This window comes from Chrysemys picta, chromosome 7 (genome assembly GCF_011386835.1).
Source record: "Chrysemys picta bellii isolate R12L10 chromosome 7, ASM1138683v2, whole genome shotgun sequence".
Taxonomy (NCBI): Eukaryota; Metazoa; Chordata; order Testudines; family Emydidae; genus Chrysemys; species Chrysemys picta.
The window spans coordinates 65217189-65288625 of NC_088797.1; the positions used below are offsets into that span (position 1 = coordinate 65217189).

Here is a 71437-nt window from a genome sequence, read left to right on the forward strand (position 1 = left end):
CATTTCAGGCAGGAGTGAGCTCATTTCACATTCTCCCTTGGCAGCTAATTCTAAATGTGGTGCCGGTTTCAGCACGGGCATCACAGCCTGGCCTGATTGGCAGAATAAGACGGGGAGTGCACTAAGGTGTTGATGGAGTCTTGTAATTTCTCTTCATACCCCAATATATGTATCAAGATAAGTATCGTGTGCTGGCTAGCTGTAAGCAGTGCATGCTAGACGAGAAGTGAGCATGCTGCATTGAAAGAGAGTGAGGTTCACGCAGCTTCTCCTTACACTAACGCTAAGTTTGCTGTACGGGGCAAGATCTTCAAATGAGCTCTGAACCCTCAGTGAGGGCTGAATTCTCAGAATTGCTCCACTCCAATGAGGCACCAAAACACATGGCCAGGTTTTCTAAGAAGTCCAGGACATTGGGTGAAAATCTTGAAAGTCTGGCAAAAATGCCACGAGGGTGCTGAGTCCTAGCGAAAGTCTGGCCCATTAAAAACATACATGAAACGTGCTATTTAAGATCTTAGCCACCAGAGGGCAGCCAGTGTAATTTTTCTTCCAACACTCTTCCTTTCCACCCCACTTCCACAGTGGTCTCTGCTCATGCTGCCTGAATTTCTTCTTCAAGCACAGAATCCAAGTGAGATCATAAATACAGCACCTCACCCACCTTAGCCAGCAAGCAGATACAATACAACCGTCCTGGATGCCACACTGCCAATGTTTAAGATTTCCTTTCAAAATCACTGTCACACATAGGCGTGCACAGCACATTTCATTAGGGTGTGCACCCAGGGATCCCTGCCCTAGCCCCGCCCCCGTCCTGCCCCCATCCACTCCCTCTTACTTCCCCCCCGACTACCCCCCTCAGAACCTCCAACCCCGCTCCTTGTCCCCTGACTACCCCCTCCTGGGACCCCTGCCCCTAACAGCCCCCCAGAACCCCACCCCCTATCTAAGCCTCCCTGGTCCTTGTCCCCTGACTGCCCCCCTAGGACTCTACCCCCTACCTGTCCCAACCCTTATCCACACCCCCAGCCAGACCCCCAGGACTCCCATGCCTATCCAAACACTCCCCGCCTCCTGACAGGACCCCCGGAACTCCTGACCCATACAACCCCCCCCCCCCACTCCCTGCCTGCCCCACCCGCTCTCCACACCCCTGCCTCCTGACAGCCCCCCCCCAGAACTCCTGACTCATCCAACCCCCCCACACTAACTGCCTCCCAGGACCCTCCTTGCTTCCTGTCCCCTGACTGCCCTGACCCCTATCCACCCCTCGCCCCCTGACAGACCCCGGGACTCCCATGCCCCATCCAACCCCCCTGCTCCCTGACTGCCCCCTCTAGAGATCCCCCGCCCTAACCACCCCCCGGAATCCCACCCCCTATCCAACCCACCCTGCTCCCCGTTCCCTGACTGCCCCCACCCCTTATCCAACCCCCGACCCCGGACCCCTTACCATGAGGCTCCTAGCAGCATGTCTGCCCCGCGGGAGCAAGCAGCCCTGCCCCACAGAATGCTGCGCGTGCGGTGGCATGGCTCCGGATGAGCGGGGAGCGAGTCTGCCTCCCCCCAGAGCCAAACACTACCCCGCAAGAGCATGCAGCCCCGGCCCCCAGAGTGCTGCATGCGTGGTGGCATGGCTCCAGGGAAGGGGGAAAGGTAGGGGAGGGGCCGGCGACTTGCTGCGCTCGGCCAGGCACTCCGGTCCGGGAGCGCGGACCTCGTGGCTTGCGGCGCTGGGAGAGAGGGCCATTTGCCCACCCCTGCATTAGGGTGTGCCTGGGCACACCCAGCACACCCTGTGTACACACCTATGCTGTCACAGTATGTGCTGCCCAGAATCCACCCATGTCATCTGCTCTAGTAGAGCAGGGGGGAGTTTGGGATTTGATTTTTTTTTTTAAAACTCAAAGGATAAAATGAGCAAAGTGCGTAGTTCCGTACCTCACTTGTGGAGTGGAAGCTTTGATTTAAGGACCTGCAGGAAGCAGCCATATAAACCTTGGGTATATTAAGAAATGTTGTTCTTAGTCTGATGAAACTAACTGAGGTCATGTTTGTCAGAGTCATGGGTCTTCCTTCTGTTTCGAAAGTGCGAGAGAGAAAAATGCAATCAGAAACAGCATTACAGCACTTAAAATATACATATCCACTCAATGCTTTTAGAAGATCCCCTGGTTTTTAGACACTTGAGCCTCTGATTTGTATCTAAGGAAGATATTTCTCTGTGTCTGAAATGTGGTTGGTTTTCTTCTTCCCCCTAGTGAAAGCCCAAGGTCTTCCTCTCCACAAACAAAGAAGAATTTAAAGTGGAATGGCTTAATTCCAAGAACTAATTAGTTACCAAGAAGTCAGCCAAATGGAATCCTGGAGCCGCTAAAATATCCATTTTCAATTCTTATTCCAGCACTTTGGACAGACCTTAATTCCTCCCACCCCAATGCAATTCAAAAGTAGGGATGATAAAGCTGAGGTGAAAGTTAAGCAGCTTCACCAGTCTTCATGTGAGTAGTTTGGGGGTTCAACCTAGGGGCTATTCCTAGTTTATCTTTATAGTGAAGAGGTGGCCTGCTTGATTGTGCAAAGCCTGTCGTAAAGTGCCATGGTAGGGACCTTACTTACTAGAGAACACCAGAGAGCAGATTTGTGCCCAGCCTTCGCTCCAGCTAAATGTTGATTCTCAACCAGTTAGAATGTTTCCTACAGACAAGGACTCAGGGCAGTTCTCCCCCAGCTTCTCCAGACAACCTCCTGGGGGCATCACTGTTCTCTGATGCTAGAGAGTAAGGAATTAAAAGATGGCTTTGCAGAGGCAATCAGGTTCCAGGAGACAGCAGAAAAACAGTGGTCCTATTGTTTAAAGCCCACTGAAGTCACTAGGAGTCTTTAAATTGACTTCAATGGGCTTTTGATCAGGACCTTTGACCATTGGTTCCTAATGTCTGGTCCAATGCAGGTTCACAGCAAAGCCATGACTCACCACTGATCTGCAGAGCTGGGAGGCAGCATGGTGCTGGCTTCTTCTACTTACACAGAGCTGCTAAATTGCATGAAAAGATAACTCTGCATACGTTATGCACTTCCCTAATATAGGCAGTGGCTGTTCCTGCCACAGGGGATGGCAACTGGCAGGGGAGACAGTCCTTTTCCAATGCCTGAGCCAGAGGGAGAAAGTTAAGGCCGATGGTCCTGTCTGTATTTTCCAGGACAAGTGTTCAAAATCCATGTCCTCTGTGGAATGAATTATGGACAAAGTGGACACGGAAGGAGGCTCTCTGCTGGACGTCACTCCAAGATGGGGGACTCTGAAAAAGATCAGGGGTCATGGTGGATAATCATCTGAACATGAGCTCCCAGTGCCACAGTGTGGCCAAAAGGGGCTAATCTGATCCAATAATAATTGGATGCAGAAATGGGGGAATCTTGAATAGGAGCAGAGAGGTTATTTTACCTCTGTATTTGGCTGCTGGAATGCCGTGTACAGCTGTGACGTCCACAGTTCAAGAGGGATGTTGATAAATTGGAGAGAGTTCAGGGAAGAGCCCCAAGAATAATTAAAGGATTAGAAAATCTGCCTTATAGCAATAGACTCAAGGAGCTCAATCTATTTAGCTTAACAAAGAGGAAAACTAAGGAGTGACTCCATCAGAGTCCATACGTATCTATTCAGGGAACAAATATCAATATTTGATAATGGGCTCGTCAATCTAGCAGACAAGGATATAGCGTGATCCAATGGCTGGAAGCTGAAGCTAGACAAATTCAGACTGGAAGTGGTTAAATCAAAGGTCTGTAGAAAGATTCTAATTTTCTATTAAACTCTACAGGGCTTTTCCATAGGAAAGGAGGGCAGAGACCTCAAACTGGGGTCTCCTACAGCTCAGTGGCCTTCCCTGGTTGGGGTCGGAGAAGTCTCGCCTCTAAACTTCTGAGAGTTTGGGAGAGGAGAATTTCAGCCAGACTATAAATTCTATGGAGCAGGGATCACCAGCGCCTGACACTGTTTGGTCCTGATCTCTGCTGGGGCCTTTAGGTGCTATTGTAATACCAATGATGCAGTGTTATTATTACTATGTATTTATTTGCATTACAGTGGCACCTCAGTCAAGCTCCACCAAGATCAGGACGCTATGTGCTGTATAGACACCTAGTAAGGGACAGTCACTATCCCCAAAAGCTTATAATCTAAATAAGACAGAAAAGAGTGGGAGAGGGAACAGTGGTGAAGTGACTTGCCTAAGGTTACCCAGCAAGTCAGTGGCAGAGCTGGGAACAGAACTGGGTCTCCTGATTCCCAATCCAGTGCCCCTATCCATTGGAGCACACTGTCAGGCATGTACAAACCTAACTGCTGATATCTGGGCCAGGGCCAGCTCCAGGGTTTTTGGCGCCCCAAGCAGCCAATAAATAAATAAATAAATAAAAGCCGCGATCACGATCTGCGGCACTTCCGCTGCGACTCTACCACCGCCACTTCATTCTTCAGTGGCAATGCAGCAGCAGGTCCTTCCCGCTGAGAGGGACCCACTGCCGAATTGCCGCCGAAGAGCCGGAGGTGCTGTCCCCACCCTTCCATGTGCCGCCCCAAGTACCAGCTTGCTACGCTGGTGCCTGGAGCCGGCCCTGATTTGGGCCCAATCCTGTTCCTACTGATGTCACAGACAATGTGCCTGGCGATTTTAATGGCTAGAGCAGGGGTCTCAAACATGTGGCCCACGGGCCGCATGTGGCCTGCGGGGTTCTTTTCTTCGGCCTGCCAAGCTCCCTGCGCCCCCCCCACCCTCCCTCCCACCTCTCTGCCTACCCCGTGTCGCTGCGAGCCTCGCACTGCTTCCTGAAGCAGCTGGAACTAACGTATGTCCCTGCAGCTCCGGGCACGGGGGTGGGGGGCGTATAGAGGGCTCGGTGCGCTCGCAGCTCCCATTGGCCGGGAACGGGGAACCGCGGCCAATGGGAGCTTTGGGGGAGGTACCTGGAGGAGCAGCACATAGTGCCATTTCTCCCCCTGGCCACGGTGCATGGTGCTGCCACCTTGGAATTGCTCTAGGTAAGTGGCGCCGGGCCAGAGCCCGCATCCTGCACCTCTCCTGCACTCCACACCCCCAACTCCCTGCCCTGAGCCCCCTGCCGCACCACTCTCCCCTTCTGCACCCCACACTCCAATTCCCTGTCCTGAGCCCCCTGCCGTACCCTGCACACCTCCTGCACCTCAACTCCCTGCCCTGAGCCCCCGCCACACCCTGCACCCCTCCTGCACCCCCTGGGGGCAGGGAGGGGGCAGAGTTGGGGTGATGACTTCAGAGAAGGGGTTGGAATGGGGGCAGGGAAGAGGCGGGGCAGTGGCGGGGCCTCATGGAAGGGGTAGAGTGGGGGCAGGGCCAGGAGCAGCAAGTGGGGGGTGTCAGTGATGCGGCCCTTGGGCCAATGCACTAAATCTCATGCGGCCCTTGTGGTCATTTGAGTTTGAGACCCCTGGGCTAGAGACTCAGACCCAAGAGGTAGGATTGTGGTGTCTGGTAAAGGAGCTTCCATTTGAAAGCTGGGCTCCTCGTGTGGGTATTTTTCTGCCTGTGGATTTTAGTCAAACTCTTAACACTTTTAACATGTTTCAGGTTGTTATTCTGGTTAACAAATGCCATATTATTGTAAGTATATGCTCCACTTAGATATACTATTTACTGTTAACATCGGTGAAAAGACACATTAACTGTCTTCTGCAAATCTAATGTTGCAATGTCAAAAAATGTTGCAAGTTTCTGATGGTCAAAAAATCCCTACCCAACATAACACCACTGTAAGAAAAGCACTGGATTTCTTTGATTTTAGTAGGTAAGTAGAAGTAAAATTATGAGCCTTTAAACTAAAACAATACATTTTTTCATTGAGACCCGCTCAATCAATAATCTTTCTGCTAACGCTGGGGAGAATTTTAGTTGTTTTCATAAAATGTTTTAATTATTTAAAATAATAAAATATAAGTAGGCACAATTTGCTTGGAACTCATTAGGGAAATAGATGAATTACAGGAAAAGATAATGTTTGCTTCTGCATTAATTTAAAGCAGTCTACAATATGAAATCTTAGCCTGGAAAGCAGTGACTTATCAGCAATGTTTACTTTTCATATAATCGGAATAAATATTAAAGTAGCTAGTTATGTGCTTTTCCCTACAGTACTGTGCTGAGGCAAAGAGGTAGATAAATAACTTGTTTGAAATCATACATTAATTTCCGCCTTTTACATGTTATATGTTCATTCATTTCCTCTTTCAAAGTGGCACCTTTAAAATTATTATGATAAAACAGGTTATTTAGAACCCACGAGTAGCTGCAAATGCATGGGACCAATTTCTGTGTGATTGGAGTTATTCAGGGGGAATGCTTTGTATTTATACAGTAACTTTCATCCTGAGTCAAATCACAAAGAATGTAAAGTGCAGTACATACAGCACTAATAAATGCAGCTACCTCTGGGGTGGCATGCAGCAGGCTAGGGAACAGCTGTGCACAACAAGAGAAGAAAGGGAATTTCTACCTTTAGTTCCTATACTGTTGTAGTGGAAATCAGCCAAACAGCTGTACAGAAGCGTGTGTTTTTACAGTGTCAGGGATGCACCTTCTTGTACTTATGACATGAGCAAGATACTGTGCCATGGATAATGTGAAAATGCAACAGATAATATTTTACCCTAACTCCTGCATTTAACCTGCTGAGAATTAGATGATCTGGAACAAATCCAGCATAGCATTTGATGGAAGTGAATTCACTGCGTATTTGATGTTGTCTGATTGCTCAGAGACAAGACAGAATAAATCTTTCCACCAGTGCTTTGATTTATTCCCCATCTCCCTGTTTTATTAACATGGCCCAGGTTGCAATCTCAGATTTACGCCAGCATGACTAATTCCATCAAAGTCCACGGCCCCCTGATGGGAATCTCAGCCATGTCCACCGCTCTCGTGTCTGAAAATCCAGTGAACACAGACTTTGTCAGCTACTCTCTGATCCTTCCTGCTTATGATGGGGCTGGAAATCTCATGAAAAGCAGAGGAACTGGTAGCAAGTCAGTCCTCCCACAGTACAGCAGCCACAAAGAGAATGAAAAACAGTGAAAGCAAAGTCCACTGAATCTTTCTGAGACCAGGTTGGCGCTCTGGGGCGTGAGTTCTAACTTCATCTAATCGAACCTGGTTTGCCCATCTGTAGGTTGATGCTGCTGTTTATTTATGTAGCTAGAGTGTTGGGGTGAAGAGTGTGCAGGGTAGAGAAAAGCATTTATTTTGGGACCCGCGCCTGGAGTTCTGAGCCTGGGACGTGTAGGGTTCTTCATATTAGTTGAGGTTTTTACTTCAGTCACGCTGAGGCTGCTTCCTTAAATGTACAATAGTAAAGGTCCAGCCCTGCCCTCTTTGACTCAGGTGTTATGGAAGAGAACATGAGGAACCTAGAGCCAGATTCAATAGCCAGGGAAGTCAATGGGAGTTTTGGGCATTGGATGAGATTCTTACTGGGTTTGTCTAGATTAAGAAGGGAGTGGTGTTCTAAAATACACCCTGGACTACTCCACCTGCCCATTGCTGCTGCAGGCAATAGGTCTGGATTCTTCCCAGCACTGGAGAGAATGCAAGAGGCACCCCCAGCTAGCAATGCACTGGCCTACGTGTCATATCCCCAAGCTGGAGCAAACTGCTGGTTAGATTGGCCGGGGCCATTAACTCATTCCTATGTATATTATGACCAGCAGTCAAGCTCTTTTTAGCTTAGCAGCAAAGACTACTCCCCTGTGTATCTCCTCTCCCCCTGCCCTGGAGGATCCTGATGACTAGGGACTCCAGCAGCAGGTTTCTATTAGACAGTACTCCATTCACTGCAGCATTAGGGGCTCTTTCATTATAAGCTTTCCCACTCTATCAGCTTCTATGAGCAGCAGCCCAAATACAACAAAGTGGAAAGTCACATGATAAACATGTGCAGCCATCAGAGGGGTGAAGAATGTGGCAGGGGTTAATTGAATAAAGAGAACACAGCAACCTAACCTAACCTAGCAACCTCAAGCAAATGAGAACTATATTGCTTCTAAGATCTCTACCCAAAGAGCAAATTCCCCCTCTGATATGCACCATTATTCTCAGTCCGATATGCTGCACTTGGTTCAGTGATATCAGTGCATGGGCTGGATTGTGACTGGCTTAGAAATGGGTCCTGAGAATGAGAGATGCCCAGCGTGGTCTGGAGAGGGGAGTTTTCCTCTAAGGTTTGGAGCTATTGGTTCAGTTCTTTGTCTTTTCCAAGCTGCAGATAATTGTGAGTTCCTAGTGTCCTGTGTCTGGGCACTTCAGAGGGAGCCATAGTGTCCCACAAAGGGGATCACAGCTGTGCTGGTGAGAAAGATTACTTCACCTTGATTCATTAGCTCATTAGGTAAAATCTGTAAGACTTTGCCATTCCCTTTCCGTTTGTACAGCACCTAACCCAGTGGGGCTCTGACCTTGCTTGGGCCCTCTGGGGGTTACTGCAATACAAGTAATAAAAAGCAGTAATATAGACATTGTGGCACTTTCTTTGGGCATATCCCACCGCCCCAACTCAGCTGAGTAAGGATTGCAGACACAGCTCTGTTTTTGCTTCACTTTTTACTAAAAAAGTGCTAAAACCACAGTCTGCTCTTGTGCCCATTGATGCCAAAGACATAACTCCCTCGAAAGCACTGGGCTCTTTGCTTGTGCAATGATGCCCCTGGTCAAGTGAACTCCAGACCTTGTGACCCCAAAACGTGCTGAACTCCGGACGTTGTGACTCCAAAACGTGCTTCAACTTTCCTGGATCGGGGTTGTTGCCTTACAGGCAGTAGCAGGCTCTATGCTCCTACTAGAGGGGGACAAAAGAACCATGCTTTTTATCTCCTAATCAAAGTGTAAATCCCCATTGCTCCCACAAATTCCCCAAAGCTGATTTACCACTTGAATTAAACTATAATTATATGTTATCAGCAGTCACTTTATAGTAAGGTTGCAGGATTAAATGCAGTTAACTGTGATGAATTCCAGACACACAGGACAGAAGTCTGAAGAGAAGGCCAGGCTCTGAATAACTGGAAGATAGAGTGTAATGTATTCTAAATATTTGATTCAATTAAGCTTCCTTCTGCTCTTTGTTTCAGTTTACAGATGGCTCATCAATCTACAGTTCAGGGACACACCGCTGTTCTTTCTAATGGTAATTATGTGATCAGGATGGAGACAGGTTTGATTAAACACTTGCATGATGCTCTGCATATTTTAAATGGAGCAGTGTCCAGAGCAGAGGCAATACGCTGGCCTTGTGCATACAGATTTAGCCTCATTCACTCATTAGAACCCATCTGAGCAAAATGAGTGTCTAGCACTGGGGGGAGGGGCCTTTGTGGGTGAAATGAGGTGGTTCCTAGGCTCTAAAGAGAAACTATGGGGACTACTGAAAAGTAGAGCTAGTGAAAAAATTTCACTTGAAATTATTTTTTTTAAATAGCTGGTTATCAAAAATTAGTTTTTTCCACTGATGATATGCAAATGTGTGAAGGGAACAGAAGGAAACATATAATCTCTGGGAGGAAAGCCAGCCCTGTGGCTAAGGAGTTAGACTGGGACTCCAAAGATCTGGGTTCAGTTACATGACAAAGGTTATTTGAGGATCTTGGCCTTAGTCTTTCGGTGCATTAGCTCCCCCTATCTGTAACACAAGGAGAATGATCCATCCTTTCTCTCAGGGTCTATCTAGCCCATGGGACCGTCCTGTCCGGCCCCTGAGCTCCTGGCCGGGGAGGCTAGCCCCCTGCCCCCGCTGTTCCCCTCCGCCACAGCCTCAGCTCACCCCGCTGCCGGCTCAGTGCTCTGGGCGGTGGGGCTGCGAGCTCTTGCCGGGCAGTGCGGCTTTGTGCTGCACGGTGGCGTGGCTGGCTCCACCTGGGCGGCACGGCTGCCTGCCCTGGTGCTCTGGGTGGAGCAGCTGTAGCGCCGCCAGCCGCGGGTGCTCCAGGCAGCGCAGTAAGGGGGCAGGGAGCGGGGGGGGGGGGGTTGGATAGAGGGCAGGGGAGTTTGGGGTGGTGGGCAGGGGGTGTGGATAAGGTTCGAGTGGTCAGAGGGTGGGGAACAGGGGGGTTGAATGGGGGCAGGGTCCCGGGGGGGGGCAGTCAGGAAGAAGAGGGGGTTGGATGGGGTGAGGGGGCAGTCAGGAGTGGAGGGTCCGGGGGCGGTCAGGGGACAGGGAGCAGGGGGCGTGGATGGAGCAGGGGTCCCGGGGGGGCCATCAGGGAACGGGGGTTGGATGGGGCAGAAGTCCTGGGGGGGGGGCGTCAGGGGGTGAGGGGCAGGGGCTGGCTGTTTGGGGAGGCACAGCCTCCCCTAACCCAGCCCTTCATACAATTTCGGAAACCTGATGTGGCCCTCAGGTCAAAAAGTTTGTCCGCCCTTAGTCTAGACTGTGAGCTCTTTGGGGCAGGGATTGTCTCTCACTATGTCTGCACAATGCAGCCCAGAGCTCAGTTTGGGCTTTGAGATGCTACCCTAATGCAAGTGATTAACACACAATAATGTGCCTTCCAACTAGCACAGGTACCAATTCAGGGAATGTGTAGATTAAAAATGCCCCAAATTATTTAGGCCCCCAGGAGGCTCATAGGGGAGTGCCATGCAGAGCCCAGCTGAAGTCAATGGGGCTTTATGCATCTGCAAGGCTGCAGCCACACGGGCCCTATTGCATGTTTGGGACCTTAGGTTGCAAGCTCCTTAAGGCAGGCAGTCTTCCATCCTTTGGATTTTCTACAGAGACAAGTATACTGACAGCGCTTACCATGCAATCATTACTATCATTATCATCTGTATTAGTAATACTAAGGCTATAGGTTATATCTGAGATCTTACTTCCAATCTGGGGAAATTGACCTGTCCGATGGCCGGTCAAGGCCATGTCGTGTAACTGTTTTGGGTCAAGATTTTCACAATTATTTAGTGTTTTGGGTGCCCAACTCATGACACCTTAAAAGTTCCTGATTTTCCGAGCATGGGTGTTCTGCATTGACTGAAAATTGGGCCTCTTTAAGGTGTCTCAGGTTGGTCATTCAAAATCATTAGCTCCTTTAGAAAATCTTCATCTAAGAGTTTGTTTCTGACTGTTCACAATTCGAATAGCTACAAAAAGTCAGGAAAAAGATCTTGGAGTCATCGTGGATAGTTCTCTGAAAATGTCCACGCAGTGTGCAGAGGCGGTCAAAAAAGCAAACAGGATATTAGGAATCATTAAAAAGGGGATAGAGAATAAGACTGAGAATATATTATTGCCCTTATATAAATCGATGGTACGCCCTCATCTCGAATACTGCGTATAGATGTGATCTCCTCATCTCAAAAAAGATATACTCGCACTAGAAAAGGTTCAGAAAAGGGCAACTAAAATGATTAAGGGTTTGGAATGCGTCTCATATGAGGAGAGATTAAAGAGGCTAGGACTCTTCAGCTTTGAAAATAGGAGACTAAGGGGGGATATGATAGAGGTATATAAAATCATGAGTGATGTGGAGAAAGTGGATAAGGAAAAGTTATTTACTTATTCCCATAATTCAAGAACTAGGGGTCATCAAATGAAATTAATAGGCAGCAGGTTTAAAACAAATAAAAGGAAGTTCTTCTTCACGCAGCGCACAGTCAACTTGTGGAACTCCTTACCTGAGAAGGTTGTGAAGGCTAGGACTATAACAGAGTTTAAAAGAGAACTGGATAAATTCATGGTGGTTAAGTCCGTTAATGGCTATTAGCCAGGACGGGTAAGGAATGGTGTCCCTAGCCTCTGTCTGTCAGAGGGTGGAGATGATGGCAGGAGAGAGATCACTTGATCATTGCCTGTTAGGTTCACTCCCTCTGGGACACCTGGCATTGGCCACTGTCGGTAGACAGGATACTGGGCTAGATGGACCTTTGGTCTGACCCGGTATGGCCTTTCTTATGTTCTTATGTTTCTTATGTTCTTATGAATCCCTACCTCACGAGCAACTGAAAAACAGAATTTATAGTTGAAGATCAAGTGTCAAGGGAGAGCACTGCAGAAGATGTGACGATGAATGTTATTGATCAGAGACAAGGACTTTACTGGCGAGTGAGGGAGCTGTGACAAGAGGAGCTGCAATGAGCTGGAGGCTCCTGCTAGAGCTCCTGCTTGAGGGAAGGGTTTGGAGATCTACAAGGCAGATGACTGAAGGAGGCTGAACTCCAGCCATGTACAGCCTTAGAGACTTTCACCTGGGACATAGCTCTGGCAGTGGGGCCTGGAGGGCCACTGTGTAAGGACTCAGTAAATAGGCCCCCAGGAGGGGAGTGGTTTAATTACCTGTGGACTGAGAGTCATTAAGGGACTGTGAAGGTGGGAGAAATTGGTAGCAATGGGCTCCACAGAGTGGCTTCTGGCTACCAGGCAGATGGCCCTGTTACGAGAGGGGTGGTACCCAAAAGCGAGTAAAGCCAGGGGCCAGAGCTCCCACACTGGGGGCCCAGGGCATTAATTGACCCTAGAGCTTGCAAATGCTGCCTGCCAGTCTGAGCTCTCTGAGGAAGAAGATGGGCCGGGCTGGTTTTCTTTGTTGAAATGCCCGTAGGATCAAGGCCAGACCTTCATTCACATTGAGGAGTGGGAACTGAGACTGCTGCTTCCCTCTCCCTTCCAGGGGCAGGAAAGACTTTTCTTCTGGTTTGGACTGTTGTTTCCCTGTGAAAGGGGTGGACTCACTAAAAGGCACAGCTGGAGGGCTGTACCCCAGAACCAGACCACAGGGTTGCGACACCCCAAAGAGAGACATGGGAGGTAATCGGGGTGCCTGCTTCTCCCCCAAAAGGGTGACCTGGAGGCATTAACATTGACAGTCCCACTGAAGAGGAATGGGTATTTTCACCAGACAAAGCAATATGACTCAGACGTGTCAAAACCTAAGAGCCGTCGTTCATTGAAATAAACTATACACGGAGTAATCAGCCTGTGAAGCATCATCAGCAAGAAAACAAGATAATTAATTTCTCCTTAAGCGCTTTTCCTTCAGTCACCTGCAGCAAGGCGATGTGCTAGCATGTCCTGGCTCTCTGTCTCAGGTGGGGCTTGTGTAAACTCTCTTTTTAATTTTTTTTTGCTTCAATTAATTTTTTAAATACATAAAATCCATAATGCAGAGTATGGAGAGAACAGCATGCAGCTATATAATCATTGTTAGCATTCATTTAGCATCTTCCAGCTGAGGGTTTTAAAGGGCTTTACAGACAGTAAGGAGTTAATCCTCACAACACACCTGTAAGGAAAGTGGTATCAGTATTTCCTGGATGCAAATGGGGAATCTGAGGCATAGCATGGTGAAGGGACTTGTGAGGGGAACTTGTTATCTAACTGTCTGTCTGTGCTGGGCTAGCTTGATTATCACTTCAAAAGTTTTTTTCTCTTAATTAATTGGCCTCTCAGAGGTGGTAAGACAACTCCCACCTGTTTATGCTCTCTGTATGTGTGTATATATATCTCCTCAATATATGTTCCATTCTATATGCATCCGAAGAAGTGGGCTATAGTCCACGAAAGCTTATGCTCTAATAAATTTGTTAGTCTCTAAGGTGCCACAAGTCCTCCTGTTCTTCTTTTTGCGGATACAGACTAACACGGCTGCTACTCTGAAACCTTTCATATGTGGGAGAGGGCTAGGACTTAAGTCTATACCTAATTTACATCCCACTTAAGTTGTGTATACATCTTGTCACAGCTATCTTCCAGGCCTGAGTTTCACTCATAACAGTCCTCAGTTCAGCAAAGCACTTAAGTAAGTGCCTGGCTGAATCAGGGCTTTGAGAGCAGAGTCAGGTACAGATAGGGTGACCAGACGTCCCGATTTTATCGGGACCGTCCCGATATTTCCTTGTTTGTCCCGCGTCCCGACCGACGTGCGGTCGGGACAACCGGACAAACAAGGAAATGCCCCGGAGCCTCGAGCCCGGAAGTGCTCGCGCCCCCCCCCCCCCTGCCCCGACTCCGCCCCCTCCTCCCCCGATTGGCTCCCTCCCCGAATCCCCGCCTCTTCCCCGGGCTCACCATTCCCCCTCCCTCCACAAGCGCTGGAGGGAGGCCCGGGAGACGCAGGGGAAGCGCGGGGCCGGGGTGAGTAACAGTCCGGCCTGGCCCCGAGCAGGCAGGACTCGGGTGGTTGGGAGAGGAGGGGGGCGACCCGCGGGGCCAGGCGACGGGGGAGGAAGCGGCCATGGCGCTCGGCGGCTCTGGCGCCCCCGAACCCCCCGAGCCGGGGCCTGCAGCAGCGCGTACGCTGGGCCCAGCCCCTGGCTAGGCACGTCTGGGCTGCTGCCCAGCTGGTGCTATCCCGCGGCGGCCCCGGGGCGGAGGCATCGGCAGCCCAGCCCTGTTCGTTCCCCTGCGGGACGGGGGGGCTGGGGCCTGCTGCCCCCACTCCAGGGCCGCCGCGGGATAGCACCAGCTGGGCAGCAGCCCAGACGCGACTGGCCAGGGGCTGGGCGCAGCGTGCGCGCTGCTGGGTCCCCGCAGCAGGCCCCGGCTCGGGGGGTTCGGGGGCGCCAGAGCCGCAGCCGCTGAGCGCCATGGCCGCTTCCTCCCCCGCGGCAGTGGGAGCTGCAGCAGCGGCTGCTCCCGAGTCCCGCTGGCCGGAGGTGAGAACAGCCACCGCCTGGCCCCGCGGGCCGCCCCCCTCCTCGCCCTACCTCCCAACTGAGTCCTGCCTGCAAGGGACCAGGCCGGACTCTTACTCACCCCGGCCCCGCGCTTCCCCTGAGTCTCCCGGGCCTCCCTCCAGCGCTTGCGGAGGAAGGTTTTTTTTTTTTTTTTTTTTTGGCCCCCCCCCGCCACGCCCTCCCCACGTCACCCCCCCCCCCCCCCCGCGTCCCGATATTTGTCTTTGGTGATCTGGTCACCCTAGGTACAGAAGCCAGGCCTCCTGATTCATAGTCCCACGCTCCAACTACCAGACAATACTTCCTCCTCTTTAAACAGACTTACTATCCTGTGAGCAAACAGTAGGGACTGGGGAAACTGGCTAAGAGAAGACCCATGTTTTGAATAATTGTCCCTTTTAAAACCCCAACTCCATTATTGGTTCTAAAAGTTTGGCAATCAGAGCAGTGTTGTTGACTCTTGCACTCCTACCGTCAGTCTCTCAATAGTTGATTGTTTTTTTTTTTAAAGTTCTTATCGCCAGGATTCATTTGAGTGCATGGGAAAATTTCAGCAGCACACAGGAGAACTGAGATTCTGTTGCACTGATGTGGCCTCTCTGCTGAGGGTCTGCACATCTGGAATGACCTCCTCTCTCAATATACATCTTGGACACCCTTCCAACTGAGGGTCAAGTATTAGTGACCCTGGTAGTTCAGTTGGTGGGTGCAGTATTGGGTTTACTGTAGCACCGGGCCCAGAGTCAGAAGGGGCCCCGGCCAGTCTGATCCCCTGGCTGGCTGAGCCGGCCAGGAAAGCTGCCCCCGCCCCGCTTCTGCTCTGCCCCCACACTGCCTCTTCCGAATGCCTTTAAACAGGAATAGAGAGCTCTATAAAGACGCTATTACTGTTGTTGCTATTATTAGAAAAAAACTAAGCCTCGTACTGCAAAATTACAAAATGCTCTTAAACATTATGTAAACTGTCTACAGCTGGATTCTAATTCCCACAATGTTTATCACCCCAGCGCTTGAGCCCCCAGTTACAGGGAGTTCCTCACATCAGAGTTTTTCAGTCAGTAGGTCACAACCCCTAGGGGATCACAAAAGGCAGTCAGAAAGGTTGTGACACCTCAAACATGTTAGTGCAATCCAAAGCAAAGAAAATCTTGTTCCCCGCCCACCCACTTCCTGTACACCTTACTCCTCAAGGCTAGGCATTCTCTGTGAACCTCTTGAGACAGGCCGGGAGCAGGGCTGCGGCTTGGGGGCTGGGCTGGAGTGGAGTTGGAGGCAGAGCAGGGCTGGGTGGCACTCCCTCCCTGCCCCCCATGAGGGTGGACCAAAGCCCGGCTGTGTCCCCTGGATGTTCCTCCACACCCTCCTAAGGGGGGCATCCCACAGTTTGGGGACCACTGAACTAGAGGGTATCAGGGTGACATGTAATAGCCAACATGGATTTGTCAAGAACAAATCATGCTGAACCAAACTAATTTCCTTCTTTGACAAGCTTACTGGCCTAGATAGGTGGGAAGCAGTAAATGTGAGATATCTTGATTTTTAGTGAGGGTTTTGACACTGTCCCATGTGACATTCTCATAAGCAAACGAGGGGAATGTGGCCTAGATGACTTTATTATTAGCTGGGTGCATAACTGGTTGAAAAAATGTACTAAAAATAGTTATCAATTGTATGCTGTCAAACAGGGAAGATGTATGGTATTTAGTGAGTTCCTGCCAGGGTATGTCCTTGGTCTGATACTATTCAATATTTTTATTAATGACTTGGCTAATGAAGTTGAGACTATGCTTATAAGGTTTATGGATGAAACCCAGCTGGGAAGTGTTGCAAGGACTTTGGAGGCCAGGATGAGAATTCACAACAATCTTGACAAATTGGAGAACTGGTCTGAATTCAGTGAGATGAAATTCAGTAAAAACAAGTGCAAAGTACTACACTTATGTGAAAATCAAATGTTCAACTATAAATATGGTAAGGGCTGTTAGAGAAAGGATGGGGATCAATTGTTTTCTGTCTACTGAAGGTAGGACAAGAAGTAAACTGCAGCAAGGGAGATTTAGGTTAGATATTAGGAAAAGCTTTCTAACTCTATGGTAGTAAAACTCTGGAATATGCGTCCATGGGGGGAGGCTGTTGAATCCCCATCTCTGGAGGTTTTCCAGAAAAGGTTAGCCCATCCCTGACAAGTGTTTGTCTACGTTTACTTGGTTCTGCCTCAGTGCAGGGGGTTGGACTAGATGACTTCTTGAGGCTCCTTTCAGCCCTACATTTCTATGATTCTATAGTAAAACCTATGAAACAGTCCCCCTTCACAAAATGTACGTATTTGTAGGTTCAGATAGTAGGATCCTTGCCAACTGGGTCATCATTCACACTGAAAAGCAGAAAGAAACCTGGGCCAAGATTTTCAAATGCGGTTAGTGATCTTCTGAGTGCCTTGGAGGATGTTTCTTAAAGGGGCCTGTTTTGTAGAGGGCAGGTGCTCCATGCTTTTTGAAAATCAGGCCCTGTTAAGGTTCTCAGGTCAGCATCTGGAATTTCTAACTCCCTTCTGAAAATCTTGTTGCTGGGAAGTTGTGCAGCTCCTTCTTGGTCCAAATACCTTGCTGAAAATCCAGCCCCCCCCTTTTCTGGTCAGTAAAAGAACCCCCCCCCCCAACTTCTTACAAAGGTGGAATCGAGGGTTCCAATGAACAGTACACAAGCTATCTGATCAACAGCTGGGAAGAATTAGCCACAAAGTTGTGGGTTCTGAGAGCTCAGACTCCTAAACCTGTTGAATGCTGTGAATAAACAGAGTGAGTTTCTATGTCACTTTCTAATTGCATTGGAAACTGTACAGTTTTCCTTACAGGACTGTCATTCATGGCTAGATCCAAAGCAGCTCTAAAGTGCTTCACACTGCCTGGCAATAATTGTAACAGCTTGTTAATGTCTTTTAGAGGAGGACTTCAATTTCAACACCAAAAAACCCCAATACTTGTCAAGCTGCATTTGCTTTGAGTTTTCTGCTGGAATAGTAGACAGTCTCTTGAGGAAGGTTCATAGGCCACAAGTCACACACAAGTCTCTTTTGACTAGTGTGTGACAAATCAAATGACAGATGCGAAAGCGCAAGCTATACAACAGTGGTCTCCAACCTTTTTATGCCCAAGATCATTTTTTGAATTTAAGGGCAACCTAGGATCTACCCACCCCTTCCCCAAAGCCCTGCCCCATTCTCTCCATCCCCCCAGCTCTCCCCCAACCTCACACACTTTCACCAGGCTGGGGTAGGGGTGCAGGAGGGGGTGTGGGCTCTGGGAGGGAGTTTGGGTGCAGGATGGGGCTCTGGGCTGGGGCAGGGGGTTGGGGTCAGGAGGGGGTATGGGGTGCTGACTCTGGGAGGGGGATCAGGGTTGGGGCAGAATGTTTGAGTGCAGGAGGGGATACAGGGTGCTGGCTCTGGGAGGGGGATCAGGGCTAGGATTCAGGGTGCAGGAGGCAGTTCGGGGTGCAGGAGAGCGTATGGGGTGCTGGCTCCAAGAGAGGGCTCAGAGCTGGTGTGTGGCCTCCCGCCGGGCAGCACTTACCTCTGGCAGCTCCTGGTCTCTGGTGTAGCAAGGCTGCCGTTAAGGCAGGCTCCCTGCCTACCCCGCCTCCATGCCACTCCTGGAAGGGGCCAACACGCCCCTGCGACCCCTAAGGGAGGGGTGGGGGGCATGTGGCTCCGCACACTGTCTCTCTCTGCAAGCACTGCCCCCGCAGCTCTCACTGGCCACAGCTCCCCATTCCTGGCCAATGGGAGCTGTGGGGGTGGTGCTTGCAGAGAAGGGCAGCACACGAAGGGAGATCCCTGTCCCCCCCCGGGGCTGCACTGGCCATTGGGGCTAGGGCAGGCAGGAAGTCTGTCTTAGTGGCAGCCCTGCTGCACCAGAAGATGGCCATGGTGACAACTGCAGTGTACGAGGAGATACTGTACCAAGTACTGGGCATGAACAGCAATGCTACAGGCTCCATGCTGTTTGAGAAATTGATCTTACAGGGAGCTCACAGCCGGATTACACAGTGCTCATCTCTTGTTTTCTTAGGTCTTCACGACCTTAAATGTCAGTGGCAGCCATCATTTTGTACCCATTACATCCCCACCACTTGTTCAGTAACTAAGATAACAAGGAACAGCAGCATGCATCTTGCTATGTCCTCTGCATGGATTAAATCAGCAATCATCTAACCAGAGTAGGTGTCCTCCTACCTCACCAGTCTCCTGGCAACGCTAATGTTATGCTACCTCCCATTCTCAGCTTTGTTATGAGCGACCCTTTTGCTCTTCTGTCAGTGGCGCATAGTTTCATTGTGCTGGGTTACAGCTGCTTTCCTCTCCTGGTTACTCATGCTGCTTTGTGGATTCATTTCTAGAGTGATTTACAGGGCCACTCCTAAGAGATGGTGAGCACTGTTAAATCCCCTTCAAGGCAATGAAAGTCAAGGAAAGACGGTCTTTTGGTTAACACGCTGAACTGGGCCTGGAGCCCTCAGGGCTCCATTCCTGGCAGTGGTACAGATTCCCTATGGGATCTTGGGTAAATCACTTAATCTTTCAGTGCTCACCCTTTGTCTGTCTTGCCTGTGTAAATGTAAGCTCTTTACAATAGGGAATGTCTGTATCTCATAATACAAGTAATAATAAAGTCATTCAGTGTCTTGAAGGAGTGGGCCCTTAAGGAGATTCCTTCCCTCTATCACTGTCTCTTACAAAGACAACTTACTGTGGGTTTTTCTTTTTATTATGATATAAAATTATACTAAATTTTAATATAAATATTTTTTCTACCATTGTATTTAGATACCTGTAGTTTTTCTGGTCATTTCAAGGACTGTTTTTCCAGCTTTATGCTATTCTGCTGAGACACAGGTTCACATTACAGATGCTACTCATGTTCCACTTAGTTTTGCCTGATTATTTGGTGCTTCTCTGTCTCCCTTCCATTGCCCAGAAGTTTTCTCATACTATAGCTTGAATGCTAGTGTCACTCCATCCCCCATTGGGAGCATGCTGATATTGACTCGTACATCTCGGAAGATCTTCTCATTGAGGTGGTGGAGGCTTTGGGTTTCCATATCGTTTTTGCTTGGCTTCAATACTTTCCCGTGCCATAAAACCTAGTGTAAACAAGAATCACATGCAAACAATCACCCTCATGTGCAAGGTGCACTCAGCATCTGACCAGGCTGTTGATGGCACTGACAGTCCAAAGGGAAATGTAGGGTCAAGAGAGAACTTTATTAGAGTTTACAAGACTATGGGCTTCTCTACATTTAGAGTTGTAAGTGTTTAACTAAAGGTGTGATTTTTAAACTGATTAAATTAGAATAGTGCAAAAGGTTGTGTGGACACACTGCAGTTTAATTCATATTTATTTCAGTTTATTTTAAACCCATTCAAAAGAGGTTAAGCGTGGTTTAAACTCATGTAAGTCTGTCCACACAGCCTTTCGCAAGCATGTGTTGACAATCCCTTTAACTGCTTTTTGTTAGGCCTTGTCTACACTACAAAGTTTTGCTAGCATAGCTATGTTGGCTAGGAGAGTGGGGGGGGAAAAAGCACACCCCCAGCCAATATAGCTAGGCTGGCAAAACTTCCAGTCTAGACATAACTATGCCAATAGCAGAGTGCTTCTGTTGGCTTAACTAATGTCACACAGGAAGGTGGTATAGCTATGCTGGCAGAACTCCTTCTGTTGCTGTATACTGTGTCTCCACTAGGAGGCTTGGCTGTCATAGCTATCCCAGGCCAGGCTGGCATAGCTATCCCAGGCCAGGCTGTGGTAGCATAGAAAAGCCCTTGATTATCACAGCGTATAAGATCACAAAGTAGTTGGATAAATCAGGAGTTTGGTTGAAGAGCATTATAAGATTTTGCATTTATACTAACAACACACCACACAGAGGCAGCATACTCCAGTGGGACTGGGAGTCCAGAGTCTATTCCCTGACTTTGTGACCTTTGGCAAGTCACTCAATCTTTCTGGTCCTGATTCAGCAATCCATCCCTAATCAGCCTATCACTTAAGCACATGCTTAACTTTAGGCATGTGCTTGAATCTCATTAGCATCAATGGAACTTAAGCTTAAGTGATAGGTTGAATAGGGACAATCTCCAGTACATATGTAAATGCTTTGCTTAATTTGGACCTCTCTGAGTTTTCACATCTATTTATTGGGGACAACTATACCCACCTACTTTCATAGTGTGCTTTGAGATCCTTGGGCAGAAGGCTCTATAGAAATGCAACATCTCAGAGCTGTTTGCAAATATTTAGCCTCAGACTAGCCCTTATAAATAAGTTAACCTAATAGAAATAGGTAGACATATGAAAATGTGTAGACATTCCTAAAACAACTAACACTGATCCCTCTCTTTCTTTTTGAGTAATACTGTTCAATAATTTCTCTAAAGTATTTGGAAGTCACTTGTAACATGATGATGAATAAAACAAATGTAGTTTTAGGTATTATGAACAGTTTACAATTGTAGAAGATGCCCTGTAGGAGGATATAACTGTTAAATAAAGCATTCTTTGTGTAATGAATGAAAAGATGAACTTAAATTGGAATGGGTGCAGAGAAGGGCCACTAGGATGATCAGAGGAATGGAAAACCTGTCGTATGAAAGGAGACTGGAGGAGCTCGGGTTGTTTAGTCTGACAAAACGAAGGTTGAGGGGGGATATGATTGCTCTCTTTAAATATATCAGAGGGATAAATACAAGGGAGGGAGAGAAATTATTCCAGCTTAGTACTAATGTGGACACGAGAACAAATGGATATAAACTGGCCGTGGGGAAGTTTAGGCTTGAAATTAGACGAAGGTTTCTGACCGTCAGAGGGGTGAAATATTGGAACGGCCTTCCGAGGGAAACGGTGGGGGCGAGGGACCTGTCTGGTTTTAAGATTAAGTTAGACAAGTTTATGGAGGGAATGGTTTAATGGTAAAACATATTAGCTGAGGAATACCAAGCAATGGTAGGTAAACAGTATAATGGCTAACAAGGGTCAGGCTGGAGACTCTTGCCTACATGCTCGGGGTCTTACTGATCGCCATATTTGGGGTCGGGAAGGAATTTTCCTCCAGGGTAGATTGGCTGAGGCCCTGGAGGTTTTTCGCCTTCCTCCGCAGCATGGGGCAGGGATCTCTAGCAGGAGGGGTCTCTGCCAATTGAAGTCACTAAGACACAGGATTTGGGGACTTCATCAGCAGAGTCAAGGAAAGGGTAGGGACGGTTTTGTGGCCTGCAGCATGCAGGGGGTCAGACCAGATGATCATAATGGTCCCTTCTGACCTTAAAGTCTATGAGTCTATGAATGAATAGCTTGATAAGATATTGGTATTCTGCACTGTGTGTGTGTGTGTGTGTGTGTGGGCACAGTAGACGCTGAAGTGTACATATATACAGGTTAATGCAAGGTCGTTTTAGTTGCTGCAGATATTACCTGTGTGTGTCATTAACAGGTAAATAAAACAATCATGTTGTCTTTTTTTAATCACCTTTATATAATTTGGAAACTTAATGCTGTGTTTGGAATCTATGTCCCCTGGGTCAGAATTAAGGTTGTTACTGGAACTATCTAATGTGACTTAAAGTGGGGGTGGAACAGTGGGTTAATACTTACATTATCAATAGCTATGATTCCCCCTTTCCTTATGAGACGTAAACATTTTTCATAGTACTCATTGTAACTCTGTTTATCTGCATCTATGAAAGCAAAGTCATAGGTCCCAGCTTCACCGTCTGCCAGTAGTTCATCTATACAGGAAACAAAGCGTGTTGTGATGCTCTGGTTTAACACTGAATAAAGGGATGAGACAATCCATGTGCGTCAAGGCTCAGAGTCTACAAGGGTCTGGAGAAGCTTATTATCCAATTTTAGAAGCAGCCAAAGCCATAGTGTAGACTGTAGACATGATACTCCTAAATTTGGTTCAGTAAGAGCAGGCCAGGATCCTTTAAACTGGGTTTACACTTCTTCTCCATTAGTTTTAAAATCAGCTTAGCTGAACTGGTTTTTAAAGCTGGTTAGAAATTTTCCCCCAGTAGAAAGGCCCTAGATGTTAAATGAATTTTCAGACTGATCAATCAACTGCTGACCACAGTGCTGTAATTTGGGTCATGCAGAATTCTTACCCAGAAGGCCCTTTGGTGGACTTTGCCTGAGCAAGTGCATCCTTTGTGTAATCACAGATGGCAGCAAATGGTTGTCAACCAGTGGGCTTTTCTCAGGAGTCACCCATTCCATTTCTCCTTTTTGGATCAAAACAAGTGGAACTGGGGTCTGTTAAAACTTTCTTACGCTGCACTCTGGCTGACAGCTCCAAACTGGAACTGTCAGCTGCAGAGACAATGGCTCTGGTCCTCCTCAGGGCACTAGAAGGTGAGAGAAGTACTTGGCTGTTTATAGCCCCACCCACCACTACTCTGTGTGTTTTGGGAGGGGACCCCATTTGGAATCTCACTCCCCAATGCAGCATCTCAGTAGTGACCTCTACAGAAGAGAAGGGGAAGAGAGATAGGGTTTTGAGAGGCCTACTATGAAGGAGCAAGGAGCTCATGCAAGTTATCTGCCCTTCTCAAATTGCTCTGCACCCTCTTGTTTTGGAGAACAACTTGTGAGGCCTTTTCTGCATAGGGTTAGTCAGCAGACAGCCCTGTTGTTATCAGAGTTTGTATGAGTACACTGGAGGGAAGAACGTGGCCCAGACAAGGCTAATGTTTGTGACAGAAGAGAGTGGGTGACAGGCCGCATTAGTCTAGCTACCAGGCAGGACAGCAACATCAGTCACACTAAGAGGACACTGCCCCATGTGTACTACAGTGACTGTGCTAGGCTGCTTCTGGACAGTTTTGTCTCTTAAAGACACTTCTTCTGAAAAGCTAAGTGTGGGCAAAGAAGCAGCATTGGCTGGTGGAATGGATCACTGGCATTAGCAGTGGGAATAAACAGTCTTTCTGACAGCAACTTTCCCTCCTTAATGCTGCTCCCCTGTGAGACAGTGTTTCCTATTATACAAACTTGTTCTGCATCTGCCTTTTCCGTGGTCTTGGAAGACTTTGCTTCCTCCTGACCACGAATACCAAACTGCATTTCCCCAGATCAGAAATCTCCTGCCTCTGATGCTTGTACACTAGCTTCTCGACTCCCTCTGCATCTTTCACTCCTCGGAGAAGACTTTGCTTGCCTAGAATAAACAGATAATCACTTAGAATAGACACTTCAAGGGAGAGAAATTGGGCTTTGTCCAATTTAAATCCATCTTAAGCAGCTTTCCCTGTGATAGAAGCAGCAAGACAATACCTTTTTTAATATTACCCACACGGCCCATTGCTGTGTTTAAGTGACCAATGTAACAATGGATAGTGGATGAACAGTTATCCACTTTCTCTCTCTCTCTCTCCCAGTATCTGGAAACAGCTGAACTCTTCCTAAATTTCCTTTATATAACTGAGAAGCCGCCCATTGTGACTGATGAAACTGCATGTTCATCTTTGCTATACAACTCCTAATCTCAGACTTCACATGAAGGACTCCTCCCCAGCCTAAGTCTTCAGCCTCTACTTTTCATATTTATTATGTTACCTACCAAGTGTTTGTATTGCTGGTTTAATCCGCAAGTCTATTTTATGCTCCACTCCTGCCTGAAACAAAAGAGGAAAGGGATTTGATGGAAGTAGTTGTGAAATATCTTAAAGTGAGATGCACTCAGAAAAGTCACCATAAAATTGGAGGATCCCATACCTATTCTCCCTGTTACTTCCAGAATTCAAATAACATTTGGTCAAACAGGCCAAGTTTACCAAGTTGCCTCAACCCAGCCTATACTATAGTGCCTAAAGTGAATGCTCACATTCCGTGACACTTGGATTTGGGTGGATAAGTTGCGTAACCCTCTAACTACCTGATTCTTTCCTGCAGCTGCCACACACGCACATCTGAGAATTGGAGGGAAACAGAGTTAAGCCGTCCTGGAACATACTCCTACAATTCTGAGCACTCCTATTCAGAGCATGGAGCATTTAGGGACGGGCAGAGACTATCTACCTCTTTCCATAGCGGCTTTCCAATACTGACGTAATCTTCATTTATATCGCAGGCAACCACTTTGCCATCGTCTGGCAAGACTAGTGCCATGTTTAAGGTATTATAGCCTGTAAAAACACCTAGAAAAGACGCGAGAGAAAGAAGTAAGACTCATTTGACCATGAAAACTGATTTAACTGTGGACAAGAAGGATTTTTTTTTGTTAAAGAATAAAGCCCCCCAAAAGAGCTGAGGATCCCAAATCACTAGTGAATTAATGCTATCTGTCCCATTACCAGGGTAGCATTTTGTAGCTGCTGAAGCCCGACAGAATAGTGGCTGTGAACTCTCGTTAGTTCTCTAGCTAAATTCACAGCTTACGTCTGTCAATGGTCTCCTGGCCTCAGAGTACCATCCTGTATGGCATGAATTTGACTTTAGCGGGTCTCTAAGGGAATAAGGAAGAGGAGGGGACGGAGCCACGGCCAGCGTGGCACACTGAATCCTTGTGGGCTGCGCCTGTTGTTCTCCACCGGCAGTAGCTGGCAGCTGCTGTGGATTCCCTAGCCCTGAAAAACAGGGGGTTGAGAATCTTTCCCTTAGGTCCACCCCAGCAAAGCCCTTTCACTTGGGCTTTGCTCTCTTCTTCCGCTTTTGTCCCATGGTGCTTTCCACATAAGCCGCTCACACTGCTGTACCGTCAGCCCTGAATTAGGCTTCACCACACCCCTGAGAGGTTGGTCTTATCCCCATTGTACAGGTGAGGAAACGGGCAGGGAGGTCAGGGTCAAAACTTTCCGGAGTGGCCACTGATATTAAGTACCCAAACTGCGACCCCTGGGTCTTTATTTCCAGAAGTGCTGAGCACTCACCACTGAAGTTGATGTCAGCGGGGGCTGGGGATTTGCAGCACCTTTAAGAATCAAGAACAGGTGTCTCAAGTTGGGCACCCAATATCAGTGGTCACTATTGAAAATTTGACTTGCCCAAGGTCAGAGGCAAGAAGCTAACTGAAGAGTCCTGCTCTGACCACCTCCCATCACCCTTGGTGCTCTTTGGTAGGCTTGGTGAAGCTGGGAACTATGTTGACACAGCTTCCAAATGATCGGTGTTGAGCCATGCCCTAGGAAACGTGCATTCTTACCTATTTCAATAGCTTTCTTGGCTTTGATGAGTTTGGCCAAGTTTGCCATAAGCTGAGCCTGGTCACAAGACACCATCATTCTACCCCAGGGATGGTCCAAGGTGAGCTAGAAAAGGAAATGGTACAAAACTGAAAGGAAACAGGAAAAGAAAAACTACTCTGAAGTTGCTCTTTCAGGCAGACCCCAAGAGCCCAACGTGATCCTCAGGATGAGGACAGCATTGGGGTTTATTATTACTGTTGATCTCAGAGAAGCAATTTCTGTTCATTTACCAAAGAAGATACATGTATAAGCAGCTACCATTGTTGTGGCCAAACTTAACAGTGAGGGTAAGTAACCACAGGAGCAACTTACTTAGGGACCGGGGAGGGGAGGGGGGAATTCTCTGTCACTTGAAGTCTTGAAATCAAGATTGCTGTCTTTTTACAAGTCACGCTCTAGCTCAGCAAGAAGCTATGGGCTTGATGCAAGAATTGCTGGCTGGAATTCTATGGCCTTCTATGACTAGATCATAATGGTTCTTTCTGGCCTTAAAATCAACACATTTGTTTTCTATTTAAATATTTTATATAGGGAACAATGCAATGATTATGGAGGGGGTAGTTTGGCCCAGTGGATAAGGCACTGCCCTGCCAAAGGAGAGCTGGGTTTTAGTCTGGCATTCTGCCACTGGCCTTCTGGGTGCCATGGGGCAACCACTTCAGTAGTGGGAATCAGGTACTTAAATAGCTTTGAGACTCTGGGCCTTAGATACCACTACAAATCTGCATACAGGTGGATAGAGAAAAGGCAGTTCTTTAGGGACTAGCAGATCTATGTACTGGGCACAGACAATATTGAAATGCCTTATAGGGATGGACTCAAGGAGCTCAATCTATTTAGCTTCACAAAGAAAAGGTTAAGGGGCGACTTGCTGACAGTCTGTAAATACCTACGTGGGGAACAAATATTTAATAATGGGCTCTTCAATTTAGCAGAGAAAGGTCTAACATGATCCAGTGGCTGGAAGCTGAAGCTAGACAAATTCAGACTGGAAATAAAGCATGCATTTTTGACAGCGTAATTAACCATCAGAACAATTTACCAAAGGTTGTGGTGGATTCTCTATCACTGATCATTTTTAAATTAAGACTGGATATTTTTCTAAAAGAGCCACTCTAGGAATTATTTTGGGGAAGTTCTATGGCCTGTGTTATACAGGAGGTCAGACTAGGTGATCACAATGGTGCCTTCTGGCCATGGACTCTATGAATCATGGGACATTAATAGCAGTACTGTATACACACCACGCTCCACAAAACATATCTTGAGAAAAACACTGACCAGTCGCAGCTTCTTTAGGACTGGATGCTCCCGCAGAGAGTGATCCAATATGTATTGCCATAGCGGGCCCCCTTTTCCAAGTAAAGTCTTGGATGATCGGGGAATTCCAAAAGCTAAAAATGGATATTTTTTACCTATAAAAAAAATTAAGATATTAAAAGGTTTTGTGTCTCAGTGGAAAAAGTTTGCAATGACCAGTTATGCCTTGAGCAAATAAAGACCAAGAAAACTGCCACGAAAGGCTAATGGAGCCTTGCTCTGCAAAACCCCAAATGAAGATGGTGAAGGGGCTAGACAGCTCAGGGGATTGGCAGTGGGATTAGAGGTTTTTCACCTCTAATGCATCTGTTCAAATCCAGTCCAGGTCTGCAGTGACTATAAATTGACACTGATGTCGTTCAGTGGCTGATTTTGCCATAAGACGGCACATTTAATTCAAGGATCTCAAAGCATTTTTTCTAATAATATCCCTGCTTTACAGAGGGGCAAACTGAGGCACAGAGAGGTCTGGTGACTTGCCACGACCACCCAGCGAGTCAGTGACAGGGCGAGGAACAGAACGCGAGTATCCTAGTCCCTGCTCCTCTGCTCAGACCGTGCTTGCTCTCGCCCCAGCTGATGGGAGAAAACTAGCACCTGCTCCTTTTACCAGAAGAAAAAGCCATGACCAGAACACTAAGATGGCAATTTCCAATGTGCTTAGGAGGATGCATGTCTGTCTGCAGTCACCTTGCAAAGGGAGGGGTGAAACAGCTCACAGCAGCTTTGCTAAGACCTTGGCCTTTTAATCCTGAGCAGAAGACCTATTGGTAGGTGTGCTTTCCAGCCTATTGCAGTACAGTGGCATAGTGGATTATACAGACAGACTGGGCCTTTAACAGCACTGTATATTTACTGCCAGAGCTCAGTCAAATCCTTGCCTATAACCCATTCCTTGTGTTCAGTTCTTGCTAGAAAAGGTCTTTTGGAGAGGATACTCTATCTTGCTATTCACTCGGAGTAGGTTCCTATGTATACATAAAAATGAGGAATCAGAACCACCAGACTCCTCATTGTTTTTGTGGATACAGACTAACATGGCTATCCCCTGATACTTGGCACCATGTATACATAACGCAACCACAAAAAGGAACAGAATGGGGTAGACGTTTGCTTTTACTGTTCAGCTTATTGAGATCAGACAGAAGTACAAACGGCAAAGCTAAAGCTCAGATTCTGATTTTCCTATACTGGGTCTGTTTGGAGCCTGGACTTTGGCTCACGCTATTATGGAAATAGGCGGTAGTTGCAAATTGTTGACAACTCTTGTGAGTTTCACAATATTTAGTCTCTTTCCCAGCTGCAGTCAGATGATTCCAAGAGAATCTGAACTTTCATTAAAAAAAAAAAAAAAAAGTTTAGCCCTTATGTTTGCAGAGAAAAAAACTTGAACATGGAACTCCTAAAGGATCAGAATCCAGAAAGCAAATAGAACCGGTTTTATTTTTCTACAAATCTCATGATTTGTAAGCCAAATCTTGCGATTTTGAATGCTTGGGGCTAGCTATACTGCAGGATGTGCAACATGCAGTCTTGCCCAATGTGCACAGGGTTTGCCATGGATTCCTATAAGTGCTAATCCTACAATGAGATCTGATAGTGCAAACCCATGCAGAGTCCCAAGACAGGCAAAGGAGTCCACACGAGCCACTCTCATTGCAGGATCAGGATTGTATTTGGTCTCCCGCCTCAGGCAGTGGCCAGGTTCTGGCACAGGAAGGTGAATCAGCCAGCATGCCCCTGGCCAGTGCTTGGGGACAGGTGCAAGGGGAATTCCTTCCAGAGCCCATGCCTGACCTGGGAGCTGTCAGCCTGTGACCTGAAGCATAAGATTCCATTACCCTCATTAAAAAGGATATTGTTAATCTCCAGGCCTTTTGAAAAATGTAACCACAACCTTTAAGTCTATAGAAAGCTCTCTCTCTCTCTCCCCCTCACTCGCTCCCTATACAATATTTTGCACCTTCACGTGGCTAACATTCTAGAAGCCAGCAGTTTTAATTCCAGCACCTTCGCCCCTTTTCCTCTCCTCTTCCCCCAACATCTAGTAAATTACTTTCTAATCTACACACACACTTTTTTTTTTTAAAGGGGTGCTAAAGTGCAGCTGGATTGAGCACAGTTAGTGACTGTGCTTTGAATCGGATTGCTGCTTCCTTCTGCTCAAGGAGAGCTCACTTCTGGCCATGGGCTTGGGAACTGGGAGGGTGTGTTGGATTTTATAGATCAGAGAAGAAAGCAGCGCTTACCTGCTAAAACTCCAGTAGCAAAAGCAACCCCCAGGACTGCGGTTCCAATGGCCATTTCTTTAGTTACACTGAAAAAGGGCATTTTGGGAAACGGAGGAGAAGAAGGAAACAGCAGCAAGATTCAAAATGGATGTTGTTGGGTGCTGCAGCTTTAAGAACAATGACTAACTCACTGAGTGCATTAGGGTTCCTTATCTAGTGAGCATCACGTGTTTGCAGGGCCTGAGCAAGCATTGCAGCCATGTGATGATCACAAACAACAGTGGGGAAAGAGCAACATCTACAGGCAAGAACAAACAGGGCTTGCTGTAATTCGTTTTATTTATGAGCATTGGCATTTTACAGTGGAGAAGCCAGGCATTCTGAAAGAGGCATGAAATCATCATAAACTCAGGTTACAAATCAGTGCTTGCAAAATTAGCATTTAAATGTTCTAAGGGAATCCAAAGCAATCTCTACTGCAATAGTGAAATCTAATTACTGGGAAATCTCTGTTTTGGATTACAACAGCCTCAGGCTCTGGGAGGTGTAAAAATAGTTAGCAGCGGGTCTATAAAGGTCTGCAATATTTATTGTTTTATAGGCAGGGTGTTTGTTTCTGTTAAGATGAATAAATAACTTTGCACCTGGAGGTTCTCAAAATTAAAGAAGATGGTGTAAAATATTTTCGGGGTCTGTAAGATAGCGTGCAGCTATGAGGGGCAGTGCGGTCGGGGCATTGGACTGGGAGATTTGGGTTTATTTCCAGCTCTCCACTGACCTGCTTTGTGACCTTGCACAAGGAACATTTCGCTTTGTCTTTGCTTCCCCTTTGCTTTGATTGTAAGCTGTTTGGGGCAGGGAGTCTCACACTACTTGCATTTAGTCCCGTGGGTGTCAGACAGAAGCTGCAGGTGCTACTGTAGTATGTATACAAATAATAAATAATGCAGCACCCTTCATCTGAACCCCAACTGTATCAAGAAGTACTCTGTAATACTCTGTGACCTGCTCTGTTAAGGCCAAAAGGCCGGGTTCTGGCCAGCCCTCTTCAGTCAGCCCAACCTGTGCCATTCTTAGTTTCCTGCCATTCTAAGGGGACTGGACTAATTGGGGCCAGGTGACAGCCTGAAATTCTGGGGCTTCATAAAAGGGCACAGAAAAGTCTGTAGCACTACAGGGAACAAGTTAGGCTCTTGCGGAACGCCTGGAAGTTGGGTCTGGGAGGACTCCAGGGAAGAAGCTTGCAAGTCAGGGCTTTGTCCCAGAGAGGACAGTGAAGGGGGAGAAGGCTCCAGGAAAGTAGCCTGGAAATTGGGTCTCCATCCTGGAGACTTAAAGGTAACCCAGGAGGGGCTGGGAACTGAATCTGAAAATGAGCTCAAGTAGGGTGGAAGAACCTTTTGTTTGTATGGGACGTCTGTTCCCCTGGAAGGGGATTGAACTCTGAGAGTAACTCAGCCAGTGGGCTGAGCCATATGAATCTCCTGGAGAGATAGAAAACCCTGGTGAGGGGAAACTGAGGCAGGGAGTGCCATGATTGGCTAGTAGGGGCTGCTCCAGGGCAGGTATGCCCTATTACATATCCTTCTGAGCCTATTTTAGGGGTGGGGAAATTGACACACAGAGAAGTGGTGTGATTTGTCCAAAGTCACAGGATGAGTCAGCCTGAGTCAGGAACAGAAATTGGATCTGCTGATTCCCAGTCCCCTGGTTCCACCAATGTGATCTTAAAACCCCCAGTTCTATTAGGTTCTCTGTGTTCTGCCCTGCTGGGCATAGAGCTATAGGTGCCATCACCTGAAGGCAAATAATAATATATAAAGGGTTGGGGGAGGTGGAAGGGACCAACTGCTCTTATCCTTCATAGAAAGAGAGGCGAGGTGACTTTCTCTCTGAGGCATTCAGTGGAGGATAAAGGCTAGTCCCATCCCACTGTTTAACAAAGGTACTGCCCCTTATAAGCAAAAGTATAGGCCTGCATGCAGGGTTCTGCTCCTGGGAGCAGACATCAGCAGGAGCAGGGAAGGCGACCAAACCAGAAAGGGAAGGAAAAGGAGTCCATGAGTGCCCAAGGGCCAGAGTCACTCCTGGTTTGTGCTAGCAGATGCTATGGTGTATGCCACTTGGGAGAGGTTACAATGGTGTATGACAACCTCAACTTCCTTCCTCAGGGCAGGGCTGCCCACTGCCTGAGGAATGGCCAGGGCTGGGGAGGCAGTAGGGTTGGCCAAGGTGCTAGAGTCATGCACTGATAATGTTCTAGTCAGGTTCTTAGCCCACCCGCCTCACCATGCTACCTGAGCACTTGACGCTAGTGCATGAAGTGTCATGAATAACTTCTGTCACGTGTGGTTCATTCTCTCTCTCATCCCCTCCCCGGGGGAGGCCTGGGTGTGCAGGGGAGTGGTTTGCTTTAACATGGTTTGGGTGATGGCTGTTTTCAAATGCACACTGATTCAGTGTAGCCAGGTGCCGGACTCTGTGGAGGGCTCCCAATGCACCCCTCCCCCTCCCAGTGGAAACTAAAGCTGTCCTCCCTGTTATAGCCCTTGAGAGAGCCACACGGGGAATGCTACCTACCCTTCCCTGTCAGGGGTAGTTGCTCCCACCAGGGTGCAGTATGCCTCACTGGCACAAGAAAGAGCCTGCATGAATCTAATCCTATATTATGCCTTTCCCCCAAGAGGAGAACAGAATTTTTCTTTAAAGGGGAAATCATTAAAAAACCTGACTGTGCTCCCATTTCATTGTAGGATGCACACGTGGGCTTCTGGCACACAGCAGTGCATGTTAGAGATGGGCCCGGGAGTCCAGGCTTTGGGATTTGGAAAACCCAAAGCAATGATGGCTCGGGTGTGTGATGTTATCCAGATAAGCACTGCGAAGGCTGAAGTCTGTGGCAAGTCAGGACAGGGGTTTGCTCACACAGAGCTTGCTGTGGGATGGGGCCCTACAATGTGGGGGAGGGATGGCATGGGATGGGATGGAAGTTGGTAAAAGGTTCCAGTTTTTGCACCCCCCTAACTCATGGGAACAAAATAACTCAGTCAGTTCCTTAGTGTAGACCCGGCCTAGAAACTTTGGCAATATAGTATCGGTTAAGGATGTGAGATTTTTTTTTTATGAGATTTTTATACTGGTAAAAGAGTGCTTTTGCTAGTACAGCTCATTTCATTCAGGGATCTGGTATAAGCTATATCAGCAAAAGCACATTTTTGCCAGTGGAAGCTGTCTTCACTAGGAGCGTTTGCTGGTATAGCTATGTGGATAGTAAATGTTTTCTAGCGTAGATTAGACTTTACTTGACAAACTTTAGTTTAGAGCTCCGCATTTCTCTTCCAACAGCTGATTGTTCAGGTGTTTCACATAATCTGCTCTGCTTCACCACTTGTAGGAGTAACACGAGAAATGTAATATAAGGTCCTGGCAAACAAAATATCTTTCAGCTCACTTTTAAAACGTATTTGATTTTCTAAGACTACACGAGTGCATATTTGATTTGGGATCTCACCACTTTCTCTGTGTTCATTTGTTTTTGGAAGTGAAGGCATTTCAGTCCCTCTTTTAAGTAGCTGGCTTATCAAGGAAGCAGCTGGAAGACATCCTTTTCAAGGCAAGCAAAAGGGTGTGAGGCAATCACAGTGCAACAACCTCCGCTAGGGGCTATAAATCAGATTTGTGACTGTGTAGCTCCATCTAGTGGTTATTCTGAATAACTCTGGGGAGAGATTTACTACCGGAAATACTTGTGTTTACATAGAACAGTCTGTAAATTTCAACACTTTCTGTATATGAGCACACTGGGTTGTACTTTCAGGCCCCATTTCAGCAGGGTACTTAATCATGTGTCTAACTTTAAACTTGGTAGTAGTTTCATTGAAGTCAGAAGGACTACACATGGAAAGGGATTACTTATGTGTGTTAAGTTAGGCATGTGCTTCAATACCTTGCTGAACTGGAGCCTGAATGTTCTTGCTAAGCAGTAATTACTCCCCCAGGTGGGAGAGTATTGTGATTTGCCAATCTACTGGGTATAGTAGTTTTTCCTTTGATTTAGGTATCTAACTTACATGCATCTAAACTATTCTTGGCTGTCACTGAAGTATAGAAATTTGAGGTATAGCTCAATTGCTAAAGAGTTAGAATTTCTAAACTGAATAGAAGGCAGCCAGCCACTTTTCTGAGACATCATAATTTCCATTTTACGTAGCTCCGTGATATGCTAACTGAACAGGAAATGTTGGCTGTCCACCAAATTAGTTCAGATGCAGGCATGCAATGTGCCTGCAATTATCTGAGCACTCGAATGTTTTGGTAGAAGTCAAGCAGGAAAGAAGTGTAGGAAATAGGTACTGAACTAAGGTTGGCTGTTATGTTCAGATAAATACACTAGCCAGTCTGAACTAGACTTGAAAGCAAAATCTGCCCTCGTTTACATGCAATACGGCTGCAGTCAACTGACTGCCCCATGAGGGACATAGGGTTACGCAGGTTGTAAGCAAGTTGTTCCCCCATGTATTTAGTTCAGTGGATATAGTGTTTCAATGCATGTAACAGCTATCCAGGAAGGACCTTTTCCTGAAGGACCCAGTTCCTGAAGCACAAGGTAGTCTGGGGAGACTGGAAGCCACCAAGATTCCACATTCTTGGAGCATGGAGAGCAGGTGGGGTTTGAGTTCAAGGCTGGCCAATCATGGGACAGTAGTAGAATTTGTACCTCTTTTTTTTGCTTCTCTTGTTAATTAGCCATAGGGCTGCTTTGTCTGGGATATCTGATCATTTCTTTGTTAGCCATGAAATCCTGCACCTGTAGTGAATACAACAATCCATGTGTATGGGAGAGTGGGCTGCTTGACCACTTCAGAGACCACCATCCATGCACCCTTGCAGATAGGACTGGGGAAGCATATGCCCAGTGATAAAGATCAAGGGCATCACATCTGATCTTCTGGGTTTTCACACTCTTGAGCAATGGGATTTCGGTGGCTGCCCCTTAACCTGGATTTCCAGCATGGCACAATGTTACTTGGTCCCTTAGCCACCAGCAGAGAATGTTAAGAGAAGTGCAATGGGGTTCGCTTCCAGCTCTTTTTCATTCTGTTATTCTTCCATGTATCAGTTGCATGAACTGAATCCCAGAGTGCAATCAGCCCTTTCCGAGACACTTATACTGTTCTAGGTGTTGCTAAGGGGTGAGATTGTCACCTTCTCAGTTCTCTTATTGCTGTAGCTTAGAGATGCAAGACCTTAGTTGTCTGCTCAGTAAGGACCAGTCCATGCTATGACTGAAAGCATGCTGGCAACAATCCTATTTTAAATATAGTTGTTGCTAGCATGGTTTTCCCAGACCAGGGTGGGTATGGATGACTCTTCTGAGAATGGGATTGTTACTGTATTTCAATTTCATTACATACCATTGCCATCCTTGAGGGGTCCTATGTAGCACAGCTCGGATAGCATGGCTCATAGAAAATAATCCTTATCCACACTCTTCGAGGCTAACTAGGGTCTTGATCCTGCAAAGACTCCAGTGGGACTATGTATGGTGTTTGATGCTAGCATGTGTGAAATTTGTTTTCATTCTGAATCAGAACAAAACCAAATATTTTCAAAATTTCCAATGAAATGGAAACTCTGAATTTTTGTTTTAAAAAGTCTGTCGTTTTGGGAAAACACTGTTTGTTTCAAAACAAATTTGTTGTTTCAAACATTTTTTTTTAATCTTTTAAAAAATATTTGTTACATCCTGGTATGCCAGTAGTAGTAGTGCACAATGTCATACTATTTGCAGTGGTGTTGTAGCTGTGTTGGTCTCAGGATAGGAGAGAGACAAGGTGGGTGAGGTAACATCTTGATTGTACCAACTTTTGTTGGTGGAAGGGACAATCTTTTGAGCTCCACACAGCTTTAACACGCCGTTGTCTTATGACTGTAGAAATGTAAATTACTCATTTCATTTTAAGTGGTTTCCTACCACATGTGTGAACCCCTTGTGCGTAACAATCTATCCAACCTTCTATTTAGCATGGACACTCTAGTTTCCTTCTCCAGACCTGAAGAAAAGCTCTGTGACGCTTGCAAGCTTGTCCCTTCTACCAACAGAAGTTGGTCCAATAAAATATATTACCCCACCCACCTGGTCTCTCTCATGTCAAATTATGAAAGAAGTGAAATATCCTATTAACTCATTTTATTTTAAAAATCATTAATGGCACCTGCTAGTTAGTACTGATTGTAACATCTGCTCTTTTCTGAGGCTACGTCTTCACTACGGGGGGGGGGGAGGGGGTGATACACAAATTCAGCTACGCTGAATTCGACGTATCCGAGCCGACTTATCCCGCTGTGAGGACAGCGGCAAATCGACCTCCGCGGCTCCCCCGTCGACGGCGCTTACTCCTACCTGCGCTGGTGGAGTACAAGCATCAATTTGGGGATCGATTGTCGCGTCCCCACGAGATGCGATAATTCGATCCCCGAGAGATCGATTTCTACCCGCCGATTCAGGCGGGTAGTGAAGACGTAGCCTAAATCAAATGTCTCCTGTTTATGTTGTAGTGAAACAGTTTTCATTTTGAACAAGAAAAGAAGATAAGTACACAGTATACTGATTAGAGGAGTAGCTCTGCTCAATATCCTTGTGTTAGCCTGGAATGATTTTTCTAGGGTGGTCATTACAAACAGAAGACCTTCTGATCCAGAAAATAAGAGGTCTCAACCAGTACTAGGTAGCAGCTGCCTTTAATGATTTTAAAAATAAAATAAACATAGAATATTTTGACCAGCATAATATGATATCAGTAGTGCATAACATGACTGGACTTGTCAGTTTATGTTGTATTATGCACCATTACTACTTCCATGTCATGAAACAATGGAAGAAATATAAAAATGACAAAAACACAAATTTCATCCTGAAACAAAACTTTGAATTTTTTCCAATAAAAATAAAAAATTGTTTTGAATTTCCCCCTCAGGACATGTCATCACAATCAATAAGATTTTACAAACATCGTTGAAACATCATTTTCCAATAGAAACCTGCTTCTGCAAAAGTTTTCTGACTAACTCGGCTAAATATAAGGCTAGAGACAATAGGTGGATACAGACGGACTGATGGAGCACAAGGAGACAACGAGACAATACTTGTCAGCTTGATAGGCAGTGATCTCAACACACCAGCAGCCTAACCGTGGTCCAGCTTTTCCATAGGCATGACGGAAGAGGAGAGTTGTAAGTGGGGATTTGTAGGAGGATAAGAAGGTAGCTTTGTGGATGTTTACAAGCTCCTCCCAGGCGTGAAAGGTGCTGGTTTGAAAATCAGTAGCCAGATGCCAGCTTCCAATTGGACATGAGAGCTGGCATCGTGGTAGTGAATCAGAGATTATGGGGAGAGAGGGTGGGGGCAGGTCGTGAAAGACCTGGAAAATGAAGGCTAATGGCTTATGTTTGGCGCAATAGAGAAGCAGGAGGGAGAGCTAGTGGAGGGGTTCATAGAGAAGGGTGATGTGGCCAAAACGATGAGTTAGGGAAGTGATCTTTGCAGCAGAATCCTAAATGGATCTGAGCGGGACAAAATTGCATTTTCCCTGGCCAGAGAGAAGGATGTTGCAGTAACTGAGACACAGGATGGTAAGAGCCTAGACAAGAATTTAAGCTGTGTGGCTGGATAGGAAAGGCCATATCCTAGATGTGTGCTGCAGAAAAAATGTACAGCAGTTGGACATAACCTGGATGTGAGAACCTAGACAGAAGTCCCAGTGAAAGATGATGTCCAGTTTACAGGCCTTAGTGACAGATAGGGTAGCGGTGGTGTCCACAGTGATCGGACGGGGCGGTTAGGAGTCTATTTTAGCCATGTTGACCTTGAGCTGCTGGCTAGACATCCACAAGATATCAGAGAGACAGGACAAGATTTTAGTTTGGACAGAGGGAGACAGGCCTGGAGTAAAGAAGTAGATTTGTGAGTTGTCAGCATAGAAGTAGTGGTTGAATTGTGTTTGTGGGTGCAGAGGAAAAAGAGAAGGAGATCAAGGATAGATACCTGTTCCCTTCAGAAAATTATAATAAATTCACACACAATCTAACGCATCAATAAAACTCAATATATATGCCAGAAGACTTTACCTGTTCTGTTATCTTTACCAAGATGGATTTTCATAGAAGAATCTGGTTGGTTGAATTTATTTTTATATATATTTATTTTTGTTTGTGTGTGTTGATCAGTATTCAAGTACTGTCGGTATACTACTATACATGTATAGTATAACATTTCTTATACTCCTCTGGAAAGCTTAGATAAGAGTTTAGGATAGCAGGGTATGTTAAAAGATAGTATATGAAGTCTATATTTTTTTAATGTAAAAATGACTTAAGATGAGAGAGCCTGTATTATATTTCCATTCCAGTTTGTGCTGTCACAGTATTTGACAATTCCAGCTACACGATCATTTACTGCATGAAGTACACTCAACAGTTCTTCTGGATCAATGGTGGTTGCTGTGCACATGTATTTTACTTTGTGATGCAGTGTGTGCCACTTACTGGTGTCTACATACAATGGCCTTCCTCTTAAATACTCCACATTTTCTCTGTCATGTAAACTTTTAGCAATGGCTGTTCATTGGAGGGTCCATGTTTTGCCATCTGAATACTTAACAGTGGTAAGAGTGTTATGATCTTCCCAATCAGTACTGAATAGAATTAATGAGAAAGTATTCATCTGATAGCTGAATTCACTAATTTGAATTAAGTCCTGATACCTTCCTCAAATGCTTATCATCACTCGCAAAGGCATCTGGAGTTATCAGACAAACTCTAAGTTTCAGCGCTTCCTTTAATATGTTTCCTGACCCAGACAAAGTGTCATTCCTAACACAGAACTTGGATGTGAACAATGACTTAAATTAAGCTGGTTCTGTTACTTCCACCTGATCCAGCCACTTCCCTTGCACTCACACTTCTGGAGGAGCTTTTAAAGTATGTCTTTCCCTAACGACATGTAAAGGGTGTTGTGCTTTCACATCCATTTCAAGGCTAACGTATCAACGTTTCAAATGTTGCTTGCTAAGAAGGCTGGTGATTCATGAGCCCATACGCCTTAAGCCATTCAACTTGCAAACTGTGAATGCTTTAGAAATGGGTTTCAGCTAGAAGCATTTTGACATATTGGTAAATATTTCCAGGTATTACAGGTTTAGAGGCCAACATTTTTAATATATATGACTACTTTATGCCATCTCATTACAAGACTTGGTTTCCACTTTGGATGTGCAGGTATAGGAGGGGGAAGAGAGCTACGGCCAACCAGAATAATTCCCAGTGCAAAATAATCAAATGGATCCTCTGAAACCAACCTACAATTATCAAGGACTGAAACCCATACATTGAGTTTGACTGGGTAGACCCAGCCAAAAAAATTGTTTGATAGTTCAGCTTGACAGATTCATTGATAGATGCAGCTCTCCTGACAAAGAGGGTTTGTTGCTGAAATATATGGGTAAAGAGCTTTTTATTTTAATTACTCAAAGCAGCTGATGAGATTGCCATGAATCGTCAGCATCCTGCGTGTGTTAGGGCTTTGGAGCAATTGCATATAGGTATGACTGCTGTCATGAGCACAATGCGGTGTTGGACCACTCATAGGGCCAAATCCATACCTGGCAGAATCAGGTGCAACTCCATGGAGTCTTATTTAGATTGCTACAAAGCTTTCTGTAATGTTCTAGTTTAAGCCTAGAATGGACAGTGCGGAGGCAAAATGTAACAAATACAGCCCCAAACAACTCTGATGCACATAATAAAAACTAACCACACAGCCAAGCAATCGCATATAAGAAGAACTCATCCTCACTAAAGACTGTACACGGGCCATTGCGTCTCATCTCCATCCCAGAGCCTGAGAAAACACACTCGTGCTTTGCAATGAACCCTAAAGGTGGTGTCTGATTCACATCAAATGAGGGAGTGAATTCCCAAGAGGGGGGCCACTCTTGGAAAATACCAGATAGAAAGAAGGCAGGCTGGGGGGTTCCCACTACAGAGGCCCCACAGATCACAAATGCAGCAGCATCACAAGGGAGGAGGGCTTCTCGGCTAATTAGGTCCCAGGCCAATAAGAGCTTTAAAGGTTTGGGGACACTCACATGAGAACACTTAGGTCTCTGCAGAGTTACAGGCTCAAATCAGTACTGAGGTCTGTGAAGTGTCTGTTTTAGGCATGTAAGTGTCGCTTTAAATTAGAGAAGTTTTTAGGCTGTGAAATTCAGGTATGAATTCTGAATATCCAAAGAATCAGGACAGTGTAGAAATCTAAAATGGGCAGGGGAAGGAGAAGGAGCAGATTTGTTTAGGCCCATCTCTCGCTTAAATGCTCAAACGTGGCCTTTGATGCTTATATTTGAAAACTGAGGTTCGATCTGGTGTAACCCTCCCTCTCCTTCTGGGGTTATTTGGGAGCAGGCAACGCTTGCCTGTGTGCCCGGGCGCCTGATGTCGTCAACAGAAAAGGAGATCTGAGAATCCTGGTGGTGATGCTTGATAGGTGGAAATCCTCTATCCACCCCTCTGCCGCAGTCCTTTTGGGTATAAGCAAATTAATCTTAGTGTTGCTTGCATCTGGCTAGGCCCTATACACACTCACCCTTGGGAGCCTCCAGGAATAAACCTGAGATAATCTGTGCAGTGGTTCTAACTCAAAAGTACCAATTATAAACCCTATACAAACAATATACTCTTATGTTAGAGTTAACACACTTTTACTTAACACAGAAAAATCTGATATAACAGACTGGCACAGCCACTTTAAGTCAGAAGGGACACTTGAATAAACCAATTAATAAATGCAATTTACAGTAGTAAATAAAATGTAACTAATTTACATTTACACTGGCCACAATTACCACTCCTCTGAGTGTGCACACCTCTTAATTTCTGAGTTCTAGAGGCTTGCGTGGGCACGCTTGAAGATCTTGAAGCTGGGGACAGCACTCTGTTGGCCTGGTAAAGTAGTCCAACCAAGTCAACTGGGAAAAAGCGATTCCAACTGGGGATGAGTCCAAGCTGCACGACCTCTCTGAAGATGGGAGGTGCTATAAACGGAGATCAGTAACCCTGGATCCTGGTCAGTCAGTAAGACCGCTCAGGGCCGGTAGAAGGATGTTTTGCACCTTAGGCAAAACTTCCACCTTGCGCCCCCCACGTCCCCGAGCCCCCGCGGCAGCTCCCCCACTCCGCCCTGAGGCAGCCCCCCTGCGGCAGCTCCCCACCCCCCACCCTGAGGCACCCCCCCGCCCCAGCTCACCCCTGCCCCGCCTCCTCCCTGAGCACGCTGTCGCTGCTTCACTTCTCCCACCTCCCAGGCTTGCGGCGCCTAAGCTGATTGGTGCCGCAAGCCTGGGAGGCGGGAGAAGTGAAGCAGCTCACCCCTGCTCCGCCTCCTCCCCTTGCTGCAGGCGGCCCTCCCTGCACTCCACTGCCCCAGCTCCCTCTGCCTAAATGCCGGCGGCGGCTGAAGATCCGGCCGCCGCGGTCGCTGCCGAAGAAAATGGCGCCCCCCAAATCCTAGTGTGCCTAAATGGTTGCACCAGCCCTGAGACCGCTCCTTCACTTCTCAGACGCAAGGAAACCACTTAAAGTATCTTTGCAATTCACCTTCCCTCAAAAGCATTTTTCCAAACAAAATATTGTGATTACTTTCACTGCATGCCAACCTCAGTCAGTTCTGGTCACAGCCACAGTCTTTGGTGTGGTTCCCACGAAGCCCAGCAACAGCCGCCGGCGCCTTGGCTCCCTGCTTGGTCGAAGCAGCACCAGTTACTCAGCAGTGGGTACTGGCTTTCTAGCAGTAGCTCCTGGTGTGGACAGAGCTCCACAAAGCAATTTCCTGTCCCTTGACCTGGGGAGCGGTAACACAGCCTCAGCTCCCAAGTCAGACCACAGCAGCAGGCTGTTTCCCACTTGGACGGAGCTCAGAGAAGACTCCTAGTCACTCAGCAGCTACACTTTCTTCACCCCCCACAAAATGGAGCACACCACATGTGCGCCTCCAAAATGAGTCTCCTCTCACCCCTGGCAGCGGCAGTCTCTCTCTTCCCATCACAGCACTTTGGATCCTGTTGGCCCGGGAGATTAATTTCAGAGGTCCCTCCAATAGAGGGTGCCTACATTGGTTAATATTACAGTAGAACCTCAAAGTTATGAACACCTCGGGAATGGCGGTTGTTCATAACTCTGAACAAAACATTACGATGGTTCTTTCAAAAGTTTACAACTGAACATTGACTTAATACAGCTTTGAAACTTTACTATGCAGAAGAAAAATGCTGCTTTTAACCATCTTAATTTAAATGAAACAAGCACGGAAAGACTTTCTTTTACCTTGTCAAATGTTTTTAAACTTTCCCTTTATTTTTTAGTAGTTTACGATTTACATTGTACTGTACAATATTTGCTTTTTTAAATCTCTGCTGCTTGAGGTGTGTGGGTCACTGGTCAGTTCATAACTCTGCAGTTCTACTGTAGCAACAATTTTAGTCATGCCTGGTGCTTCCTTTATTCTTTCAGTTTTACAGCTCTACTGTCAATTTAAAAAACTGATCTCAGTAACAAAACACATTTTCTTCTTTATGATACTCACATCCTTAAAATTCTCAGGTAATTTTAGACTTTTTAAAAGGCAGCTTTGATCTCTATTGTTTTTGTTTTTTGCGTTTCTCTCTGTTTGGCCAGTGAAAAGAAATTAAGCCAGTTTCAGCTTTTTGCTTATATCGATTTCACTTTCAGCTCCACAGTGCTGCAATCTTTGGGTTGCAAACAGGACAGGGGGATGTTTTTTGCTTTAAAACACCTCTTTTATTTTTGTATGAAACAATGGAAATATTTCTGTTGGTCTTAGGCTTGTTTTTTAAAAAAATCCAAATTTTGGGTGAGCTTTGAATTTCTGAACTTTGAGTGTGCTGTTGATGAGCTAAGGATTTCTTAATGACTACCCATATAAGGAAACATTTATTTGAAAATAATGAATTTCATAATCATAGTTTAGCTTTTTAAAAAAAAATAGGTAGAAAGTTTGATTAAAAAGTCCTTTTCTCTCCCTTCATTTATAGCCCTGGCCTGATTTCATAAGAAACTCTGAGCCATAAACTACCTTATAAATATCACTTTTCCTTGAAAGTCATATCTTACTGCAATGGCCAAAGTTTTGTCATGTGTTAGATTAAGATGTCTGCCTAAAATCAATAATGCTGGGGTAACAACATTGGTTTCTGCCAGGCTCTCAATTACTTTCTCAGTTATTTGTCATAGGAAGAATATATGATCAGTTGTTTCCCCTGCTGGCTATAAAACCAGCCTGTTCTCCTTTGATCACTTCTGCATACTTCACTTTTACTCTCCTAAGTGTAACACAGATTTTTAGAGCCTTGGACCATGAAGTAGCAAAATGATTCTTCTATAGTCCATTCCAAAGGATAATAGTCTCTCTGAATAAAACATCATAAATATCCCCGGACAACATTCAGCTCTTTTAGGTTACCTTGCACTGTCTGTGTGGACTCTTATCCTCAATTTGCCAAGCCCTATGCAGAAATGTATTGTCCTTTTCCTTCACATTCTCCTCTCCTAACCATTTTCCCCTTCAAGTTTTCCTGTATGAAGTGCCTTTTTAATATTCTCTAGACCAGTTTGACAAGTGTAATCTTTGGTATATGTTCTGTGACGTTCTTAGGATGTTTTCTGTGTATTGCACCTTAACATTTTTAGAGTTTGCAGGGGCAGCTACCATTTTGTTCTCAGAGTTTCTGCAGCCTGCTACAGAGGAGAAATACACTGTGCTGTTCCGTGGGGACTTGCCTTTTGTTCTTCTTTCCATTAATCTGAAAAAAATTATTTGGAAAGTAACCTTATGATGGCTGGACTGTCAGTCTAGCAACAGAAGTTCTGCTGCGCACAGGAAAGCGTGAAATAAACCCTCCTGCATGTCTCACGTGATGACTATGCCATTTCAGTGTCTCCCACTGAGTAAGAAGCAGCTTGCTACGACAAAAGTTCTTCCATCCAGAAGAAATGAGTGTGTCTCAGAATGAGACTACAGAGAGCACATTACTCAAGGGAGATGACCACAGTGAACAACAAAAACTGAAGCTGAGGTCCCATTAGCTCACTGAAGAGAAGCAGGTCCTGTCATCCCTGGATCCTCATGCCATGTCAGTGGGTAGATATTACTATCCCCATTCCTTAGATGGGGAAACAGAGGCAGAAAGTCAGTGGTAGATCTGGGAATAGAACCCAGGTCTTCAGATTCTCCAAGCTCTATCCATTAGACCACAACTCACCATGCCAGGTTTGTATGTGGGAGGCCAGGGGGACTCAGTTTTGTGAATTTTTAGGTCATACAGAATATTTAAGCTTTGCCTTGGCAAAACCCAATCACATATTTCATAGTGCTGTGTAAATTTTGTGGTTAAAAAGTTATTTTTCCTAATAGGATATTTGTAGCACATTATAAACAGTTATGGTTGTAACTGAAGCTTAGACTACTATTCTTATAACCCCAAATGATGCCCAGCTGGTGGAAACTTAGATGCGCTTTTCCTTTGTCTTCTGTCTGATTTATCTAGGCAACGGTGGAAAATGCCAGCATCCTTGGCAATGTGCCAGGAGGTGGGTGGGTGTACAGCTGGTCTTCTGTCTCACTGATTGAGGGAACATAGGTAATTATTGTGCACTGTACACCTTCCTGATGAAACACTTTTTGGAAAATCAATGCTATTTGCTCCATTCCAAGGCGGAGACCATTTCTCTGACCAAATGAGGTTAGTAACTCTTTGAGCCTAGTGGCAGAGTCATTCATGGAATGTTTGCCTTTTTGATGGTTATGTGCACACAGAATTATTGTATTTCTAAAGCAGGGCATGAAATGTGGAATCCATGTTTATTGCACAATTGGCTCAGCTGTAAAAGGGCAAGAGATTATATGGCCTTAACACCTGGTCCATTAGAATCCTAAGAAGTTGGCTACTCCTTTCATAGTCCTGCAAGCATTCCTTCTGAGAATGCACCCCCATGAAATTCATGGATGAATACACATTGGTGCTGAATCAAACCCTCAGATCCCCATATCCCTGAAAATGTAGGGAAGTTTTGATGTGGTTCCAGACACTGTATCAGACCTGGTTCTGGTCTTAACATGTATAGAAATTACTGTTCCTACTAGACAGGCAAAGTCATCAGGGAAAAGAGGAGGCATGGTGAGACCTGAGAGGTTGAAAGAAGTTTCCTTTTTAGTTTGAAGCCAGATGGGCTGGATGAAAGGGAATTCTGGCTACAAGACAACAGGGGATTGCGGCCATTACAGAACAGCTCTCTGTGCCACTGAGCAGAGTTTGAATGGAGCTTTGGAAACCCGATGGTAGTCGGAAGCCTTCTAGAACCTCAGAAACCCTGGTGCCACCTTAAGAATGCCCAATGCTTTCTTTAAGCTGTTCAGAAGCACAAAAAGCTTGGTTATAAATCTCTGCAATTGCAAGGTGGCATTCACCAACCTATTGGGAAGTTGCTTTCCCACACTACTGCTTGTGGATCTGTGATGGACAGCACCAGGTTTTCTTACAAGTACATCAAATGTGACCGATACTTTCTCGCACATTTCTCAGTGCCTAGCCAAAATCAGTGGCTGAATGAAGAGCAGCTGGCTAAAGCTGAATCCAAGCAAGACAGAGAGGATGCTGGTAGAAAGAGGAAAGCCCTTGAAGAACTTGCCTTCTCTGTAGCATATAGTGTATGGCCATCAGATTGTCAGTCCACAGCTTCAGCATCCATCAACTCCTCTGTATCCATGGATGCCCAAACATCCAGGGTAGCAAAAAATGCCCATTTCTATCTGGGTCTGGTCACAGTGATCCATGAATTTGTGACCTCCTGGCTTGATTATTGCAACTCGTGATAGCTAGGAAAGAAGCAAGACACCCTAAAAAAGCTCTAGCTGATACATAGCTGAACTACTCATCCACTTAGCGTCTACAGTTGCTCTGCTCTCCCATTGAGCACAGAGTCCAGTTCAAGGTCACTGTCCTGATATTCGAAGTACTTCATGGGTTTGGGCCTACCTACCTGGGAGATTGCCTCTTCTTCTGCAACCATGGTCTCTCATGATAACTACATTCTGCTGAAACTGTTGACCAGTATGCAGAGGCTGGCAAGCATGTGAGCCAGAACTTTTAGAAGAGCTGGCCCAGGACTCTGAATCTTGCTCCTGCAAAAGATAAAAAGGGAACTCAGGATTCATGCTGTCAGAATTCAATGCAAAACTCCTCTCTCTGGCTTGGTTTTCTCTTGCTTTTGTAAGCAGAGTCAGGATGAGCTCTACCCTGACATCTGGTGGTGAATTATGGCGAGTGTGGAAAAGAACTCCAGGGGCTGATCTTGTTTGCATAGGCACACCCACCCCGCCTAGCATGAGCCCACGGCAGCCCAAAATGTCACTTTGGCTGCTGTGGGATCCCCAGTTTCTCTGTTATTGGGGCAGGAGGAATAAAGTGGTGTTACCCTGATTATGTGAATCAAGGACAATGAAACTGTTTTATGACAGAGGGTCTCACCATCACCTAAGTAGCACGCGCTAGACAAGGGACATGGGTTCCAAAACACAGTGAATTGAGAGAGAGGATGGGGACAGGTATTTGTACCTGATGGTATGAGCCCCCCTTTGAGGAGCTGAAACACCAATTACACCACCTCCTCTTTCCACTGTTGAATAGCAGAGCTAATTTTGATTCTATTGAGAGTCTAGTTACAGGCTGCTATGTGGAATTCACTTTGGGCCAATGGTGCGCCAGCACTGGGGCTCCCCTACTACAAGCTGAAATCATAAAGAGCTAAAGTTACTAAGAGCTGAGATCACTGAGGCTGTGTTAACTAGTGGGGGAGCCTGAAGCTATATTGCAAAGTGGCTGGTAGAGCAGTTTGCGGGATGGCTGGCAGAGTGGAGCAGTTTGTGGGACGGCTGGTGGAGCGGCCCATGGAACGGCGAGCGGAGCGGACCTGAGCAGTTTGCGGGGACGGCTGGTGGAGCGGAGCAGTTTGTGGGATGGCTGGAGCGGCTCACGGGACAGCTGGTGGAGTGGAGTGGAGTGGCTCGTGGTGAAGGCTGCAGCGGAACCCCACAGAGAGGTGGGCAGTCAGCCTCGTACCACGTAAGGTGCTCCTTAACACCCTGTGTCAAGGCTGCTTCCCCACTTTGAACTTTAGGGTACAAATGTGGGGGCCTGCATGAAACTTCTAAGCTTAACTACCAGCTTAGATCTGGTCCGCTGCCACCACTCTCGATGCTAATTCCCTTCCCTGGGTAGCCTTGAGAGACTCTTCACCAATTCCCTGGTGAATACAGATCCAAACCCCTTGGATCTTAAAACAAGGAGAAATTAACCATTCCCCCTCCTCCCTTCCACCAACTCCTGGTGGATCAAGATCCAACCCCCTTGGATCTAAAAATAAGGAAAATCAATCAGGTTCTTAAAAAGAAGGCTTTTAATTAAAGAAAAGGTAAAAATCATCTCTGTAAAATCAGGATGGAAAATAACTTTACAGGGTAATCAAACTTAAAGAGCCCAGAGGACCCCCCCTCTAGCCTTAGGTTCAAAGTTACAGCAAACAGAGGTAAACACCCTAGTAAAAGGTACATTTACAAGTTGAGAAAACAAAGGTAAACTAACACGCCTTGCCTGGCTATTTACTTACACGTTTGAAATATGAGAGACTTGTTCAGAAAGATGTGGAGAGCCTGGATTGATGTCTGGTCCCTCTTAGTCCCAAGAGCGAACAACCCCCAAAACAAAGAGCACAAACAAAAGCCTTCCCCCCCCCCAAGATTTGAAAGTATCTTGTCCCCTTATTGGTCCTTTGGGTCAGGTGTCAGCCAGGTTACCTGAGCTTCTTAACCCTTTACAGGTAAAACGATTTTGGAGTCTCTGGCCAAGAGGGATTTTATAGTACTGTACACAGGAGAGCTGTTACCCTTCCCTTTATAGTTATGACACCCTGCGTGCCCCCTTTCCTCCCCCCATTTCCAACCGAGGCTGGGGCGGGGGAAAACCCTGCAGATAAACTTTTGAACTCTAGCGCTGCACTGACCAGGGGCAGAGACTTCTGGGTTGTTGAACTTTTGGGACTTTGGGTGATTTTTGGGTTGCTGGATTCAAGAAACAAAGGGAAAGGACACGGCCCAATTTGCTGGGGTGGGTCTTTTGCTCAGGGTTTGTGTTATGAATCCTGTTTGTGGTGTTTTTCCAATTTACTGCTGATGTCATTTACCTCATGTTCTTAAACATTTTCTGCTACACTCAGGTCAAATTTATAGAAGCCGGTTTTATAGAAATCGGTTTCATACAGTCGATTGTGTGTGTTCCCACATAAAATGCTCTAAGTGCATTAAGTTGGCGGACTGCATCCACAGTACCTAGGCTAGCATCAACTTCCGGAGCGTTGCACTGTGGGTAGCTATCCCACAGTTCCCGCAGTGTCCGCCGCCCATTGGAATTCTAGGTTGAGATCCCAATGCCTGATGATGCAAAAACAGTGTTGCGGGGGGTTCTGGGTACATGTCGTCAGGCCCCTCCCCCTGCAACGGCAGACAATCGATTCGCGCCTTTTTACCTGGATTACCTGTGCAGACAACATACCCTGGCAAGCATGGAGCCCGCTCAGCTCAGCTCAGCTCACCATCATCATATGCCATCTGGGTGCCGGCAGATGTGGTACTGCATTGCTACACAGCAGCAGCTTATTGCCTTTTGGCAGTAGACGGTGCAGTATGACTGGTAGCCGTCATCGGCTATCTGGGTGCTGGCAGACGTGGGGCTGCATTGCTATACAGCAGCAGCTCTTTGCCTTTTGGCAGTAGATGGTGTATTACGACTGGTATCCATCATCGTCGTATTCCTCAGTGAGTTCGGTCAGAGGCACCTGGACAGACATGTTTTGTCTCCTGGAGACTCAGTCCTGCCGGCAGTCCTATTGAACCGTCTTGACGATGATGGCTAGCAGTCGTAGTACAGCATCTTCTGCCAAACACCCAGAAGATGCCGATGGCTATCAGTCATGCTGCACCGTCTGCTGCCAGCTTAAGATGTAAAAAATAGATGGACCAGATTTGTTCTGTATTCATTTGCTTCCCTCTCCCTCCGTGAAATCAACGGCCTGCTAAACCAAGGGTTTTGAGTTCAATCTTTGGGGGGGCCATTCTGTGTGACAGTTGTTTGTGTTTCTCCCTGATGCACAGCCACCTTTGTTGATTTTAATTCCCTGTACCTGTAAGCCGTGTCATCACTCGCCCCTCCCTTCCTCCCTCCATCAGACAATAGTTTCGCGCCTTTTTTCAGCCCAGACGCCATAGCACTGGGATCATGGAGCCCGCTCAGATCACCGCGGCAATTATGAGCACTATGAACACCATGCGCATTGTCCTGGAGTATATGCAGAGCCAGAACATGCCAAAGCAAAACCAGGCGAGGAGGCGATTGCAGCGATTGCAGCACGGCGACGAGAGTGATGAGAAAATTGACATGGACATAGACCTCTCACAAAGTACAGGCCCCAGCAATGTGCAAATCATGGTGTTACTGGGGTAGGTTCATGCCGTGGAATGCCGATTCTGGGCCTGGGAAACAAGGACAGACTGGTGGGACTGCATCGTGTTGCAGGTGTGGGATGATTCCCAGTGGTTGCGAAACTTTTGCATGCGTAAGGGCACTTTCATGGAACTTTGTGACTTGCTTTCCCCTGCCCTGAAGTGCCAGAATACCAGGATGAGAGCAGCCCTCACAGTTGAGAAGTGAGTGGCGATAGCCCTGTGGAAGCTTGCAACGCCAGACAGCTACCAGTCAGTCGGGAATCAATTTGGAGTGGGCAAATCTACAGTGGGGGCTGCTGTGATCCAAGTAGCCAACGCAATCAAAGAGCTGCTGATATCAAGGGTAGTGACTCTGGAAAAAGTGCAGGTCATAGTGGATGGCTTTGCTGCAATGGGATTCCCAAACTGTGGTGGGGCGATAGACGGAACCCATATCCCTATCTTGTCACCGGAGCACCAAGCCACCGAGTACATAAACCGCAGGGGGTACTTTTCAATGCTGCTGCAAGCCCTGGTGGATCACAAGGGACGTTTCACTAACATCAACGTGGGATGGCTGGGAAAGGTACATGATGCTCGCGTCTTCAGGAACTCTGGTCTGTTTCAAAAGCTGGAGGAAGGGACTTTCTTCCCGGACCAGAAAATAACCGTTGGGGATGTTGAAATGCCTATCGTTATCCTTGGGGACCCAGCCTACCCCTTAATGCCATGGCTCATGAAGCCATACACAGGCAGCCTGGACAGTAGTCAGGACCTGTTCAACTATAGGCTGAGCAAGTGCCGAATGGTGGTGGAATGTGCATTTGGACGTTTAAAAGAGCGCTGGCGCAGTTTACTCAGATAGACCTCAGCGAAGCCAATATTCCAATTGTTATTTGCTGCTTGCTGTGCGCTCCACAATATCTGTGAGAGTAAGGGGGAGACATTTATGGCGGGGTGGGAGGTTGAGGCAAATCGCCTGGCCGCTGATTACGCGCAGCCAGACACCAGGGTGGTTAGAAGAGTACAGCAGGGTGCGGTGCGCATCAGAGAAGCTTGAAAACGAGTTTTGTGACTGGCCAGGCTACGGTGTGAAACTTCTGTTTGTTTCTCCTTGATGAACCCTCCCCCCCGCCCCTCCCGGTTCACTCTACTTCCCTGTAAACTAACCACCCTCCCCTCCCCCCTTTGAGCACCGCTTGCAGAGGCAATAAAGTCATTGTTACTTCACATTCATGCATTCTTTATTAATTCATCACACAACTAGGGGGATAACTGCCAAGGTAGCCCGGGAGGGGTGGGGGAGGAGGGAAGGAAAAGGACACACTGCAGTTTAAAACTTTAAAACTTTAACACTTATTGAAGGCCAGCCTTCTGATGCTCGGGCAATCATCTGGGGTGTAGTGACTGGGTGGCCGGAGGCATCTGGGTGAGGAGGCAATGGAACTTGGGAAGGAGGGCTGTTGGTTACACAGGGGCTGTAGCAGCGGTCTCTGCTCCTGCTGCCTTCCCTGCAGCTCCACCATACGCTGGAGCATATCTGTTTGATGCTCCAGCAGCCGGAGCATCGACTCTTGCCTTCTGTCAGCAAGTTGACGCCACCTGTCCTCTTCAGCCCACCACTTGCTTTCTTCAGCCTGCGATTCAGCCCGCCACCTCTCCTCTCGTTCATATTGTGCTTTTTTGCACTCTGACATTGACTGCCTCCACGCACTCTGCTGTGCTCCGTCAGCGTGGGAGGACATCTGGAGCTCCGAGAACATATCATCCCGAGTCCACTGTTTTCTCCTTCTAATCTTCACTAGCCTCTGTGAAGGAGAAACATTTGCAGCTGGTGGAGGAGAAGGGAGAGGTGGTTAAAAAGACACATTTTAGAGAACAATGGGTACACTCTTTCACGTTAAATTTTGCTGTTCACATTACACAGCACATGTGCTTTTGTTACAAGGTTGCATTTTTCCTCTTATATTGAGGGCCTGCCGGTTTGATGTGAGAGATCACTCACACAGTGCCAGGCAACAGAATTCGGCTTGCAGGCAGCCATGGTAAGCCACAGTCTTTTGGCTTTTTTAATCTTCATAACATGTGGGAATGGTTTCAAACAGCAGCGCCCTCATTTCCCATACCAAGCACCCGTTGCTTTGGCCATTTAAAATGGATTTGCAATGTAAAAGGAGGGGCTGCGGTTTCTGGGTTAACATGCAGCACAAACCCAACTACCCCTCCCCCCCCCACACACACCCAATTCTCTGGGATGATCACTTCACCCCTCCCCCCTACCGCGTGGCTAACAGTGGAGAACATTTCTGTTCAGCCGAGCAGGAACGGGCACCTGTGAATGTCTCCTTAATAAAATCACCCCATTTCAACCAGGTGACTATGAATGATATCACTCTCCCGAGGTTAACAAAGAGAGATAAGGAATCGATGTTGTCTGCATGCCAGCAAACACCGGGACTATACGCTGTCATGTTTTGTTATGCAATGATTCCAGACTACGTGCTACTGGCCTGGCGTGGTAAAGTGTCCGACCATGGCGGATGGGATAAGGCAGCCCTCCCCAGAAATCTTTTGCAAAGGCTTTGGGAGTACATGAAGGAGAGCTTTCTGGAGATGTCACTGGAGGATTTCTGCTCCATCCCCATACACATTAACAGACTTTTCCAGTAGCTGTACTGGCCGCGATTGCCAGGGCAAATTAATCATTAATCATTAAACATGCTTGCTTTTAAACCATGTGTAATATTTACAAAGGTACACTTACCAGAGGTCCCTTGTGTGCCCTCAGGGTCTGGGAGCACCCCTTGGGTGAGTTCGGGGGTTACTGGTTCCAGGTCCAGGGTGATAAACATATCCTGGCTGTTGGGGAAACCAGTTTCTCTGCTTCCTTGCTGTGAGCTATCTTCATTGTCTTCATCATCATCTTCCTCGTACCCCGAACCCGCTTCCCTGTTGCGTGATTCTCCATTGATGGAGTCAAAGCACACAGTTGGGGTAGTGGTGGCTGCACCCCCCTAGCATGGCATGCAGCTCCGCGTAGAAGCAGCATGTTTGCGGCTCTGCCCTGGACCTTCCGTTTGCCTCTCTGGCTTTGTGGTAGGCTTGCCTTAGCTCCTTAATTTTCACGCGGCACTGCTGTGCGTCCCTGTTATGGCCTCTGTTCTTCATGGCCTTTGAGACTTTTTCTAATATTTTGCCATTTCGTTTACTGCTACGGAGTTCAGCTAGCATTGATTCGTCTCCCCATATGGCAAGCAGATCCCATACCTCCCGTTCTGTCCATGCTGGAGCTCTTTTGCGATCCAGGGACTCCATCATGGTTACCTGTGCTGATGAGCTCTGCGTGGTCACCTGTGCTCTCCACGCTGGGCAAACAGGAAATGAAATTCAAAAGTTCGCGGGGCTTTTCCTGTTTACCTGGTCAGTGCATCTGAGTTGAGAGTGCTGTCCTGAGCGGTCACAATGAAGCACCGTGGGATAGCTCCCGGAGGCCAATAACGTCAAATTCCATCCACACTACCCCAAATCCGACCCACAAAGGCCGATTTTAGCGCTAATCCCCTCGTCGGAGGTGGAGTAAAGAAACTGGTTTAAAGGGTTCTTTAAGTCGAAAAAAAGGGCTTCGTTGTGTGGACATGTCCAGGCGTAATTCGATTTAATGCTGCTAAATTCGACCTAAACTCTTAGTGAAGACGAGGCCTCAGCCTCCGTGCTTGCGAGAGGGGAAGTATTGCCTCTTAGAGGCGCCCAGGAGGTTGTATGTAATTGTCCCAGGTCACTGGGTGGGGGCTCGAGCCGGTTTTGCATTGCGTTATTGAAACGGAACCCCTAGATACTGAACCCGGCCCTTGTTGCTGCCAACTCAGATAGGCAGAAGGGTTACACTTTTAAGGTGTTTTTTTTTTTTTTTTTTTTTTTTAATATACATATGTGCATGCAAACTAATCAAGCCATGTCTTCTAAAGGCTGGGAGAGTGGGGAAAGGGAGTAGAAAGTGTGTTGGCAATTTTTGAATACTGGGGAGGTCTCCTGGTACTACATATAAGTGCAAGTTCTAAGATTGAGATGATAACCGTTGTGGTCTTTCTGAGGATTTTAGTAAGCTGGAAATGCCAGTTAGGGTGAGTTCAACATTGCTTTTGTAGGCAGAGGCATATTGTGTGAAGATGGATATTTTACAGGTACAAAGAAGCTCTAGCGGTTGGGTTGCATACCAAATATGAAATTCTGCCCTCCTGCACCTAGGTGCCAATCCAGAATAACTCCATGGGTGCCAGTGGCCTCAATCTGGATTTTTACACTAGGATAATGAGAAAATAATTTAGCTCCAGGGCTTTCAAGGTGGCCAGATTTGTTGTCTAGGCTGAAGCTTAAGCTGAAGTGGAAATCACCGAGGGAGCAAGGATTTGGCCATGTACCAGTCTAATGAGTTAATAAAGCACGTACAACTGGCATCCATTTCAGTAAATAAATATTCCATTTAAAAAAAAATGACTCTGTAAATAAGTTCTACTCGGAATCGCTCCAGTGTCCCAAGCAGTTTTAAATCATTTGAAATTTTACCAGCTCACTTCAAGAAGTAACTTTTAAAAGCCCATCACTTATCTGTTTAACAAGTGGTTTTGGTAAAAGTATCTAGATGCCATTTTTGTAGTCAAGTTTGGAAATCTTCTGTAACTTGTCAAACTCCGAGTATCCTTAGTGCAGGTGTGAGGACAAACAGAGACTTCGGTACAATTTCCATTGTGACTAAATCACAAAGCAAGTGCTCAGTTCTCAGCCAGTGAAGGTAACATCGGAGAATGGAGGAAGCCTTTCCAGCCTAACTAGATCTGTTTACATGTCTCCCTAGCATTTTCACATGACTGGGGCCCATCTGGTGGTGGCCAGGACCAGCTCCCCCCCTCTATCATCTCTATGATATTGCAGGGACACAGGGTGTCTTTTGCACAATGCCTTTTGCACTGTAACTCTCACTGAATTGAGGAGAGACGTGTGGTATGTCCAGTTGCTGTTCCCAGGTTCCTCTCTTGCCCGCTCGCCAGCCCTCCAGCTGCTCACAATCAAGGCTCCACATCTGGCCTGGAGGGAGGGATGGGGAGTGGTTTGTAGCTGCCTCTGCCCTCCCTCCAACCTCACCCTTTCTGCTCCTGTTGACTCTCCTCCGTGCTGCATGCCTGAGAGGAGGGCAAGAGCGTTACCTCCAAAGAACTCCATTTTCCAACCTAAGTTTGGATTGCCATGTTCTTCACTGTGGTGCCCCAGCTGGCACTTGGAGCCAGCACATGACGTAGCTGGGCACTCACACGAGCCACTCGGGTGCCTACATGCTGAGTTGAGTGCCCAAATACAGGTCTGGGGAGCAAGTACCCTATCTGGGCTCGCAGACTTGGTTAGTATGTGCTCAGTTCCCTCTGAGTGCTGTTAACTCTTTTCTTAGTGTGTTTTTTGCTGCTATTGCACACATTCATTGCTCTCTCTTTATGGTTTAAAAATCTCCTAAACTTCCTACCTTTTCATTTAAAAAAAAAAAGAAGATTAATACTAAAGGGACAAAATCTGCTTGGCAGATTTGGGTGGAAAATCTTGATCCTGAAACTAGTGCCAAGAAGCAAAACTTTTTCTACAAAATAAACAAAATCCGCTGTAACGTCCCTTGGTTTCTTCTCGGAAGCGGCTCTTGCTGTCCTTGAGGAGGTCAGAGCAGAAAAAGGATGGCCATTCCGCATCTGCTGCACTGACAAGCAACCAAATGTACCTTTTGGACAATTTGAAGAGCATTTTGGCAGCAGAGAGCTTCCAGCTCCCCACCCTTCTGGGTAAATTGCAGAGCTGTTCTGTATTGCTTGTTGGCGTCCAGGTTAAGTACATGGGCTGCATCTGCGTCTATGCATCTGAAGTTATCCTTTCAGCTCACTGCCCAGTTTTCTAACATAACCTTCTTGGAACAGAGCTTGGCATGCGCTTCTCCCTTTCTCTTGGCACATGGGGCTATTTTTTTTTAAGCTTTAATTTCCCAGTGTGCGTTAGTCATCTTGAACAGTGGCACCGGCATCTGAAAATGAATGGCCATATTGCAATCTGGAGGAAATGGCACGTCCCTGTGGGGTGGACTTTGATTGCTGCAAGTTCTAGAGGGGTGTGTGCATGGGGTGTGCCGATTATAAATTAAATTGGTCTTTGCTGTAAGCAGGCATGGAAAGCTGAGCAAGAGCTGTCCCTCTTGCCTTTTCCAGGCTTCTGAGAATTAAAGAAGCCAGTAGCATAAAGCGTGGAGCCAACTCCAGGCAGATAAGTGCCTTTGCCTGTTGTAAAATTCAGAGCCACCTTTCAATCCCTGCATCCCCTTATGCCCCCACTGCAGAGTCACTCTCCCACTGCTAAGAGCTGCCTCTTGCGAGGGCACTGTGGAGCATCTGAACTTCCTTAGATGGTGAGGGCTGTATTGCCATGCTCCTGCCCTCTCCTGGACCAAAAGCCTGCTTCATGGTTTCTGTACAACCCCTTTTTGTTGCCTGTAGGCAGCTGAGTGCAGTTTAGAGCAAGTGCAGTCCATGAAAACACCTTCTTCCTGTACCCTGCCTCTCCCCTGCTGTCTGTTTCATCCCCTAGCTACCTCTTGTTTTCAATGCAGGCTAATCTCTTCGGGGGCAGAAACTCTCATACTATAGGTGTGTGCAGCACCTGGCACAATGGGGCCCAGTGCTGGTTTGGGCCTTTAAATGCTACAGTGATGCAAAGCTAGCCTTGAGCGGCTGTAACCAAACAAAGCACAGAAAAGGCTGAAAATCCCCTTCCTTTCGCTCCCTGTTATTTGGTGAAGGACCTGAAGCTCATCCAGATGCAAGAATTGGGACTTGGGATCCTGATGTGGGCATGGGGGACAGGGTCAAGGAGCCTGGAGAGGAGAGATTTGGAGGGATGCAGGGGGTGGAAGAGGGAAGTAGGGACCCTGATGGGGTTGGGTATGATGGGAAAATAGCTCCCAAAAGCCTCCCTAACAGCTGACTCTTTTTCAGACTCCATGAGAAGCCCCAGTTGTAACCGGGATCAGGTGGGGAGAGGATGGCTGGTGCATTTTGTGTTTGACTTCTCGGCAAAGAAAAATGACAACGAATGAGGCAGCTTGGATTCCAGGATACAGAGCCTAAAAATCCATGGTTCAAATCTTGCCCAGGACAGTGGCGACGGGAACGTCAGTGTTATCTGACAGCTCTTTGGTCTTAGTCCTGTTGGTAGCAGTCTCCACAGAGGAGGCAAGAAATGTATAGGCATGAAGAATGTGCCCTTGAAAGTGATAGCTCCACCACAGGACATAGGTTCATCGTAGAAAGCGGGTGCTGCTGCCTGTGTGGTGTGTTTTCGGTTGATACGAAAGACTGCCTTGGAGTCTGAAGTTATCTGCCACCTTTCACCAGTTTCTGGTTCACCTAAAAATAAAGGGAAGGGAAAGAAATGTCTTGTTCTGAATATACTGCCTCACAAGGGCTTCCAGATGGGCTACAGGCCTTGCTGATGGGTGTTGCTTTGCAAGTGTCATATTGCTTGTAGTGAGAGTGCCACGGAACGTCACTGTTGCCTTTTACCAGGTTCCCCAGGAAGTTCTCTACCAATGGTTCCACATCCACAAAAGATACTGGTTCAAAAGACACATAAAATGAAAACTCTGCTAACTGCAAGCAACAATGAAAGATGCTCACAGCCTGATTATTTCCTCCTGTGCCCCAGGGTGAGGATTGCCATTACGACCGGCTGCAGTTCTAGCTCATCCCACTCAGATGTGATGGAAGAATGGTCCTATGGTGAAGGCACTAGAGTGTGAGTTGAGAGTTTTGGGTTCAGTCTCTACGTTCTGCCACTGACTTCCTAGGTGACCTTGGGCAAGTCACTTAGCTTCTCTCTGCCTCAGTTCCCATCTGTGCAATGGAGATACTAATCCTTCCTCTGTCTCATATAATTAAATTGCAAGCTCTGGGGGCAGGTATTTGTTGAGATTCCCTCTGAGACCTTTCCACTTGACTTATCAAGAACACCTTCCACTTGACTTATCCAGAACACCTTGTCCACCTCTGGAAGAACAGTTTGTCCAGTTGTCTGTGATCCAAAAAACTCAGTTTGGCTCCAGCTTGTTACTCAGATAACTTTATTAGGCATGTGACAGCTCTTTGCCTATGCTGGCCAGAGCCAGACACAGCGGGTTTAGGTGCAAGGTGATACCACAGTTCCAATTCAAGTCTCGCACTACACAGTTTATATACATCTTTCTAAGCTACTAAACTCTATACTTCTCACATGTAAGGACCAGTCATTTTGCAGATTGTGTAAGGCAAGTTTATCAGTTCAGTGTGTTTCTGCCTATGTTGTTTAATATAAACATTCCCACAATGGTTAGTTTTTGCCTCCCCTATTTACTATAAACATATTCACAATAGTTAATTGTTTCAGTTTAACGTGGACCTGCTCAAGCTAAGTTATCTAAGCCAGAGAGGCAAGGTGAGTGAGGTAATATCTTTCATTGGACCAGCTTCTGTTGGTGAGAGAGACAAGCTTCAGAGCTTACACTAAGCTCTTCTTCAGGTCTAAGTCGGCTAAGTTATCCCTACACCCCTGTCTCTTATTGTGTGTATGTAGGGCATCTAGCACCAATCTTGGCTGGGGCCTCTGAGCTCTACTGTAATACAGTAAATAACAATGGAGAAGAAATAGAGGTACTGTATTGTCAGCCTTTTCCTCTGACCAATGGTGACAGCAGCTGCTGCAGCTGTTGCTTTGGCTGTGGGCTCTTCCGCGTTGCTTTCGGGGGCTGACACAGATGTGGCAAAGTTGCTCAGTTGTTGTGGGACAGGTGGGGGGAGGAGGGAGCTGGTGACTTCTCAGTGAATGATGATGTGCAAGCTGGACTGACAGCTTTGATGTGCTTTCCTCTGGGAGACATGCTGCCATGGAGGATGAAAGCCCAGTTTGCTTGGCATTTGGCTGAGAGCGGTGCTGCTTAAGGGTATTCAAAAGAGCAAGAGGAAAGTTTGCAGCAGCATTCTCCTTGGACTATTGTCTTGTTCCTGAAGCAGCAGGAAAGTGACGGCAGCATGTAAAATGTAACAGCCTGCATATTTCATGCAGAGCAAGGGTCCATCGTACTACAGTATTCATAGCATCTAATGACAAGGCATTAGAGGCAACAGGACTTTTTATGTTATCTGGAGCCTCCCTCCTCCCCCTGCTTACTTAACCCCTCTTTAAAAGCCTCATTCCAACAGTAATGGGTAGTTCCTTGGGTGGCCCCTGCAGGAAGCAGGGTCAGACTGGGTCAGTATCAGGTGTTGCGGGAAGTGATGTGGTTGTTTTGTAGGTGGCTTTCTTGCCCTGTGTATCAGTAGTGATCCAGTTGCCCCGGCAATGTGCTGCCAACTGTTCTGCTCTCTTTCCTGAGAGTTGCTACGCTGAGGACTCCATCAGTTGTGGCCATTAACACATGGTGCTTTTTGGAAGTATGTATGTGGGGGTTCACCCCCGTGTGTAACCGTATTCCAGCTTGGCTTATTACATTCAGCCTCTCTAAGTTCTGCCTGCGTTTTCAGTTGGATGCAGCATCATTCTTCATTTGCTGGTTAAAACTGCAGTGTAGTAGTATTAAAGTGACCGTGCTTCACTCTGTGGGAGGCTGCTTTCCAGTGGTGAATGAAGTGCTGGCTGTATCTGGTTTGTATATCAATTCAATTTTGTGAGCTGCTTTGAGACATAAGGTGCCATACATACATGTAGTAGGGTCCTCGGTGGCTAGGTGGCCTTGTGGTTATCGTCCACTCAGCGGGGGAGCCTGTGCCCACCCACTCCACCGGGCTCCCATCTGAGGGCCTAGGAGGGTCAGCAGCATTGACCTCTGGGGAGGGGGGTGCACCTACTGTATTACCCTCCTTGGATCACTTCCTACCACTGCTCTCTCTGCTTCTGGTCCCCGATAAGGAACAAGAAAAAATAGAAAGGAAACCAATCAATCAGCCCCAACTGGGCTTGGCATCAGTGGCGTAGCTATGAGTTGAAATTTGGGTGGGCCCCAACTTTTGAGTGGATAGGCAATGACAGACCATGCTAGTCCAGCTTCTCCCCTGACGCCATGCCCTCTTCCTAGCTCTGATGCCCCCAGACACAGGGCTTCACCTGCTGAACTGGGAACGTGCGTGGGACAGCTCAGAAAATGGCAAGGCAGAGCTGCCGGAGCGTAGCTTTCTGAAGGGCGAGCGCAGAGCTCCATCTTGGATTTCAGGTGCCCGAGTGATGCTCCGGGCCGCTGTGGCAGCACTACACCCCTGCTCAGATTTGTGTGGGCCTGGATGCTACCCAGGACCACCTGTGGCTACACCCCTGCTTGGCATCCAGCCCTAGTGTATCAGAGAGGCATGTCTAGCCACTTGCGCAGGAGCCTGCAGGGCAAGTCTGCACTCCTTCCCCAGTCTGATCTGGGTTGCTCCCTTTTTAAACCCTGTTTCCAGCTGGAACATGCTCTGCAGGGGTGGAGAGGCGGGGCTAGCTGGGCACAGTATTGTCTTTTAACCCCTTCTGTCCTAGTGTGGGGTTTGTATACCCCTTCACAATATGTGATATATTATTATAGTGTGTTAGTGAGGCAGACTACACAGAGATGCTACTGTCTGTAGAGGAAATTAATTTTACCCTCTATGCTCAGATGGAGTAAGCAGGTAACAGTCATTAACACTAGTGGCAACCTTAAGTCTCTACAGTTGCTGGGGGAAAACACCGTATGCCTTACTCCAACCGAGAGAAAGACCAAGGTTTTTGAAAGTTTTGACAAGCTGAAGAGGGAAATAATCATCCCAACTTGCTCTGAATTGCCTTATTATATTTTTTCTAACATGGTTCCTATATAAAGCCTAAAGAACACTGCTGGCTGTACCTCTGCATTGATTAGGAAGCATTGCAAACTGTGGGTTTCAATTGGAGTTTTACAATTGACTTCAATGGGAGCGGAGTGCTTTGGAAAATCCTACCCTGCGTGTCTTATCTGCAGACTCCAAAGGGTTAATGGAGCAGAGCGAATATTCAGCAATACAGACTAAACAATCACATATTTAATAGTGATCTAAATGCATCTACAGAACTAATATCTCAAGCCTCTACTGGCAAAGGGCCATGTGGTGCAACATGAAAAGTGTCTCTCTGGCACCTCCTTATTTATAGAGTTACTTATGTATTAGCAGTTTGTACAATACGACATACAACGAGTGCATTAGGGCATGAGACGCTTGCCTGAATATGAAAGGTCTCCTATGTATAGTGTTTTTAAACACCAGCTACAGTATCTGAAAATCAATATATTACCTGCCAGCCAAGTGCTGCTGATTTCTGTACAAAGGGAGATGTTGCAGGTTGTTTGGCTTTAAACTGAAAACCAGGCCTCTGAGTTTGATAAACATTGCAATGTGTGAAGAGTGGCTTCGCTGCAGTGAGGTGCAAAACTTTCCAGCCAGGAAAGGCCCACCACAGCAAAGATTAATCTTATAGGAGAAATGTACTGGTTGGAAGGGATGGTCTAGTGAGCTAAGAGTGGCATAGTGCTGTTTTGTGGATTCTGCATGGACTCTAACAGGATGTAGGCTAGAGAGAGACATGGAGACAGACAGTTTAGACAGGTATTTTCTGAACATGATACTGAGTATGCTACTAAGTAACAGCCAGGAAAACTGTGGCAAAGCCAAAGAACACAAAGGCCATGACTCCCAATCCCCTGTTCTAAACCCTAAAAATGTTCCTTCTCTCAAAGAATATAATATGAGTAAGGGAAGATGATAAAGGCACACTCCTTTATTAACACAGTGACCCCCAGATCAGGAGTTCTGTCAAATACTAGAATAGGCAAAGATCAAATTTCTGGTGCCATATGAACATAAGTTATTGCTGACTTATTGGAACAGTGAGGCTCAACTTTTCTGGAGACATGCAGGCCACACCGAAATTCCCTATAGCTCCATATTAGTATAAAACAAATGAATGGATTAAACTTATTTTTTTCATAAAGTAGAACAAGGCTGAAACAGTCCCCATCCCTCATAGTGCAAAACTTCAGGATGACCTGTACCCCCAGGTGCCTCCCTGCAGAGGATCTCAAAACACAAACTAATTAAGCTTTGTAAAACCTCTGTGAGGAAGACAACGGCTGTTATCCCGGATTTACAGGTAAGTGACAGAGATACTGAGGGGTGAAATGAATTGCTTAACATCAAGCACAGACTATATGGAACCAAGGTCAGCGGAGACTCACTGTAGCTATGAGGCCATCATTCCCCTCCTTTTGCAAGGGACTAGCAGGGAAGCACTTACTGCAATGCATGGGAGGGTTTATAGTCTATAAAACAGTGTAAGTGCTGTCACAACCAGGTTTAATAATCTGTCCAGAGTTTTCCCTATACTCATGGGCTTGTTCCTAACTCAGTGGTCAGGCTGTGCCTTTCTCATCATACAGGTAGCTGGGACTTGGGTTAAGAATGAAGCAAGTTACTAAGAAGAAAGTGAATACTTTTTAAATACCAAAGCTACCAGCAGGCATGTTCCATCTAGGAAAGAGATGCTCACGCCTTGCCAGAAACATTCCAGCCTCTAACTGAGAGGCAGCTATACCACAGCCAAGCTGGCTCTGGAGAAAAGACACAACTGTTTGATCTCAGCTGTGTTACTACCTGTGTCACGCCAGAAAAGCTAAATGTACCGCTAGAGCTCCGCCTACCACTGATTTTATTTCTCTTACTGAAGAATGAGTTGGTAAATGGCTGATGAAATGAGGGAAGCGGTGAGCAAGTGGGCACCCTACCATAATCCCTTCTTCTGTTTGGAGTGACTAAGCCTGGCACCATTTAAAGAGATGCTGCTTTGTAATAATGGCAATGGAGTGAAAGTGAGTAATGGCCCAGTTCCTACCATTTGAAATAATAGGATGAAAATCTGAGCTGCAGCAAAGGCATTTAGAACCAAGAGCAAAATGCCATTGCCTGAGAGCTCAGTGACTTGCTGTAATGTTCTTCACCTCTGCAGGGCTAGCCTTCAGTTCTGAAAGACCCGCCTTAAATATGGGGACTTAGAGGGATATTTTGGTTACAGTGGGGCAGAAATGCAATAGGAACCTATGTGTTACAAGCGACTGTGAAAGGGGAAGCACAGTGCTGGGCATTTCTAGGGGCAAATAGGAGTATGAAGTATCAAAACTGAAGTAAATATTCACACTATCCCAGACTCGCATCTCTGTTTTCTGCTGTCACTAAACTTGCAGGCAAACCCCAGATGTATCATTTAAACAGGAATTCACAATGTGCAGTGCCGGTTATCCATTGCTCAGGATGCTTGGAATGTATTGCACTGGATGTGTTCTCCTCTAGGCTGGTGGGCCTTGTGTTAAGGGGCTGGTTAAGTGGACTCTGCTTTACTCAAAATCTATTTAAAGACTTCAGTGATTCCTTGGGTTAATGCATGTAGCTTCTGACTGTGAGCAAATACAGTACATGGCAGCCTGGTCTATAAAAGGGGGTGCTGAAAACTGTGAAGTGAGATAAATAGCTAACAGCATGTGGCCGTTAAGAATGCCACATGGTAATGAATGAGCGGCACTAAATTAAAGGACTGTTTTAATTGAGTTCATCAGATCAGATTGTTCAATGGCATATTACAATCTACAGGAATCAATAACCTAGGGACTTTGCATACTGGCTCAGAAACCAATTCTTGGTTGAATTCTCTTTTAAATGCCCCCATTGTCTATGGTAGCTAATAGCATAGGTAAGAAGAATATTAATAGAGGCCTTAAATATTATTGAAAATGTACCTGACAACAAATCAGTTAAAAGTCAGCCATGTGGGCTTGCCCCGCAGTGTCTCCACGTAAGACATCAAGCGTAATGGGAGAGAGACCTCTTAGTCTTCTGAAATGACTTACTTGGCAGGTATAGGAGCAGTATTTATGAGCTTTGGGTGTGAGGGGAGATGTACCCAAGTAGAACAGGTGGAAACATTTTCTGTTGAAATTGTTTTTCAACAGAAAATCGGGTTTTCAACTAAAGAATTTTTTTGTGAATCTTTTTTTTTTTAAATGTAGACTTTTTTTGGTCAAAAAGCTGAATGCCAGGGAAACTGAAATATTTTGTCTGAAAACCAAAATATTTTGATTCTGAAATGTGGCCACAGTGCCTTATGGGAATTGTAGTGTGAGCTCCTGTAGCTTCCATTCTTCTTTGTGGACTTCCCAGCAGGACTTCATCTCCCAAGATGCACTAAACATTCCCTGGTCCAACTGTCATGATGCTTGCCTTTCCTCACCAAGAAGGGAGACCATGGTGCATTGTGGGAGAGTTAGTCCAACCAGGGAGCCTGGGCTGGAGAGGGGAATAGGAGCATGACCAACCAAAACTACAACTCTGATGAAGCACCCTGGTGTAGCACTTCCAAAATCAAAATACTTCTGTTTTCAGCCAAAATATTTTGGATTTTTGGGTTTTGATTTTTTTCTCCTGAAAAGTTGTAATTTTCCATGGAAAACGTTAAAAATATTTTTGTCATTTCATTTGCATAAAATCTCCATGGGGGGGGGGAAAACCCATTTTCTGATCAGCTCTGCAGCAGCCCTTCTCAGATAGGACAGGTGTCAGGACAAAGGATCTGCAAGGCTGGAAGAAGTACAGGATCTCAGAGGTCCCCAAGACAGGATAAGTCATCTAAAGATATTTAAGTGAACACATAGGGCAGCATTTTGATTTCTGTGTCTCTTGGACTGGTGAGCAAAGGATCAAAAGCAGGGAAACTCTCCAGAGAGAAATGAGGCAGATTGGAATGGAGGAGGAGGCAAGGAATCCAGTTTTTTCCTCACTTCCTTTAAAATATATATTGCCAAATAGATTTCTGGTTGCTCACTTGGTTCCACTCTTTCTTACCAGAACTCTGCACAGGGCAAACATTCCCTGCTTACTGATTATGTACCATTGTCATAAGTGTGGAATTAGCGGGTAGTGTGGTGAGAAAACATAGCATTTCCAGATGTGCCTTAGAACAGGCAGTTCTCACCTACTTATGTGACCAACTGTAGCATATTTCTGCTCACAGGCACTTAGATGGTAAATGAATCATTTGACCGAATGACTGCTAGCAAATCTAATGGATCACTTCAGTCTGTTTATTGTGGGCCAAAATCACAATTTTTGCTTTTTGTGTATCGGCCGTAAAGTGCTAAACCTGTTTTCCAAAGCTCCTTTTACATAAACCAAATACCATAACCAAAAACATGTCTCTCCCCTTCTTTCTCCATCTTAGAATTACACAGATCTGTGTTTTGGAGGTGAAGGAGCTGGTACTCGTTGCAATGCTCTGGCTGTTGCCTAGGGGGAACAGTTGCTTAGTTTCTCCCTTTATTAAAGGGAAAAGTAAAAAGAAAAGTAAAAAAAATAGAAATCCCCAAAAATTTGGCTCGTGGAGTTTCTGAGTTCTTTGAATCACAGCCGTGCTGTAGCTGACACTACTAAGCTAAGATTTCATGTTCACCGTTCCTGTCCATTAGGACTGGGATTGTCAAAGGGGCCTAAAGGAATTAAACACTCAACTTCCATTAAATTTAATTCCTCTGGAAATCCAAGTCTAAGCCTTCTATGGCTTGGCTAAACTTCCAGCTCCTGAGCACCTTGGGTGTGTTTTGAGGTATCTGAGTAAAGCATTCCTGGTCAGCACACTTGTAAAATGTTATGATTTTACTTGAATAATTCAAAACGGGCTGGCTAACTTTGGTCGTAACTTCAGTCTGAATGGAAGTGGCTGGAGAAAGCAATGAGCAGCCACGGAACCCCCTGCACAAATCTTATTTCTTTGATAGCTATGTGAAACAAATAACTTGGGTGTTAAGAACAATCCAGGAACTACTCTCCTCTCTGGTGATAAAAGGTTTGACTTGCTATGACCTATTCGTGTGATGGCTGCCATGTAACAACCTGGATAGATAAAACAGTATCTAACCTCTGGGCTGGGATATTTTAGGTCACCAGCTTGTGGCTGGATCTTTGGCACATGTTGCTTTGCTTTTGTTCTGTATAGCTAATATCTGAATTTCCACATGCTACAGAAGTTGCTTTGCCTAGTTACTGTACAAATGAAATCATGACTTTTGTGATGTGCCACTTTGGCTTGGTATTTTACTCACATTCATTTTCCCCCTCTGAAGTTGCATATTTAACATTCCCTAACTGCAGTGCGGCTCAAATCCATCTCTCTGAAGATGAGCACTTGAACTTGATGGCGAGTGAATGATTGACGAGGTGCAAGTATTTTTGTGTCAAGGCTGTGCGTATCATTTGTTGAAAAAGCTATTCAGATGAATGCTGTGCCAGTGAAGAATATGCCAGATTCCTGAAAAAACTGCGACTTGATGTCTAGTGGCACCATTAGTGACTCTTTGATGTTAATGAATAAGGGAGCACTTTCTGCTAGGAAATTACACTTTTAAGAGTCAGAAGAGTATACTTTATGTCCATGCTACACAGTTGCCACTCTTAGAAACTTCCCGTTTTGCCTTAGATGATGTAGTGATTGTCTCATTGGTGGTCTGCAGAATATCATATGAAAAGACCACATAAAAGACGGCTACAATACATTAAATAATTCCCTGCTATGACTTTTCCATGTAAGCAATTGCTCTAGTTGTCACAGGAATTGTGAATGGGAGGCAGGAGTTGTCAGGGAGACAATCTCTATGTTAAGTTGTAGTTTGCAATATGAAAAAAATTAAGAATTGCTGAGATAAATTGACTTAAATCTATAGTGAATACCTAGAATGTTGCAAATATTCAATAAGATTATTTAGTTGTCTAAAGCATTATGGGCCTGAGCCAAAATCCACTGATTTCAGTGAGCTTTGAGTCAGGACCTAACTGAAGTAATTGGCAACTTTTCAAGCATGACCATTGTATATGAATTTATTAACAGGAAACAAAATCTTAGTTTCTCCTCCTGAATATAACTGGTATTTATTCTCACTTGTCAGGTTATGACACTTCCTTTCACATTTGAGTGATCTCCAATGGTTACCTTTTAATAAGATGACTTTTACCCATAGTGGTATCTGAGATGTGAACATAAGAAACATGAGAACGGCCATACTGGTTCAGACCAAAGGTCTGTCTAGCCCAGTATCCTGTCTAGTGACAGTGCCCAATGCCAGGTGCATTAGAGGGAAAGAACAGAACAGGTAATCATCAAGTGATCCATTCCCTGCCCCCCATTCCCAGTGGCCAGAGTGAGATTTTGAAATCTATTTAGAATAAGAAATAATTGTGGTATCTGATTCCATTGTGTGGTGACTGTGGTTGAGTTTTGATTTGATAAGAGTGATTGCTGCAATCCAATACAAGCGTCCTTGGGGCCATGTTTGTAGCTGGCGTAGATCAGTACTGATTTACACCAGCTGAGGGTCTAACACTGAACAATTAACAGTGATATGTTGAGGTCTTGTTCATCTGCTGCTAACATCTCAGTTTGTCAAAATGGAATATTATGACCAGCTTTCTGACATCTCTGCATGTGGAGATGGGCTGTGAAGGAGCAAACCCTGTTTGAAAAGGACCATGTCCACCTCAAGTTACCTTTAAAAATACAGCTTTCATTACCTGCGTAGCATCTCCTAGATTATTACATCTGAATACATTGTTTAGATCCAGTTCACACTTCACCATTATGCTGCTTATTGGACTGATAGAAGTTGGAGATGTAAAAGGTTTCTTGGGTCACCCTGTCCATCTCACAGGATCTTCAGGATTGTTCCCTAGTACGTTTTTACTAGTGCTTGTCTGCTCTTGTCTTAAGTGTGTCAAGCAATGGGGCTTCCGCCTCTTGCCTTGGGATTCTCTTCATAGACCTCACCAGTAGATCTCCTTGTCATGCTTTCATTTCATTATGTTGGGCTAGATTCCCCAGTCTCCACTGAAAAAACACAGGAGAGAGCAAATTGTGCAGTTTCCCCTGGATCGTTCTGCTGGGGACCAGGATTTGCCCTCTTGCAGAATGAGTGAAGGTTTAACCCCAGTCCTGATGGATTTCCTGAGAGCTTCAGTAGAGGCCAGGGTCATCTGTGCAGGATGATGGGCTTCCCTTCCCTTCAAAGCTCTCCTGCATTGCAGCTTCAGTAATAAACCTAATCAGTTATCTTCAGATATTTGTGTAGTGCCCCACTCTGTAGTATCTAAGCACTGCAAGTAGTCTGGCTAACAAGAGCACGCAGAGAATGAAAGACCGGAGCACTGACTATGCATATCCAGTGCCATTCCATTTGAGGAATGCATAATATGCTGGTTGCTTTGCATTGGGTGGGTTAGAAACAAAATTCATTAAAATCTTTTCACTGCTTTTTTTTTTTTCTCCTGAAAACAAAACAAAAAAATAAAACTCTTGTTCTGTCTCCCCAAATTTGCTGGTGGTAACAGTGGCTGGCAGTACCAGTGTCAAAAATGGCAACAATATAAGTGATTTTAAAAATAGACTTGTTTGAGTATGTTGGTTTGCTTAAAGGGACACTGTCCGTTTGGTTTTGGCCCAAGGTTTCTGTTTTGTTACTGTCGGCCATGCTGTCTCTTCCAAGTTATCCTCCAAACTGGCCACTCCTGCAATAGGTTCAATATTGGTTTACATATGGACAGACATTCTTTGAATATAGAGGCAATACGGTTTTATGAAACCTGTTAAATAGCTGATTTATTTGCCTATGTCTGTTACCATGGAATTGCTGTGAAACTAGCTCTCTGTGTTGGTGTCGTAGTCCTAGTATTTAGTCCTCATGTTGTTAGGTTACCAGTCCTGAGTCGTGATAACTCTTTGAGAATATAGCCCTGCTCTCTCCTTCCAGGGCCGGCTCTAGGTTTTTTGCCACCCCAAGCAAAAAAAATTTTGGCTGCCCCCCGTCCCAGCCCTAGGCTCCTCGCCGGACCCCCCTGCTGCCCCAGTCCTGGGCTCTTCCCCCCTCCACCCACACCCCCTGCCGCCCCAGCTTTGGGCTCCCTCATTCCCCCCCACCACTGCCCCACACACACACCTCCTGCAGCCCCAGCCCTGGGCTCTCTCCTCCCCCACCTGTACCTTCCTTCCACCGCAGCCCTGGGTCACTGGTAACTCGCTCCCACGGCAGGTCATTCAGCAGGAATTTTAGATGTGCACAGAACACAGACAGGATTGGTTCCCATATGGTTACAGAACTGCACTAAAGTGGAACAATTTTCAGCTTGTGTGACTGGAGGATATCTGAATGCATATTATAAGACTGTCCTACATAAATGAAGAAAAGTTGAGGTGCCTTTATTATTCTTTTGTTCCTCTCTTTCTTTCTATGGGGAATTTGCCAATGCAATATGACTGTCTTCCTTTTAAACAAACAAACAAACAAACAAACAAACAAACAAGGCAATGGCAGTTGAAAATAGCAATTCCAGTCCTAATAACCACTGGGAAGCATTTCTTGCTCAATTTTATCCTACTTTTTCTACAGCAGGTTACAGTGGATCAGTATATTTGATTTGGGAGAAATGAAGTAACAGCTGCCCAAACTGAGCTTGAGCACTCCTGAATTTTGAGGTGTTCAAATCTGGAAGGCAGAGGGGGGGAGTGGGCTGTGGCTCTGCGGGGGAGCACGGCAGCATGTATGCAGCAGTGTGTCTGGCGCTGCATGGAGCCAGACACGCTGGTCTGGAGTGGCACAGTAAGGGGGCTGGGAGGTTGGATGGGGCAGAGGTTCGGGGGGGGCAGTCACAGGCAGGGAGAAGGGGGGTTAGATGGGTCAGGGGTTGGAGGGGCAGTCAGGGGACAGGCAGCAGTTGGATAGGCATGGGAGTCCTGGGGGTTTGTCAGGGGACAGGTAAGGGGTGGGGTCCTAGGGGGGAAGTTGGGGGAGGGTCTCAGGAGGGGGCAGTTGGGGACAAGGAGAAAGGAGGCTTAGATAGGGGGTGGGATCCTGGGGGGCAGTTAGGGGCAGGGGTCTCAGGAGGGGGTGATCAGGGGACAGGGAGCAGGGGGGTTGGATCGGTTGGGGTTTTTGTGGGGGGCAGTCGGAGGGAGTGGATGGGGGCAGGGTGGGGCTACCCTCCCTCCCCGTGGAGTGTCCTATTTTTTGAATGTTAAAATATGGAATCCCTACTCACAGCGCAGCTCTCCATTCACAGCAGCATGAGGTCTCTGCTACCTCACTCCCTCCCCCTCTTTCTTATTGGTAGTGGCCAAGGGAATGCTGGGAAATGTAGTTCTTTCCCTGCTCCAGGGCTGGCTCTATAGGCAGGGAGCTAACCAAGGAACTACAGTTCCCAGGGCCCCCTGTTGGTTCTCAGCTCCCATGCTGGATCCCTGCCGCCCCTGAAAATGGGCTGCCCCAAGCACGTGCTTGCTTTGCTGGTACCTAGAGCCGCCCCTGTCTCCTTCTCTCCTCCAAGCTGCCCCACTGACTAGGAGCTTGCTCCTCTCCACCTCCCCAAAATGGCTCCCACTCACTCGAAGCAGCACCGCAGAATGTGGTGGGGGAATTTAAGCAATACAGACCCCATCCCCAAAATGGCTCTGCTCTCTGGGCACCCTTGAAGCCTGTAGTAACTGACAGGGTTCAAGGGAATGGACTGAATTTTTAAAATGATAAAACTCTTCTCTCCCATTTCCCCCACCAAAAAGCCCCATGGACTGAACTTCTCCTCTGCTAATAATTAACTTGGCCTGTAGTTCTTGCGCCTAGGGTTACCACCCCTCCTCCACAGCCAATACCTTGAGCCTTGGAGCAAAGTGAATAAGGATCCTGCCACCAACCCTGGGAATGGAGTAGCTGTCAGCCTATGCACAATCTGCCCAGCCATCTGATGGTGTCATCATCAGCCAGGTGGAGACCTGCTAGCCCACCATTGAAATAAGTCAGTGGGCACTCGTCAAGGATATGTGACATCACCGATTACGTCAATACTCGGACGAGTGATCACAAGGCACTACTGATGCTGCAGTTGGCTGCTGACAGGCCAACATGAAGCTGAAGAATTTGAAGGGCCAGTCCAATGGCTTGAAAGTAGAAGGATGGTGATACATTGGGGTCACAGTCAGATGGCACTTGACCAGGATTTGTCACCGAATTTGGTCTTCTGGTTGGATCATTAGCTTCCCCAGCCTGGGCTGGGTACTGAAGGGGACACGACATGTACACAGCTCTGTTGCGGAGAAGCTGTGGTCTAGTAGTTATTTCAGCAGGGGGCAGATCATCAGGAGGACAGGGTTCCACTCCCAACTGCCCATGACCTTGAGCAAGTCACTTAACTTCCCCTGTCTCACTGTCCCCGTACATCGTTCTCACTGCCCTTTGGGCAGGGCTTAAAGATCTGCAGATGCAAAGCACTAAGCAAGTGCATGTCATGGTAACAGGCAGCCTGAAGACTAGGCATTGTAGGACCATGACTCCCGTACCCTGACAGCTAGTCTCACAGTGTAGTTTCTTCCCATTTCTCCCCCACCGCACACACACTAATTGCTTCCTTCTCCTCTTCTGCTTTATTGCCTTTCTGCAATGTCATTACTGCTCTTCGACATATCCCATCTCTTACATCAATTATCACTTCCATCTAGGCCCTCTGGCCTCTCCTTGGCCTGATTTCCACTTGTCTAGGCTTTTTTTTATTAGTATTATTTTCTTGCTGCCATCAATTTCCCCCTGACTGAAAATTCTACATTGATTTTAATTAGGGCCACACCTGGCAAGCCTAGGTGTAATGAAGGCTTCCTCCAGCTCTAGATAGATCTTGTCCACTTCTCCAGAAACCTGACGCCACATTGCTCAGTGCTGGAATCACATCGGATTTCACAGTCAAAGTCAGTCCAAACCTGGTCAGATTTAAATGGAAAATCTGCTAAGGGAACTCAAAGTACTGCCATATATAGTAGTGGAGATTCAGTAGGTAGCCCTCTTTTTCTCCTAATTCAGTGCTGTATCACCCCAGCAAGGGGCAAAAGGGCTTTGAACTGTGGCAAGTCCTGTCTTTTCAAAGGAAATATGAAACTCAAGTCCTGACTACTTGTGGATATTAAAATCCGTCCGTCCATCCCCACCATTGTCCTTCCAGAAATAGCTGTAGTGGTAACTGTGCACTGTGCCTCACTGCAGTTTCAGCTGGGTATGGCATTCTTTCTGTTGTTGTGTAGTGTTAATGTGTGCCTTTCACCCCAGAGGTAGCTGCATTTCAGTGATGGGGCGGGGGGGAAGGATTCCAGTGTTTTAGGATCTTTTAAGGTTAAAGTTGCAATATAAATATTTCATATGCAGGCAACATTTACCCTTCAGTGATCTGAATGAGCCATT

The 71437-nt window shown here is 46.5% G+C and overlaps 1 protein-coding gene and 1 long non-coding RNA gene across 3 annotated transcripts; one reads left to right on the plus strand and one right to left on the minus strand.

Annotated features, from left to right (window-relative positions):
* Positions 1-1933: 1933 nt before the first annotated feature.
* On the plus strand, positions 1934-19699 carry LOC135972709 (uncharacterized). The gene is made up of 2 exons (XR_010589192.1): positions 1934-13860; positions 14942-19699. It is a non-coding gene; the product is annotated as an uncharacterized LOC135972709 (long non-coding RNA).
* Positions 19447-29690, minus strand: COMTD1 (catechol-O-methyltransferase domain containing 1). 2 transcript variants are annotated; one of them, XM_008173468.4, is made up of 7 exons: positions 29508-29687; positions 27220-27353; positions 25896-26001; positions 24773-24891; positions 24315-24369; positions 22349-22482; positions 19447-19838 (listed from the first exon to the last, which is right to left on the minus strand). In XM_008173468.4, exons 1-7 carry the CDS (start codon positions 29587-29589, stop codon positions 19686-19688), a joined length of 783 nt encoding a protein of 260 aa, XP_008171690.1. In that variant the 5' UTR covers positions 29590-29687; the 3' UTR covers positions 19447-19685. The 2 variants fall into 2 exon arrangements, with proteins under 2 accessions (XP_008171690.1, XP_042712080.1); XM_042856146.2 differs by lacking the exons at positions 19447-19838; positions 22349-22482 and adding an exon at positions 22489-23912 and having other exon boundaries at positions 29508-29690.
* Between the last annotated feature and the right edge of the window lie 41747 nt (positions 29691-71437).

Coding starts and splice junctions, on each gene's coding strand:
- COMTD1 (XM_008173468.4), bottom strand. CDS start 29,589: ATGCCCTTTTTCAGTGTAACTAAAGAAATGGCCATTGGAACCGCAGTC. Junction 27,354..29,507: donor TGCTACTGGAGTTTTAGCAG/GTAAGCGCTGCT, acceptor TTTTTTTTATAG/GTAAAAAATATCCATTTTTA. Junction 19,839..22,348: donor GAATCATAGCTATTGATAAT/GTAAGTATTAAC, acceptor TGTTTACACTAG/GTTTTATGGCACGGGAAAGT.